The sequence below is a fragment of the Cetorhinus maximus genome, chromosome 9 (genome assembly GCF_964194155.1).
Source record: "Cetorhinus maximus chromosome 9, sCetMax3.hap1.1, whole genome shotgun sequence".
Lineage (NCBI taxonomy): Eukaryota > Metazoa > Chordata > Chondrichthyes > Lamniformes > Cetorhinidae > Cetorhinus > Cetorhinus maximus.
This window is the reverse complement of record NC_135887.1, coordinates 102,394,710-102,466,798: the sequence shown is the minus strand read 5'-3', so window position 1 is coordinate 102,466,798 and position 72,089 is coordinate 102,394,710.

Genomic DNA, 72,089 nt, shown 5'->3' with positions numbered 1-72,089 from the left:
AAAATAGTTATCTTCCAAACAGTTCTTTTGAAAAATCATATTCCACAAAATAATATTTTGATTGACATTTAGCAGCAACTTGAATGCCCTTTCTTCATTGCTCTCTAGGCTGAACTACAGCCTACACAAACACTTACTCACCCTGGCCATCGATAACTTTTATTGGCAGGGAAACTAATGTATCATTTGAAAAATAGTAAGCTCAAAGAAAGTACTCAAAGGGAGGGTTTACCTTTGCCCATTAGTGAAGCTCCCATTTTACTAATGTGCAAAAGTCAGGAAAAAGAAGTCAGGAGCAGCTTGGCAAGTTCTCTACCCCTTTCCTGCTGCTCCTAACTTTCTGCAACTTCTATTAGAAGGGATGAAACTGGACCTGCATCTGAACTCAAAAGAAGCCAATCACAGAGATGCTAATGAGGTGGGAGGGTGTTCTTAGCCTCCCATTATATTTTGCTGCAGGAATGCCAATTAAGTGGCAGTTCCAGCGATAAGCTGAAGGGTAAGTTTGATTTTATAATTTCAACTCTTCTTTTCCACACAGGATGTCTTGAGGTTGTCAGGGCACTGATCTCAGTGGCCCCATGAGGAGAGCAGCTGCACTTAAATTTTCTCTTCCTTCCGCCAGAGGGAGAGTGTTTGCAGGATTACTCAAAGGCCATTGTGATGAATCAGGATAGAAAATATCGATGTTTTGTGTCCTGGATAGGAGCTGCATAATATTTGGATGCACTGCTCCCATTCAGCTCTAGAGTGGTAGGGTGGGAGCGGCAGGGTTGGGCAAGGGACCTTGGGGTGGGTAGTTGTGGACATTCTTCATAATCCCAAATTCTCTCTGCCACACACTCTGATTCAATTTACTTTTGTTAAGCAATCCTAAACCTTAAAATGTGCTCCTTGTCAAATTCAGTATGGTTAGAATGGTGTTATGATATTACCTGGTACTTATAAACTTTATGAACTGGAGTTTTTAATAAGTAGGAGCCAGGGGCTTACAAACAAGATAGCTAGTTGTCTAGTTAGAGAATAAGTCTTTTACTTGAATTTCTATTTAGCTCTATTCTGGTTTTAGTCATTATTAAAGGGAACATAAAAACAGGGACATTGCTTAATGAGTAACGCTGAAGGTGTTAATAGAAGCCCTGAGGCCAAATGCAAAACAAAAATTAGTTTATTCGCCAAAACCCTTCCAAACACGGATTAAGTACACAGCTGAAAACCCAATGCAACAAGAGCAGGATTACAGCTGTGTCCAATTAGAGCTCATTTTTTAAAAAATTGCTGCATCATGCCCTTATTGCCAGTGTTTTCCAGAAAAAAGACAAAAGGAAATTGTGAACGGGTCAGTAATTCTGTCAACACATTGCAAATTACCCTATTTTGACTAATGGTAACACATTTCCACCAGTAGGAATGTATTGCCTGGGAATCAATGGCGTGTACATGCACTAAATTGCTGGTGATTTCTTCCCCACTGTTGCAGCCATTTTCAATGCTGTCTGTGCAGTTTCTCCAGTGCACCGATCCTTCTCCCTTGAACTGCCAGATCACAGGGAACCTATCCCTTCCACTCCCCATCCAATGCGACCAACCCTCAGGACTTGCCCTTCCCATTCCACCAAATTTTACATCCTTTTCCAGTGCTGCCATACTCCTGGGAATGCCAGCTGCCAGTGCAGCCGAATGCCAGAATCCATCTACCTCAGTGATGGCAAATGTCAGGAACTCAGGCCCCAAGTACTGTTACATCCCCAGATCCATCTGTTTGTGTTCCCAAACTCCAGGGCCACCCACTGCACTCCCAAACCCCTGGAGCCTTTGCAGTGCTGTAAACTCTGGGCAATAACAGTTTTTCAAAAATAATTGACCATTCAGCTTTCTGGTGTTGTATGCGAGGCGAGGCAGGTATTTCTGAAAGGAAGTAACATAGGGATTAAAGCTACCTGCCCAATACCACCTGTTTCTCACTGTGAACACAAGCAACTTGAAAACCAAGAGCAATCCAATTATAATTATTGTTAGAAGCTAGCAGAACACCATTAAGAAGCACTACAGGGCGGGCGTGTTCAATGTAATCACTATTTTGCTAAAAGCCAAGAGCATCTACCTGTGGATGTTTTTTGTTGTAAATTATCCAAGCGGTGGTTGGTATCATTTAATGACATTAGCTTCACCGCTCTTGGTCCTTGGAAATTCATGATATGGTGTATAGTATAAATCTTACTTAGATTTCAACATAAGTGTAAATTGATAGAGTGAAATGCCATAGACATCTCAGAAGGTTCTGGAACAGTCTGATAGCTTTAGCAGTAAACTATTGGATTCAGAGTCCAGGTACTTATCCAGTGTTCACTGTAGCTCGAACTCAGCTTTTCTATAGCGGTCAATTTTCTTGGTTTTTTATCTCATGGGACTTTCCACCCAAGGGCAAATTGGTGCTAGTAATATCTTTTAACTGGGCTGAAAAACAATGAGTTTTAAGGCAAATGGCCTCCATGTGTTAAAATTAAAAGAGGGAGAATTATTCCATATGAATAGTGTTAACATCAAGAATATCAAATTATTCTTCTGTAATTGAAACAGCCACTAAGTGAGAAAACAGCATTAATTAAGTAAAATATGAGATTAGAACCTGCTAAAAGTATTAGGGCACAATTTCTAATCTTGACCTGTCATATCAGGTTAGTCCGAAAGATTCAGAAGTAGGATCATAATTACCGTACCAAGAAACCTCATTTCTGTTTTGTCTGACAGCCCAAACAGAATAGCACTTTGACTTCTTTGTTAAAGTTGAATATTTAACCCCTGTGTGATTGAAGATTGAAATATTTGGTAAGAAGAGACATGCATCTACATTATTATCATATCCAGAACAAAGCAATTTAGTCGGATGTTAGACAATGGGCTGGATTTTCATGGAATCAGGGAGAATCTTTGAAGGGGTGCAGATGGCAGCCGGGACCTGATTCTGGGATTCCCAACACCATTCCCTAGGTTTCCTATTTTCAGGATTGCCTTTTAAGGATATGGGCTGGTTCAGGTCTTGAGCCCATGCCCTGCACTCCCAAACTGGTTGGCTCCATTGCAGGGATAGGCATGTCCTGGTCCCAGGCCAAGGTATGCCCCCCCCCATCTACCCTCTCATGCCCCCCACGCCAATCTATGGCACTTCCATGCTGATTCACCCACTATACAGTATATGGAACCAATTAACCATATAGTGACAATAGAATGTGCAAAAAAAAACTTCTTTTAAAAAGTCATTCATTGATAGCTTCCCACTTTCCTTAAAAAAATAATTTTTACTACAGGGCGGTGAAAGTGTCAATCATCCAGACCCTTTAAAATATCAATAGCTGAAACTACAAGCACTTGAAACATCTTTTTCTTGTGTAAATAAACTTTGTGCAATTGACCCGGCAGGCCCTGTGGCTGTCTTCGAACTCTGTGCTGGGTCGGCTGGCCCAATGCAGCCCGCCCCCACCCACCCTCAATGAAAAGTCCCGTCTTCACTGGCACTTTCTCCTGAGGCAGGCAGGCCAAGCCAGGAATTTACCCAACTCCTACTATTCACCTTGAGGATAAAAATTCAGCCCAGTATGACCAGTGTTTTCAAAATAGTCAACAATTTAATTAGTTAGCGACAGCCCTTGAAAGAACTAAACCATGAAGTCAAACCCATACATTGCTAATTGCTAATTTAGTTGGCGGTGTTTCATGCTAATAATCACATAGGGCAGAATTGTTCCAGATTTGCACTAAGTGCAGTAGCGGGCGAATAAAACGATGTTTTACCCATCTGCCTCAATGGCGGGTTTTCATCCCGTATCGTCCCAAACCTGCCACATTATTTATGCATGCTTGGGAAACATGCCGTTTCCATGGCGGGTGGACTCACATTCACCCGCCCGCCTGCCATTACCTCGCTGCTTCATCACACCAGGCGCCATATTTCAAGTCCAGCTTCGCGCACACATCTCAGCGCTTCCAGGCCACGGCTACTGCAGGGAAGATGTCCACGAAAGGCAAGAAGACTGCAGCCCCCAGGTTTAGCGACACATCACTGGAACACCTTTTGGATGCTGTGGAGGCCCGCTGCGATGTCCTCGCTCTGACCGCAGGATGGGCAACTGCATTACCAACCCAGCTTGGGAGGCAATGGCAGCGGTGGTCAGCACCAATGCCCTGCAAGAGATGACAGCCGCCCAATGCCTCTGCAGGAAAAATGGTCTCATCCGTTCTGCTAGGCTCAAGGGACAACACCACTTACTTTCACACACACCCTCACATCTCCATCAGGCTCATAGCCTCATTCCTCTCCATGGCATCGTCACCACACAAACATTCCACACAGTGTCATGTATTCCGCTCACAGTCTCGCCATCCGTTTCCATGCAGCTGAAGCCTGCTCACAACAACAGGGAGAAGCCCCAGATCGAGGGCGGAGTGGCCCACATTAGGCGCCTCACTCACTTTGAGGAGTGGCCATCACGCTGACTTGTGAGGATGTTGACCGTGCCTGTGGCAATGGTGAGGTCAGCGGCGAACACCCACCTGAGGATCCTGCATGACATCATCACTCCCTCAACGCAACTGTGAGTGCTTTCTCTCTCCTGCTTTTGACTCTGCTGCCATGCACTACTTATCTCCACTTTGGTTCACAGGGACCTCTGCCAAGCATCCAACACTCTCAGCCAACCAGTCCCTCAGCTCCATCCACATCCTCACCTCCAGCCAAAAGGACACCTCCCCCAGTGAAGAGGTGGAAATAAGCAGCCTGGAAGACCCATCACTGCAGAGGGAGCACGAGCAATTCTGGAGGGAAAAGTGTGTGTGTAGCAGGGCCTTTTAGAGCCTCATGTGAGTACTCTCCCACGCACGTGGATCCTTCACATTTCACGCTCATCTCAATGTCCTGAGCATTCTGAATGCTGCCTGCTGGGCTTCGCTTTCAGTTGTCCATCTGAGCTGACCTGCATCTCCGCCCACCAATGATCACACTCCCATGCAGCACATGATCTCGCCCACCACGATTCTCATTTCACTTTCAATTCAGTGCTAATTCGGTTTTAGTTTCGCACCCCCCTCCTTTACCCTCTCGCAGTCACCCATTTCCTTCCCCCCATCACTGTTGACTCCCTGGCATCACCTTAACCCCCTTCTGTGACCTACCAGCCACAATCCTTTTCCTTCAGGGATGTCCAGGTGAACATGCACATTCCCTTCCTTCCTGATAATTTCACCTCCATCCACATTCACTTCCCTGACCTCCTCCTTCCCACCCCTAGGGTCCGTGTCTGCCTCTAGGTCCCCACCAACCACCCTCGCCACCCCTTCTACTGCTACTGTCGAACTTCACCCTACCATCCTGCCTCACTCTGCCCTCGGTGATTCTCACCCTTCCTCCATACCACGCTCACCCTCAGTTCGCTCCCCAGGAGGCAGGCATGGATCTATATGACCCCTCCTGTGCACGGCCACCTGGACAGCCCCCCTCCCTGCACATCCCTTTTCCCCTTCGCATCCCTTCCTCTCTTTGCACCTCTTCACCCATTCGTACCCCTTCCCCCCAGAACCCTTTCCCCCCCCAGAACTGTCCCACCCCACCGGACTCCCCCCACACCAGCCCCCCAGCCCCGGTTAATCCCTCCCCCTTCCTGACTCCTTCCTCCATCCTTATCGCTTCTGCTGCCCTTATTTCCTTGTCCCTCCCGACTCCTTCCTCCAGCCTTACTCCTACCCCTTTCCTTCCACTCTTACTCCACGCTTACTTCTTCCTCTACCCTTACTTCCTCCCCTCTCTGCACTCCTTCCTCCCCCGGACACCCTCCCTTTTCCGCACCCCTTCCTCTCCCTGGACACCCTCCCCTCTCTGTTCCCCTTCATCCCCCTGGACACCCTCCCCTCTCTGTACCCCTTCTGCCCCCCAGACATCCCCCCCCCACTCTCCGCAATCCTTCCTCCCCCTGGACACCCTCCCTTCTCCGCACTCCTTCATCCCCGCAGACACCCTCCCCTCTCTGCATCCCTTCCTCTCCCTGGACACCCTCCCCTCTCTGTACCCCTTCCTCTCCCTGGACACCCTCCCCTCTCTGTACCCCTTCATCCCCCTGGACACCTTCCCCTCTCTGTACCCCTTCCTCTCCCTGGACACCCTCCCCTCTCTGTACCCCTTCCTTCCCCTGGACACCCTACCCTCTCTGTACCCCTTCATCTCCATGGACACCCTCCCCTCTCTGTACCCCTTCCTTCCCCTGGACACCCTCCCCTCTTCTGCACTTCTTCCCTTACACATTCCACCCCCCTTACACCAACCTCCCCAGTTGCCATCTTCTCCCTCATTATCCCCTCCTCCCCATTCTCCCTCCACCCTCCCAACCTACCCCCTGCAACCTTAATTTCCCCCCCTCCCAACCTCACCCCATCCTGGCTCCTTCATTCCCCCCTCCCAATCTCACACCCCCGCCACCCCTTCCTCTCCCAGCTGATCCAAGACCTTCCTCTCCCACCCCGGCGACCATCATCTGTTGTGAGCATCAACGGTGACTTTCCAACTTCCATGTACTGCTTCGCAGCAGAGCCATGTCCATGAGAATCAACCCAGCATGCCATGCACATTCCTGCAGTGTGCCGTTGGTGTCGTGTCATTAAGCTATTAGTGTATATGATATTATTGGAAAATATTTTTCTTTTAAAATAGAGGTTTGATCTGTGGGTGTGCCTTAATCGGATTAAAGCCAGCTAGTCTGTGTGCTTTGATGTGTACTAGATTTGAGGTGTAAGAGAGGTAGAGTGCATTTGCATTTTTTGAATAGAGCGTTCAAGAAAGCGAGTGAAATCTAACACCTAACTAGCAGAGACCAAGCAATATGTTTATATTATGAATAAAATTGCTACTATGAAAGGAGGGGTGGAGCTCAAGGAGGCTAGTGATTGAATGTAAATTCTCATTGTATGAGCTGTGCTAGGTATAACTTCAGCAGTTTTGTGTGTGCAGGGCAGAGGCAACGTAAGATCAAAGTAGCTCTAAGCCTACAACTGTTTCCACAGGAGCCAAAGTGAAAGGAGCATCATTTTGAATTTGTAAGGTGAAAATGCTTTGCCTGGTGTCTGGTTAAGTCCATAGGTTGCTGTTGCCTTAATGGAGATTAGTTTGGGAATTTGTTAAAAGTTATGATGGTAGTAATTTGTAGCCATGTGTATATATTTAACTTGTGTAAATTAATAAAATGTTTCATTTAGTTTAATATAAAACCTCTAGAGAACTGGTGGTCTGATTCCTGAATTTAGAGTTGCATCTCAAACATAATACTTAAAACTATAGGTTATGACAGTTGTTTAAACTTTCCATGTGGGATTTTTAAATAACTGAGCTTTACCGAAAGCTGTCTCATAACAGTCGGGTTCCAGCATCTCCTGCTCCCCGGGTGTCCACAATGTGAACAAAGCCCCAGCGGGTGAGTCCCGACTTCTGCACCGCACAGTAGTCAAGATGTGTTCTATACCGGCATGTTTTCCCGCCAATGTGGGCGGACGATCCAGCGGGGGGGGGCGGGGATGATTCCAGTGGGCAGGTCTAATAATGACATGCTGATGTATTACAATGAGGTCCCCGACGTCTGGTGGCGGAGAATGCGGCCCGCTATTGGCGAGCTGAGCAGGTGATCGCGAACTGGTTTCACACCGTTGTGAAACTGATCATGCCATATTGTCCACTCATGCCACTGAACGATGCCGGCGGGCACAGAAAATCCCGGCCGTAGAGTTATGCTAAGAGAGAAGAGCAGTAAATTATATAACCAAATGTTATTGTATGCTTTAATTCTTATATCTCACAATTAATTTAAGAAAGCATTATGTTTGGATCAGGACTCCTACATAAAGGGAATGAATGGGAATGGCACATTGCTACTTTATACATAGAATAATAGATTTGCTTGAACAGCCTTGTATCTTTTGTAATTAGGTGGGATTTCTAAATTGGGTTTTTTGCTTATCCTAGCATCAGTTTCACCCTGTGCTAATCTTTAGAGCGATTAATAGTCTGAGATACTGACCAGACTGGATAGTGAGGTTTGTTAACCCTTTACCAGTTGGTTAGTTGGGGCATTTGTGCATATGGAAATAAACAATTCTTGGCCCTTTTCAGCTATGTTTGTGCACCTCCTGTTTGTTAATTCACACAACACAACTGACTTAAGAAACTATGCTTCAAAATGTTGGCTTTAAAAATTATGAAAACAAGTTACATACTTGTGAAGGAGGAGATGAAACTAATGATGAAAGCTAGATCAATATTTACTGATGCAGTTCATTGAAGTAATTTTCCTGCCTCCTTTCACAAACTAGGCATTGTGATAATTGTAATGAAAGAAAATTAAAATGGGAAGCCTGGTGATAGCATATTAGTGTCACTATTTTCCTCCTTCCCAATTGTCCATGCAATTTTTTCAGTTTCGTTTTAGGGAAATGCTGAGTGGAGGGAGGATATTTTCTCAAAGGATGTGAGGAGAAAAAAATCACAGAGCAATTCACTCAAAATCATTTCCTTTCATTTTTTGGCATTCAGCTGATGAGCAGGATTGAGAGCGATTGGAGATGGCTCTGTCCTACTTGGTGTTGATTAATGATTTATGGTGAGGGCTAAGACAGGGAGAAAACAACTAACAAAAAAGATAAAAGTTCTACTTGCCTGGGTATTTTTATAAAGAACATTGTTCCTGCAAAACAAATCCATTTCATGATCAGATGACAGCAACAGAAAGTAGAGTTAGGCAAAAGCAAAGAAAGCACTTCAAAATGATTTGTTGCTTAAAAGAGAACACATCTATGTCTATGTGTGAAAAAGAGGCAAAACACCAAACTGAATAGCAATGCTTAAAATGTGCAATCTGTTCTTGAACAATTGTGACAAGTTTATTTGTGAGAAAATTAAGCTTTCAAAGCTCAGTGTGCAATTTAAGAATAACGCTTCATCGATCTTGTAAATTAGTCGTCTGACATACATCATAATAAGAAGTAAAATCCAGGCACCAAAGAGTAAACAGTAACCGGGGAGAAATCAGTAATCCCAATCTTAAAGTAGTGAACCAATAGGAATAGGAACTTCAAGAGTTACAGAAAAATATGGTGATAAAGCTGCACTGCTGTTGAGGGATTCGATACTCTTGCTGAATAAACCTGGGGGCCTGGATTCAAATGCCATGTAGAGGCTGAATGATCCTTACCAACCATGAATGGTTGACAAAGGAACCATATTTTAAAATTAGTCTTTGCAGCTACCATTCAGGCCTTAAAATAAATATTTGCTTTGCTTCTCAAAGGCTTCATGTAAATACTTAGTTTGAAAAAATAGTGCCTTTGATGAAAAATAAAGACATGGGGGGAAATCATCCGGTCCCATTGGCGTCAGGCAGGTGGGGGTGCGATTCAGTGTGAGGGGAAGAAATCGTTTCAAGCTAGCGTGAATTCTCAACGGTATCATCTGATGGTGTCCGCCATGGCAGAACCCGAATCTGGCTGGAGGGCAGCGTGAACCTGATTTGCATCCCTGTAATGTGATGCAAAGTAAGGCCCGACCGGAATCATTCCCCCCACGTCCAATTTACCATTATGCTGGCAGGAAAACACGCCGGCCCAGAACACATCTGGACAAGTGAGATGTGCAGAAGTCGGGACTTACAGTTAGGGCCTTGCTCTGATTGCAGACATCTGAGGAGCAGAAGATGCTGGAGCCCTACAACTACCGGGCCCTGGAGGAACACGTGCAGCGCATACTGGGTGGATTAAATGGACATGGCTCTGCCATGATGCAGCTCCCGAAGATGGGAGGTCCCCATTGATGCTTCGGGTCTGCTTCGGAACATCATGGTCTTGGCCATGGGCTGCTACGGCAGGTCGGTGAAGGGAAGGGAGAGGAAGGTCCAGTTGTGAGTGGGAGAGGAAGGTGTACCAGAGGGGGGTGATATTGTGAGGGCAGAGGGTGGGGGTGGGGAGCGAGTGGGATGAAGTTGTTGGCAGAAGGGGATGAGGTTGGGCAGAGGGGAACAAAGTTGTCGGGGGTGTGAGGTTGGGAGGAGGAAGAAGGGTGTCCAGGGCTGGAAGATGCCCAGGCAGAGGAGAAAATATGTGAGGAGGAGGGAATACAGCATGAGGAGGGAGTTTGGAGGGGGGAAGGGTCCAGGGGGGAGGAGGGTTTAAGGCTGGAGGGCGTGGTAAGGGTGGAGGAGGGATTAAGGGGGCTGATGTCCAGGCGAATGTGCAAGGGAGGGATCTGTGGAGTCAATGACTGCCTCCTAGGGAGTGAACTGAGATTCAGCTGGGTAGGAGGGGGCAGAGTGAGCTGGTAGGGTGGGAGGGTAAGGGCATGTCAGTAATGGCAGAAGAGATAGCGAGGGTGGTTGGTGGGAACTCAGGGGCAGACATGGGCCCTGCGGGGAGGGGGTGGGGGGGGGGGTGCGCGGGGAGGAGGAGATCGGGGATTTTCAGGAAGGTAGGGAACATGCACATTCTCCTGAACATCCTGGAAAGGTGGTGTTCGGGTTGGTAGGTGATGTTGGGGAGGTGGAAGGTGCTGCAGCGGGGTCCATAGTGATGGGAGAAAGGACATGGGTGACTGGGGGAGGGGAAAGGACAAGGGAGCTAAAGATAAACTTGACAACTACCATTTCGCAGAAATCAAAAGTGGACGGAGCCTCGTGATGGACAGACACAGGGGCTGCATGGGAGTGTGATCAGTGGGTGGGTGGAGATGCAGCTTAGATGGACAACAGAAAGAGAACCCCAGCAGGCAGCATTGAAAATGCTCGGGACAGTGAGATGAGTGTGATGGATGAAGGCTCCGCGTGTGTGGGAGAGTGCTTGTACGAGGCTCTGAAAGACCCTGTCACACACATACTTCTCCCTCCAGAATCAATTGTGGGCCAGCTGCATACAGCTGAACTGCTAGTGGCGGTGGGGGGGAGAGGAAGAATTGCAGTGGAAGGACTTGTGAATCTTGCCAATGAAACCGAAAGACGACATTACACATCGTTCAGTGAAAGTGAATATGTTTTCAGATTTTAAAGTGACAAAGTGTGTTCAGCCATACAACTACTTGTGATCAGAATTTCTTAACATTTCTAGGCCTACCACTTCTTCTAGGTGCTGCCCTGACATCCGCAGCAGGGGTGGAGACAGCCTGTGCAATGGCTGGCTCTGCTGCCTCTGATGACTTTGGTGTGCATCCTCTGGAGAGCTGAGGCCTTGGGAGCCCCAGATTGCTTTGTCTGTTCTCCTGTGAGCCAGCTGCTCCCGCTGCAGTGACAGAAGACGAAGTTCATGGAGGTCACAGGCAAACGGGACTCGGAGGGAGCGGACAGCCTCTGAGATTCCTGAATGGATGAACCAGGGCTGTCCAGCTGCTGCTCCCCCGCCCTTCAGGAGCCCAGGTACCTGACGCCTTGAGGAGAAGGAGCATATGGTGGAACGTCGAGGTGCTCCATTTCCCACTCGTGTTGCCACTGCAGGAACTCACCCATGGCTACCGCGATGGAGTGCAGGTCTGTGCGCATCTCAGCATTCTTCTGGACAAGGGACTCCATGGTGTCCACCATCCTTCCCATGGAGGCCTCCATATGCGTACATGTGGGCACCACGTTATCAGGGAGCAGGCGGACACACTTCTCTGACTCACATGCCATTCTGTTGAGGGTTTCCAGTAGCTCTACCTAATGTTCCCCCGCCTTATGCTGACTCTCCACAATGAGTTCGAAGGCTGACTCCAGGGGCTCATCATCTGCCTCAGACCTCACAGATGCCTCTTCCCCAGCAGTCCTCTGAGTGCCAGGGAGCTCGGCTGAACCTGCCTCCTCCCGCTGCAGATACGTGTCTCTGCCGTGACCACCAGATTGTGAACCCGAGCCTATTCTAGATCTAGGTCCCAACGAGGTGCGTCTCTCTGCACTGGTGGATGGTGTGGGTAAGCGCTGTGATGGGTCTTCCAGGCTGCTTATTTCCAGCTCCTCAATGTAGGAGGTGAGGATGTGGATGGAACTGAGGCACTGGCTGACTGAGGGCACCTGTTGCGTGGCAGAGCCCCCTGTGTACCAAAGTAGAGATAATTAGTGCATGGCAGCAGAGTCATATGCAGGAGAGAAAGCACTTACAGTTGTGTTGAGGGAGGGATGATGGGGTGCAGAATCCTCATGTGGGTGTTCGCCACTGACCTCACTATTGCCACAGACACGGACAACATCCTCACCAGTCAACATGATGGCGCGCTCCTCAAAGTGAGTGAGGGACTTAATGTGGGCCAATCCACCCCCGGTCTGGGACCTCTCCCTCCTGTTGTAAGCAGGCTTCTCCTGCATGGAAACAGACGGAGAGAGTGTGAGCAGGATAGCGGGACACATGGCACTGCGTGGAATGTTTGTGTGGTGAGTGGAGCCATGGACGGGATGAGGATGCGAGCTTGAGAGGATATGAGCCTGATGGAAATGTGAGGGGGTGTGTGAGAGTTAGTGGTGTTGTCTCTTGAGCTGTGAGATCCCTGTGGATGTGTGATGGGTTTGTGAGTGTGTGAGTTGAGAGTGATGAGGTAGTTGACTTACACTGGCAGAACAGATGAGAGCATTTATCCTCTTCCTGCACTGGATGGCTGACCTCCTCTGTGCTCTGGTGGCACTGACTCCAGCAGCCACCTCCCAGGCTGGACTGGTTACTCTGGTGGACCTCCTGCAGCCAGAGTGGGGGTAGAGGACTTCGCAGGTGCCCCAGAGAGGCATCACTAAATTTTGGGGCTGCCTTCTTCTTTGCTTTCAGGGCCATCTGTTGCCTGGAGCTGTCCTGGTCTGTAGACTTGAAGCAGGCACGTGATCTGGTGTGCTTTAAATATGGTGCCCAGAGCGAGGAAGCACTGAGGTCACAGTGTTGCAAGCAAGTCTGAGTCTGCCTGCCAGCGATCCAGAGTGTTTCCCATGAATGTATTATTAATGAGGTGGGATGCACCTGGAAGGGGAGGATGCGGCGTGAAAACCCGCCATTGCAGGTAGGTGGGTAAAACATCTTTTTTCACACCCACTACCGCACTTAGTGCAAACCTGGGACAATTCCACCCTTAATTCTTCAGTATTGATCACAACTTCTCTTTTTACATATATTTAAAAATGCTGTAAATTTTATGGACTTCTGATACAAATCACAAATAAATGAGGCTTTTCCGAATTCAACATATCACAGATAGCCACTACTTCAGAAAGTGCAGCCAGAGTCATTCAGCTCCAGACCAAAAATCCTAGGCCCAACCATCTTCAGTGGTTTCATCAATGACCTCTCCTCCATCATAAAGTCAGAAGTGGGGAGGTTCTCTAATGCACTATGCTCAGTACCAATCACAATTCCTTTAACACTGAAGCAGTCTGCATGCAGCGAGACCTGGAAAACATTCAGGCTTGGGCTTATAAGTGGCAAGTTACATTCATGTCACACAAGTGCCAACCAATGCTCATCTCCAACAAAAGAGTATCTAATCATCTTCCCTTGACATTCAACTGCATGCCAATTATTGAATCTCCAACCATCAATATCCTGAGAGTTAGCATTGGCCAGAAAGTAAACTAAATTTGCCATACAAGTATTGTTGCTACAACAGCAGGTCACAGATTGGGAATTCTGTGACGAATAATCCACCCCTTGACTCCCCAAAGCCTGTCCACCATCTACAAGGCACAAGTCAGGAGTGTGATGGAATACTCTCCACTTGCCTGGATGAGTGCAGCTTCAACAACACTCAAGAAGCTCAACATCATTCAGGACAAAGCAGCCCGCTTGATTAGCACCCCATCCACCACCTTCAATATTCACTCCCTCCACCAAGGCACAAAATGACAGCAGTGTCTACCATATACATTATGCACTGCAGCAACCAAAGGATCCTTCAACAGCACCTTCCAAACTCACAACCTCTACCACCCAGAAGAACAAAAGCAGCAGACACAAGAGCACACCATCACCTACAAGTTCTCCTCCAAGCTACATACCATCCTGACTTGGAACTATATTGCCAAACTATATCACCGTTCCTTCACTGTCACTGGGTCAAAATCCTGGTACTCCCTCCCTAACAGCACTGAGAGTATACCTACAACACATGGACTGCAGCGGTTTAAGAAGGCAGCTCACCACTACATTCTCAAGGGCAATATAGAGATGGGCAATAAATGCTGGCTTTGCCAGAGACACTCAAATCCTAATAATAAATAAATACATCAATAAATTAATCAATAAGGTGACATTACTATCGATAAAGCTGCTGAGACATACCTAGGAGAGTCATTTTCCTCAATTCATCCCATAGCAGCAGAGTTTGGGGGACAAAAATAAACATTGGCCACTGGTAAAGGTGGGCTCAGATTTTCCTGCCTGCAGACATGATGAAGGCTTAGTTTATCTATGCAGCCTGTGTGGGATTCACTCATCATAGGCCTTAAGCCATCAAGGGAGGTCCAGTAACAAAATTGGTTGTAGGGAGAGGGAGAGAGAGAGACAGGGGGAACTTCAGCACACCATAAATGAACACATCAGGAGGGACGTTAACCTCACTACGTGCACATCTTTTCCCATGGAATTGTGCATTGAGCAGCTGGCAAAAAGTGAACCTGCTTACATTGTCAAATTGTGCTGAGTAACACTCCTGTAAAGCACCTTGGGACATTTTACTACATTAAAGGTGCTATACAAATGCAAGGTGTAGGTGGTGCTATGCAAGAGCATCAAGCTCTTAAGTTTCCCTATGCAAGTATCCACCTTGCTGAAGATTGATGCCTATTGGATTGTTGATGAAGAAAGTCAAAAACTTAGGAATGCGGCTGCTGGAGATCATGTGTGCAGATTTCAGTGCCCATCATGGTTAGATTTTTGAGAGACAAATAGATGATGCTGGAGTTCGACTTCTTCAATTGGTCAGCCTATCTTCAAATGGACTCTGGTTCATGCTGGGGCCCAGGGTGTGGCACTAATTAGCTCACACATTTTATGATGTCACGTTGTTTCACATGCCACTCATGAGGAGGTCCTGACACCTGGGTGTCCAGTTAACAACGACTCAAACCCGCACTCACCAGCTATTGGATGACTACATAATGGCTCTCTTCCAAATGGTAGGAGTGAGATATGGAAATGAGTTCTGTTTCAGGTCAAGGAGGCTCCAAGATGATATGTCTGCTAATAGGAATACAGAACCAAGTCAGTTCTCTGTGACAGTCAGCAATCTGATAGCTAGACGAGGCAGGTCATAACATTCCAGTGGATGGTTGCTGACTGACCAGCCACCTTGGGTTATCAGTAGAACCTGATGAGGTTGATGTCACTTGTCTGAAAGTCTGTGAGTTCTGCATCATTGTGAGTTAGTGACCTAAAAAATAGAATGGTTCTAGCTAGACAGGTGGCAGGATGTTTACAAGTACTCGGTTGATAGGCTGCATAGTTTCCATTGGTTAAACAGAATAAGACCATAAGAAATAATAGCAGAGGTAGGTCATGCGGTCCCTTGAGCCTGTGCCACCATTCGCTATCATGGCTGATTTTCTGCCTCAATTACTCTTTCCTGCCCTACCCCTTAACTCCCTTAGTGCCCAAAAATCTATTGATCTCAGTCTTGAATATACTCAAAGACTGAGCATCCACAGCCCTCTGGGGTACACAATGATATCTGTTACTGTCTAAAAGTATTTTTTAGAAGTTATTGTGCTTGACAGAGCATTCGTATCTATAGAATACAGACGATACTTCCTGAAAAGGAATAGAATCTCATAATCCATAAGCAGCAAGGTAATAAGTAACTTATGCCAGGCCAGCTTTTCTTTAAATAACCTGTTTTTTGAACATTTGTGATTTTCTGTTGTCGGAGGGAAAGATGTTCTGAGTGCAGCTTACTGGAAGTTAAGTTAGTTCTAGAACATTCTGTTGGAAGGAGGCTGAGGCTTACAAATTCGGGTTTCATGTTTTAACTGAAAGCTAACCTAGTTCCTGATAGGTATGTGTGGAAGCTGACTAGCCTACTTCCTGAGTTTTGAAGAGAGGTAGAATGAGGACTGTTTTTTTTGGAGGCTTCTGGATAGAAACAGGCTAAAGGCTTGAGTTCCAGTGTTGGGATGAGCCAGACATTCAGATCAACTCGGCTCTGTCTTTTCAAGTTTTTAATCAGGTTTTTACGAATGGTGAGCATGGTATAACCAGGAATCGGATGAGTGCAGTGAGGAGTTAATCACAATTACCTCTATTCACTACTTTTGAGTTTGAGTTTGACTGGGAGTGCATGTTTAGCTATCAAATTTTATTTACATCACAGCATTATTCAATTATTTGAGACATCACAGATATTATATTTCAACTTGGTATCAACCATTTACATTTCAATCACTTAATAATATTGGAAATGCAATTTCCTAATCAGGAATATCAGCTGTCTTCTCAATTCTAAGTACCTGATAACATTAAAATCATTGGATTGTTCTTCACTAGGCATACCACAATTGCAAAAAAAAACTTGGATTTCACAAAGGATTAACATTACCTAATGCCACTTTTAAAAGTATACAGAAATAAACCATATCCACACACCAGACAGACTCTTCAGGAGCCCAGCTCCACTCCAGTTACTGCCTTTAATTATAGGCCTTATAATGACATTATTGTTCCCAAGCATTATGTCGCAAGTAGATTAAGTAGTCAGTGTGGGAGCTGATCAGAGTTTAAATGTTTGTCTATCTGTGATTTATATAATTATATAATGTGTGATTTATGTAATTACTTTTATGATATTATTAATGCTGAAGTTGTAACTGTACCAGGAAAGTTGAGGGGGTAGGGGATTAATGATTTACAAACACTTCTCCAGATTGCAGATCTAATAATGAGCTCAGCTTCAGTCCAAATCCAATTACAAACATTTATTGCAGTTAGCTAAGCACTGGCTACAGACGATATAATTCCTTAAAGTGATACTGTCCCTTTTGAAAAGTATTTGGTATATCTACTTTCATTTATAAATAAATCACATCAAGATGTATCATATCATTTGCGCACGGTGATAGTTTAACAAAAATAATAGGTCAGAGTTTGCTGTGACAGGGCAACAAGCGACACTTATCATTCCCTTGCACATTTAGGTTTTAAAATCTTTTGCATAGCAAGTTGCTGAATGTGTGAGCTGATAATGGCACAGGGAGGGAAACTGGGTACCTGGGACATGAGTGAAGAGGGCAACCAACTGTGTATCTCCTTAACCAGTCAGATGGAAAGATCAGGAAATAAGCAGTGGGCAACATTTTCCCCCCGTTGGGGGGGAAATGCAGGAGCGGGCACGGGCAGGCGGGCCTTCAATCGGCGCCCCTAGTCAGGGGCGGGCTGCCATTTTACATGGGTGGGCCAATTAAGGCCCGCCCAGTGTGACGTCCGCCAGGAAGCACTATGCACTCCCTGTGCGAGCGGGGTGGGATTCCCTCAGCCAGGAGTGCGCTCTTTCGCACATGTGTGCAAAAGAGCACACTCATCTCCCTGAGGCTAAGTGCTGCCTCAGGGAAATCGTCTCCGATGTAAAACTTTCCATAAAGGTGATTATAAAATTTCCCTGCCATGTCCCCTCATGTGACACATGAGTTGGGACATGTCCATAACTTTTATTTAAACATTTAATAAAAATTTAAATACCCTCATGAAGCCTCATCCTGCCCTTGGATGAGGCTTCATGTTTTTTCCGAGGCCCGCCTGGGCTCCCGGCCTGCCCCCCAACCTTAAGGTAGGACTGGCAGGTCCACCAATCATGTTAATGAGTTTTTTAATGGCCTTAATAGGCCGAACTGAAAATCTAAATGACGTGTGGTGACGTCGGGACGCATGCCTGATGTATCCCTGCGTCATTTTACGCGTCAGTGAGCGGGTCCCGTCCCCGCTCGCCAACCGGAAGATGCTGCTCAGGGGAAGGACTGAGAAGGAGAGTGAATTAAAGGGAGTGAATTGAATACCAAATCAGATAGAGAAAGAGGAATGGGAGGGAAAGAAAGACTGAATTAAGGGAGAAAAAAAGAGGCAGGAAAAGTATAACAGTTTTTAAATTTCAGGTTTGACATTTTTAAAGTATTTGACAACAATTAATACCTGGAAGAATGTGACTGCACCCTTTTAATAATTATTTTTCAGTGCTATTGAAGTTGTTTGGTAGTAATCAATAGTTACTGAAAGGGTATTTGTTCTTGTAATGATAAGATTGAACTTTCTGTGACAAGTTTAGTTCCTAGCTACCATGCCAATACTTCTGTTGCCTTTGAATGGTGAGGGAGACTGTCAGATGCCATGTTTGTAAAGCTAACATTGGAACAGTCCAACTCAGGCAGCGACATTTGGATCTTAGCATTTAACCCCAAATCTGCCCCTCATTGCATTTATGCTTGTGCGACAGCAGGCACCACTCGCCTCACCATTATTTTGACAGCGAAATTGGGGCTGTTCACGTTCCTATTAAAATTCCTTCCAAATAAAGAGTAAAATTTTCCAAGCAATTCTTCATGAAGATAATGCATACTTAACCTTAAACCCTCCTAGCCACATTTACACCATATTAACTGTTGGTGCTTTCCCTTGCTTCGATGGTTATTGCTGTGCGTTGTTGCCATAACAAGCCATTCAGAAAACAAATCACAAGTCTCTCTTTACAATAATTATTTTCTTCCCAAATCTTTTGTGTTTAAACAATTTTTGTACTTTATTGCCTTGGTCTGCTTAATGATACTATCTACTCCTACAAGTCCATTTGCATAAATAGCTGGTTCTTTCAATTAATTTTCCATTGTTCTACAGGGCTGTTCTGTTCAGCACCATCCTTCTGCAATTAGAAAGGTGAAAAACACACCATGAAGTCTGCTCTGCCCTCATAATAATTGTGCTGATCTGTATCAAACGCCCAGCAGCCTCAGTAAAAATCTCACCAGCGCACATGCTTCATGCCAAGTAATCTGAATGTACGTTCTCATTCCAATGCAAATATTGTTGAGTTTTGTCAAATAAAATCCACTAGGGACAAGGGAGCTTTCACTGAGAATTGACCTCCAACTTCAATGGGGTGAAATGAGTGCTGGATGAGCAGAAATTTTCTCCAACCAGATATCAGGAAGACCAAAGCCACTGCATCTGGTTTCCACCACAAACTCATTTCTTTAGCCATGAACTCCATCCTTGTTCCTGGCAACTGTCTGAGGCTGAACCATACTGTTTCAAACCTTGCTGTCATATTTGACCCCACAATGAATTCCTTACCACACAACTGCTCCATCATCAAAATCGCCTTCTTCCACCTCCTTAATATTGCCCAACTCTGCCCTTGCCTCAGTTCATCTACTGCTGAAACCCTCATCCGTGCCTGACCTCCTATCTTCCACCCTCCATAAACTTGAGTTTATTGAAAACTCTGCTGCCCATATCCTAACTTGCACCAAGTCCCATTCATTCATCGCTCCTGTGCTTGTTGTCTTACATTGGCAATGCCTCAATTTTAAAATTCTTATCTTTATCTACAAATTCCTCCATGCCTCACCTTTCCCTATCTCTGTAACCTCCTCCTCCCTGATCTCTACTCTCCTCCAATTCTAGTCTCTTGTGCATCCCCAATTTTGAATGGGGATCATGTCTTTAGCTGCCTAGTTCCTAATCTCTGGAATCCTCTCCTTAAACCTCTCCACCACTCCAATCCTTCCTCCTCCTTTAAGAAACTCCTTCAATCCTACATTGGTTACCTGCCTCAACAGCTCTTCCTGTGGCTCGGTGTCATATTTTAATTGATAACACTCTTGTGAAGTACCATGGGGAGTTTTACTATGGCCAGAATTTTACATCCCACGGGCGGGCGCTTACCAAACCCGTACGGATGTGAAATAGCACGTGATGACGTCGGGCGAGCATCACAACGTCATTGCACACTCACGTGACATCTCGCTTGGCAGGCGCGTGCGGCAGTCAGAAGGGCGCCCGCTGACAATTAAGCTGGCAACTAAGCCCATTAGGGAGGTAATTGAAAGCGATTTTTCATGGCCCGTCCACTTCTATGGTTGGTGGATGGGCCAATCGGCCAGGCAGCCTTTACATTTTTGCTCAAGCCTCGATCTGGGGCGGGATGAAATCTCTGTGGGGAAATAAAATATAAAGAGATATCTGGGTACTGTTTTTTATAAGGTATGCTTTCAGGTGCTTAATTGTGATGCATGGACATATTTTGCGGCATTTTTGTTGTTTTGTTTATGCTGTGGAGGTCTGCAGCTCCCCTAAGGCAGCTTTCTGCCTTCAGGGTGCTCACTGGAAGCGCTCGCCAGCACCCGCGGTGACTTCGGCGCCTGCCCTCTCCCTGCCCCCACCGGCAGTGCTGAGCCTTTCTCAGCGCATGTTTCACGCTGGCTGTGGCTGTTAATTGGTCAGCCAGCATGAAATCGTGGTCGGGGGGCCAATCACCATCAGGGTCCTATTTCTCCTCCGCACCCCGGCCTGCCAATCGCGCGCGCCCAACAAGCGAAAAATTCAGGCCTATGTTAAAGGCACTAGAGAAATGCAAGTTGTTGTTGTTGGGGTGTCAGGAAAACTTATGTTAAAATGGAAGTTTTATCATTATAGACTGAGTTGTTGCTGACAAGTTGAATTTTAACCAGCGACTTTATAGAATTAAGTGTGCAAAACAATTACGTATAATAGACTCTGTTTAGTGCTAGATACTACTCTTTGATGCAGCAAGTAAACAATAAACTGAATTTTACCAGATCTCTGGGGTTGTGTGGGGAGGTGGGGGGACAGAGGGGGTAGGGTCTGTAAAATGTCGAGGCAACGTGTGCGGTGGACTGCCTGCCAGCCTTCCTGCTGTCATGCCATCTTGCCATTTCCAGGGAGATTGGTGAATGGCACTCACACCCAGATGATGCCAATTGAGTCACTTATAAAGCTAATTAAGGACCTTTTCCAACCACCACTGTCATTTTACCAGCGGCAGGTAGAACCGCTGCTACTGGGGAGACCAGACCGCACCAGTATAAAATCAGGCAGCCTTCCAGTGGGTTCTGGGGCTCCTATTTGGGCACTCTTCGCTCCCAGGAGGAACCTCCCTGGCAGCAATGGCAGCCGTCACAGTGTTGACATCACCTGCCCTCACCAAGCCCACACTCCCATTGCTGTGGCCTGGCTGGCCTGTCCTGGTGCCCCTAGACCCCACTTACCTGGTTGGGATGGCAGCCTGCTCCCATGGCTGGCTCTTCTTCCAGGTGCAGTCCTGATGGTGGCCAATACTCTGGGCTGCTGAGACTTGCAAGCTGCCAGCCATCTGATTGGCCAGCAGCTCACTGGGGTGGCTGGCCATCCAATGGCAACCAATTAGTTGCCTGACCCCCATAACATGTGTCTCCAGGTCCCACGGATGGCCAAAGCAGGGTTGCCACCCTCCCCTTTCGGGCCCATTGTCAGGACTCCCACCACGAGAAAAAAATTTCCAACCAATATATGGCAACCAATGCTCATCCCTGCACCCATCCATTGATGTCAAAGGAAAATTAAGTCAGACAGGGCATAAAGCAGCTGAAACAAAAACAGAAAATGCTGGAAAAATTCAGAAGGTCTAGCAGCATCTGTGGAGAGAGAAACGGAGTTAACGTTTTGAGTCCATATGACTCTTCTTCAAACTCGAAACGTTAACGCTGTTTCTCTCTCCGCAGATGCTGTTAGACCTGCTGAGTTTTTCCAGCATTTTCTGTTTTTGTTTCAGATTTCCAGCATCCGCAGTATTTTGCTTTTATCATAAAATAGCTGACTTGTTTCATAATCTCTCATTTTTTGCTGCTGCCATAGAGTCCATTCTATCCCCCCAGAAGGATAAAGAGCTGAGATTCCAATCTAAAACTCATACCAAACCACGTTTCACATCCTGTTAATCATTAACACTTCCTGATCCAACCTTTCCCTTACATACATATTCCCAATCGAGTCTGTTTTGCTAGAGCTCTAAATATAGTTAACACACTGCCAAATTTCTAATTACTTCTCTGTAAAATATGTGCAATTGTTAAGTGTTTTCTGTCCCTTTTGTTTAGGCTGAATTACTAAATGACTGATTAAATGGGCTATGCTATAATGATTTTTGTAATTGGCTATTTTAATGTGCAATTTATAGAAAACCTGATCCAATCACAATCCTGAATCAAGTGCAATAATTCTTAAAACATTGTTTAGTACTTTATTAGAATTCTATTGTATTAATATTGATCCAATTTATTTTCCATAGTGGCAAATTACATCAAAGAAGTTTGTGTTTAAGAATACTAACTGGGACAATAGGATAAAGTGTAGTCAAATTTCATAAGGAGTTCCAGCTTTGTTAGGTGGCTAAGTTATGAGGTTAACAAAATAACATAAGAAAATAAGAAAAAGGAGCAGGAGAAGATCCTGCGGCCTATCAGGGCTGCTCTGCCTTTCAATATGATCATGGCTGACCTAGGGCTTCAACTCCATTTTCCCACTTGTTCCCCATATCACTTGATTCCCTGAGAGACCAATAAATCTGTCTATCTCAGCTGTCATTGACAGGGTCGGGAAAGAACTAAAACCCTTGTACCCTTTTCATTACTGTCCATAATCAATGTAGTTTTGGAGAGGAAGCTGTGTGTTGCTTAGCCCCCGGAGTGTGCCCAGTCAATTTAAATAACAGCAGAAGCTTTTGTGGGTTTAAATAAAGAGGGTTATTTATTGATGATTCAGCCAGAAAGTCTAAATGCTATGTCACTCACACACACACACACACACACACACGTGCTCAAGAAAGATATAGTTCAAGAGGATAGTGCACTTTTACAATTTGTAAACAAAAGTTCATAGTTCACATGTTTGGCTCATCATAAGAAAAACAGTCATTCAGTCCGAAAGGTTAGTTAAGGCAGTTTCAATAACTGTAGTCATACATCAAGGATTATTGTAGGATTCCTTCGAAGAGATAGATGTTCAGCAGGTTGCGAAGTTAGTCACTTGTAGTTTCTTCTTACCAGGAGATCAAATTTCTTTACAGGTGGTCTTGGATTCGAATTAGCCTGGGAGCCTTGTTAGATGTAACTGTTTCCAGGTTTAAAAAGGCAAGGTCGACTGCCTTTTCTGCTGACCATGTCCTGCTGCTGGTGTTGTATAGATTGTTGAGTGTTCACTGGTTCTTGGAATATTAAAGGATTTGGTATCAGAAACTAATTTCGGTCACATGATAGTAAGTTTTGGTGCTTTCCACTGTCCACATAATGGCTTGGAGCCAGGGTGATTGATACACATACTTAAAACACACCAGAGCACATGCCTACTTCATGTCACCAGACTAGACAGCTCCAGGCAACAGATGGCCCCGAAACAAAGAAGACGGCAGCCCCTAAATTTAGTGACACCCCTCTAGGTTGCCTGCTGAATGCAGTGGAAGGCCATCGTGATGTCCTCTATCCCCAGTCTGGCTACAGGACGTCCGCCAGAGTCACCAGTCCAGCCTGGGAGGCGGTGACAGCAGTGGTCAGCACCAATGGAGCACAGAGGAGGCCAGCCATCTAGTGCAGGGAGAGGGTGAATGCTCTCTTCCGTTCCGCCAGGGTAGGCCAGCCACCTCATCACTCTCAACTCGCACACTCACAAACCCATCACACATCCACAGTAATCTCACAGCTCAAGGGACAACACCACTAACTATCACACACACCCTCACATCTCCATCAGAGTCACATTCTCTGGATTTCATGTCTTCATCCCATCCATGGCTCCGCTCACCACACAAACATTCCACGTAGTGCCATGCATCTTGCTCACACTCTCTCCATCTTTCTTCATGCAGGAGAATATGGTTCACAACAGCAGGGAGAGGTCCCAGACCAGGAGTGGAGTGGCCCACATTAGGCCCCTCACTCACTTTGAGGATTGTGCCATCGCGCTGACTGGTGAAGATGTGGACCGTGCCTGCAGCAATGGTGAGGTCGGCGTCGAATGCCCATGTGAGGATCCTGCACCACATCATCCCCCCTCAATGCATCTGGGAGTGCTGTCTCTCCTGTTTTTGACTCTGCTGTCATGCGCTAGTTATTATGTGCAGTTCTGGAATCCGCATTATAGGAAGGATGTGATTTCACTAGAGAGAGTGCAGAGGAGATTTACCAGGATGTTGCCTGGGCTGGAGAGTTTTAGTTATGAGGAGAGATTGGATAGACTGGGGTTATTTTCCCTGGAGCAGAGAAGATTGAGGGGGGACATGATTGAGGTGTATAAAATTATGAGGGGCATAGATAGAATAGACATGAAGGAACCTTTCCCCTGGTGGAGGGATCAATAACCAGGGGGCATAGATTTAAGGTAAGGGGCAGGAGGTTTAGAGGGGATGTGAGGAAGAATTTTTTCATCTAGAGGGTGGTGGGAATCTGGAACTCACTGCCTGAAAGGGTGGTAGAGGCAGTTACCCTCATAACATTTAAGAAGTATTTGGATGTGCACTTGAGATGCCATTGCATACAAGGCTATGGACCTAGTGCTGGAAAATGGGATTAAAATAGTTAGGTACTTGTTTGACTGGCGCAGACTCAATGGGCCAAAGGGCCTTTTTTTGTGCTTTAGACCTCTATGACTCTATGGATCTAGGTCTCTACTTTGGTTTACAGGGAGCTCTGCCAAGAGACCAACGCTCTCAGCCAGACAGTCCATCAGCTCCTTCCACATCCTCACCTCCAGCCAAGAGGGCACCTCCTCCATTGAAGAGCTAGAAATAAGCAGCCTGGAAGACCATCACAACGCTTACCCACACCCTGCACCAGCACAGAGACACACACATCAGTGGGACCTAGATCTAGAGCAGGCTCGGGTTCACAATCTGGTGGTCAATGCAATGACACATGTCCACAGCAGGAGGAGGCAGGTTCAGCTGAGCTCCCTGTCACTCAGAGGACTGCTGGGGAAGAAGCATCTGTGAGGTCCGAGTCAGATGACGAGCCTCTGGATTTGGCCTTCCAACTCATCCTGAAGAGTCAGCAGAAGATGGGGTAATATCATGCAGAGCTGCTGGAAGCCCTCAACAGACTGGCACGTGAGTTGGGGGAGTGCGTCCACAGCTCTCTGATGAATTTGTACCCATAAGTGCGTGTATGGAGGTCTCAATGCGACAGATGACGAATGCCATGGAGACCCAGGTTTAGCAGAACATGGAGGTGCGCATAAATCTGCATTCCATCGCGGTAGCCATGGGGGAGTTCCTACTGAGGCAATGTGAGAGGGAAACGGGGCACTTCGACTTACCTCCAAGGGCTCCATCCCCTCAAGGAGTCAGGACAGGGTCCTCCAAAGGGAGGAGGAGCAGCAGCTGGACACCCCTGGGTCATCCACTTAGGAATCTCAGAGGCTGTCCTCTCCCTCTGAGTCCCTTTTTCCTGTGACTCCCTCAACCTCATCCTCAGTCACCACAGAGGGAGCACCTGGCCCACAGGAGGACAGTCAAAGCAAGCTGGGGCCCTCAAAGCCTCGGCTCTCCAGAGGATGCACGCTGAAGTCATCAGAGGCAACAGGGACAACCTTTGCACTGGCTGTCTCCACCCCTGCTGCAGATGTCAGAGCAGCACCTAGAAGAAGTGGCAGGCCTAGAAAAGTTAAGCAATTCTGATCACAGGTGGTTGCACGGCTGAACGCATTTTGTCACTTTATAATCTGAAAATATATTCACTTTCACAGAATAATGTGGAATGTTGTCTTTCAGCTTCATTGACAGGTTTCGCGAGTCCTCCCACTTAATTTACACTCTTCACCCCCCTGCCCAACCCCGCCACTAGCAGTTGAGCTGCATGAAGCTGGATCACAAGTGATTCTGGAGGGAGAAGTGTGTGTGGCAGAGCCTTTTGCAAGCACTCTCCCACGCACGGGGAGCCCATTGATTGCATTTCCACTCAGCGGCTGTGCCCACCCAACACGAGGCTCCACTCGCTTTTGATTTCAGCAGCCATGGTAGTCATTAAGTTTTTAATCAGTTCCCCAGTCCTTTCCCCTCCTGTAATCACCCATGTCCTTTTCCCCATCACTGTTGACCCCCCTGGCATCACCTTACACCTCCCCACCGCCACCTTCCAAGCTGAAACCTTTTCTTTCCAGGATGTCCTGATGAACATGCACGTTCCTACCCTCCTGAGAATCCCACCCACCCCATCCACATTTACCTCCCCAACCTCCTCCTTCCCACCCCAGCTTCTGTGGTCTGCCTGCGAGTTCCCACCAACCACCCTTGCCTTTCCTTCTACCTTTTACCGTCACATCCTCACCCTCCCACCCTTCCGCTCACTCTGCTTCCTCGCATACTCACCATTCCCTCCTACCACACCCACCCTCAGTTAATGAGCAGAATTTGAGGTCCCATGGGTGGGCGTGCGCCTGACCCAATCAGGCGTAAAACCGCATGAGATGATGTCTGGCGAGCGTCTCAATGTCATCGCTCACTCGTGTGGTATTTCGCTCGGAGGGTGTGCGTGGCAATCGAAAGTGCGCCTGCCAACAATTAAGCGGGCAATTAAGCCCAGGGTGCAATTGAACACAATTTTTCGTGGCCCGTCCAACCTTACGGTTGGCGGACGGGCCCCTTGGCCAGGCAGCCTTTACATTTTTCATGAAACCTCATCCAAGGGCGGGATCAAATCTGAGTTAGGAAATAAAATAAAAAGAAATATCTGGGGACAGCATTTTTATGAGATATGCTTTCAGGTGCTTGATCATGCTGCATGGACACTTTTTCCAGCTTTTTTATCCCACGGTGACATTGTCACCCACCCTCTTCCTGCCCCCACCTCAGCAACGCTGATCTTTTCAGCGCGCATTTCACGCTAGCTGGCCTTTAATTAGCCAACCAGCGTGAAATCACGGTTGGGGGCAATTCGCGGTCAGAGGCCTGTGTCCTGACCACTCTCAATTGCACTCGCCTGACAAGGGAAAAATTCAAGCCATTGACTCCAAGATCCCTTGCTTGCACATTCATCCGGGCATCCCCCCTTACTCCCTCCTCCACCCTTCCTCCCTCCTCCACACTTACTCCGTCCTGCACCCTTACTCCTTCCCCCACCCTTACTCCTTCCTCCCACTGGACTCCTTTCCTCTCCAAACTCCTTCCTCCCCCCAACATGCCTTCCTCCCCCAGACTCCTTCCCCCTTCCGAACTCCTTCCTTCCCCCAGACACCTTTCCCCCCCAGACTCCTTCCCCATTCCAAACTCCTTCTCCCCTCCAACTCCTTCCCTTAAACCTTCCTCTCCCCTTACACCCCACTTGCCTCATTCACCCCATTATACCCTCCTGCCCCAATATCTCTACTCCTCCTCTCCTAACCTCACCCCACTGACACCTTTGTCCCCCTGCCTCCCAACCTCACCCCCCACTCCAGTACACCTTCCTCTCCCACATGCCCTCTGCTCCACGGTACACCTTCCTCTCCCACTCACAGTTGGACCTTCCTCTCCCCCCACTTGCTGATCATCCATCGCAGCCCATGGCCAAGACTGTGATGTTCCAAAGCAGACCCCAGACATCAACGGAGACCACCCACCATCTGTGAGCTGCTTTGTGGCAGAGTCATGTTCATGAGAATCCACCCAGCACGTGATGCATGTGTTCCTCCACGTTCCGATAGTTGTCGGGCTCCTCGGATGTCCACGATTTGAACAAGGCCATGTTGGTATGTCCCGACTTCCGCACGTCACACTTGTCCAGATGTGTTCTGAGCCGGGGTGTTCTCCCACCACTGTTACAGAAAATCAGGCAGAGGGGACGCCAGGGGGAACGATTCCAGTTGGGCCTTACTTTACATTCCATTACCGGGATGCAAAGCAAGCTGACGCTGGCCTCCAGTGGGATTAGTGTTCACATCGAGTGATCCCGTTGTGCTTTCACGCCGGCGTGAAACCAATTTTTTGTCTTCTCATCATATTGTTCCCCATCTGCCCGCCATGACACCCGGCACCAACCAGTCCGAATGTTTTGAGTCCGTATGAGTCATATGAACTCGAAATGTTAACTCTGTTCCTGTCTCCACAGATAATGCCAGGCCTGCTGAGTTTTTCCAGGATTTTCTGTTTTTATTATCAAAGTAGGAGGCTAAGCCCATATAACTCTGCTGTGCCACTGTAAGCAATAAGTCCACTTTTCTGTCCACTCTGAGCTTTCTTTCTTTATCTGGAATTGCAGACATATAGGAGCTGCTCTCTCAATAGATTTTCTGCTCTCCAGCCAAGTGTGCCACAGGCCACACTTCCTGAACAAGCTCTTTGTAGCCTATTCTAATTAGGGGCTGCCCACCTCTTGGGCAATTCTAGTGCAGCCTTGCCTGTATCAAAGGTCAACTGAACACCATTTGTACTGAGATTGGAAAATTGGGACTATAATTGGCATCTTTAACTGAAATTTTATTCCACTAATTGTATACATCAAAATTCAAATGTTCTAATTTCTCAGGCGTTCACTGGGATAAGCAATGCTCAATAACACTTGACATTTGCTTGCTTAATATTCAACATCAAAAATGTACTGAGTTGCTTTGGCAAGATATTTGGAATACAATAAAGATCTTTTAGTACCTAAAGAGTTAAGTGAAATTAAAGGAGCAGTGGCAAGTCTAAAAACAATCCACTGCAGTGGGGTCTGTTTATGCTGAGCAGAATTGAGTTTATAGATTAAAACCTGAGACGGAGTGATCAATGATGTATCTTTTATGTCCCCCAGAGGCTTGGGTGCACGGAAGATGACAGTTCCTGGCTCAGCTAACATAACACACTTGAACCTTTACTCTACTATTCGCTATGTGTGTCACTTTGTTTTATCAGCAGAGTGCAGTAATTCCCTCGCAAGTTCTGGAATGAAATCTCTGCCCGAGCAATTAGAGCTCCCAAAGTTTCCAGTCCTTTGTTTAAAGAATTCGTCCTTGTGCTCTCCATGCCCCATCAGCTACCTAATTAGCAGACTCTTTGCGTGATTAAAAATTCTCACAGAGATTTTGTTGGATATTTGCCTCTCTTAATGAGTGTTTATGGACAGCTGGGGGAGATTGTTCGCTCCCTTCTCTCAGGACCCACAATGATTTCTGCAGACCTCTGTCAGGGCCCAGGAGTGAAGGCTGTCGCTGTGGTAACGGGGAAAGGAAATTGGTCAAAAAGCACTTTGGTCCTTATGGAATGGAATGACTTGAAAAATAAATGAGTATGAATATTCATATTTTGGTTCAATAAGTGCTGTCTATTAATAAACATACCTGTCAGTTAAACAAATTTAAAGTTCTAATCTATCTAGCACAGATATTGGGTCTTAGCTCTGTGCCTTTTAATGAAATGTGTCACCAGAATCAAAAAGAGAAGCCAGAAATTCATGGCACTCAGAATTTACCATTTAAATATGCAATAATTGAGAAATATCAAAAAAAATAATTAGCTTCTTTTCTCTAAAGAGATTTTTTTTTTAAAAAATAATTCTAATGTTTTCCTCTCTGCTCCCTGATGTGTTGACTCATACTGGTGTATAATTACATGAATCATGGCATTTGATTCCTTTGCTCAAATGGCCATTATTCATGTGTGATCTAGTGCAGAGATGGCAGCAGGCTTTGTTCCCATGGGCAGGGTGGGGGTGAGATAGTGGCGGGGGGGTGGGGTGATGGCGGTGGCAGTGGTGGCATTACAGCCAAGCCTGTTCCGCACCATTTTTTGGAGATAGCGTTCAGATGTAGGTACTTTGGCTGGTTCATAACATTGGAATCAAATCTGAAAGCTTCCCTGCCAACATGGCTCAATCCAGCACTGGGCAATGCATTCGTGCATTGAGTCACCAATGGTCTAATCACCTTGTGAAAAATGACTGAAACATAGAATCACGTCCCCTAAACACTGGTAAAATCTCAAACCTTCAAAACAAAATCGTGGCTTAACTAAAAGCCCCTGAACCCGGCATTTTCTACCTCTGCAGGGGTAAGGCTGGAGTTGGGCCGGAGTTCATGCATAAGTGAATCGTGAAGGCAGCTGGTCATTTAAATCACCAGCAACATCCACTGATTTCTGATCTTTGAACTCCAGCTGCGTAAATCCTGGATTGTGCAGAGCAGACCAGGTAAGAGGCGGTCTGAGCTTGGTGGATGTACTTGGATAGCCAGGGTACCTATTGGGAGAGGTAAAGGTACCTCTTTGGATTGGGTCCTGGGACACCTTTGGGAGAGGCAAAACACCCTTTGGGGGAGGTAAGTCACCCTTTGGGATTGTTAGAGTTAAACATGATTATGTACTTTTTACGCATGAACTCATTGGAACTGTGCAGCTGTCAAGGAACTGTCCAGTTGGCAAGGAACTATCAAGCTGTCAAGGAACTGTCAAAGCTGCCCATGAAGTGTCAAAGCTATCCAGGAAGTGTCCAAGGATACTAGATGAACTGGCATTACATGAATCATGGCATTTGATTCCTTTGCTCAACTCATGACTTCCACACATCACCCTTGACCTTACCGCATTGCGGTAAGGGCAAGGGTGATGTGCGGGGGTCATGAGTTGAATTAAGTTGGCATGAGGGTATGAGGGTTCATGGGGTGGGTAGAGGCACATAGTTTGGCATAGGGGGTGTGACAGTTCGTGGGGCTGGTAGGGGGTTCTGGGTTAGCATAGGTTGGTATGGATGGGGAGTGTGCGGGAGGGTGAGGGGTGAGGGCTGGAGGGATGGTTTTTGTTTTCTTCATTTATTTAAACACAGTGACGGAGCACAGAGGCAGGCCTTGTGCCCAGCCCACCTCCACACCCAGCAGCACCTGCACTCCTCCTGGGGTCGCCCACCCTGACTCCAATTTCAGCTCCCATGCTCCCCGATTAAAAACCTGAACTGCAGGCGGACATTGTTAAAGGTCAGGTCCGCTGAGCTGGGAAATCTCCTGACTATGCGCATCCAACCCGGGGAACGAAAATATGGGCCCAACTTCGTCATTGGAAATCTTTCAGCCTTGACTACAACCCAGTATTTGTTATCCTTAGTTATGCTATAGGAAAATAGCCTAAAATCAAAACCATCTCCACAGAAATTTATTCGAGGCCGCTGTGAACCTGATAGCCGTGCATGACATGCAGAAGACGTTTTGGGCTCGATGGGAACAATATTGAAATTTTCCAGACAGGCCACCTATGAAGCTCCTTAAGGAGCTTAAGGGGCTGGTAATTGGAGACAAATGCCTTCCCCACTCCCTGCCTACCGCCAAGCTATTAAAATTCAGAGCTGTCCCCGGGGTGTCAGGATACTGGCACAACCTCCAAGACAACGAGTTTCAAAGCCCGCCCGCACCTGTTCCCGACTCCACATCTCTTTGAAAATCCTGGTCCTGGTCTCCATTAGAAGGACAGAACCATGAAGGCCATGAGTGCATGAAATCATTTATGGATTTAAGGAAACAATACGTAAGTAGAGGATTTAAAATAAAAGCAAAATACTGCGGATGCTGGAGAGCTGGAATGGAAACAGAAATGGCTGGAAAAACTCAGCAAGTCTGGTAACATCTATTGACAGAGAAACAGAGTTCACATTTCGAGTCCAATATGCCCCTTCTTGTGAACTGAGTTTTATCAGCACTTTCTGTTTTTATTAGAGAATTTAAAATACATTTGGAATTAATGGAAGCTTACATTGTTGTGTGAGAATATTTAATGCAGTGTGTGGAACTGCAAATAATTAAACAGTCATCTGTTTACTGCTAGTTGGTGGTCGTTATTTATTGGGGAATTACTGTGGAATTTGGGTACTGTTAATTATGCTTCCATGATTAACACTTCATTCACCAGCTTATACATCCATTTCCTCCATCACTGGTGTAGCATAGTTGCTGTGTGTTCCATGAATATAGGATGCACTGCTGTAGCTCACTAAGGCTTTTCCAACAGCCTCAAAACACATGATCTCCCCCACCTAGAAGAGGACAGCAGATGCAAGGGAACGCCATCATCTTCAAGTTTCCCTCCGTCACACACTGTCTTGACTCCTTATCTAACAATACTGTGGAAGTGTTATTCACCACATGAAGTTAGCTGGGCAATTAATGGCCACTTAAGGGCCTCAATTGCCCACTGGTGGGCAGGCTGCCCGAAGACACCACCAGCCATGGTATAATTGCAGTGGGGCAGGGTCAGATGGCTAGGCGGTGGGTAGGCCACCTGCTGGATTTAATGAGCACCCCCACCTTCAAACACACTGGCGAGGAAGCATAAAATCCAAAGCTTTGTTTCTGTCTCCACAGATGCTGTCTGACCTGCTGAGTATTTCCAGAACTTTGATTTTTTGTTTCAGATTTCCAACATTTGTAACATTTTGTTTTTAAAATAATCTGTGTCTCTATCCTCACTTGCAGGCAAATGCATATATAACATTTCCATTTAAAATAAAACCTATATCCCACTTTTGTTAGGAAGGGAAACATGTAAAACCAGCATTCCCATTATTTTGGGTTCCTTTCTGGGCACATGGGACTTCAATAGCTGACTTTCACCTCTGTCATAGGAAGAATAGGCAGTTGGGTGAGGTAATGGGTAGTACCTGGCACCCGTGGAACTTGACTTCAGTGAGTTAAGGGTCTTCAGGAGTGGAGGGCAAACACAGGAGGGGGAGGATAATAGGGAGAAAAAGTTCTGGATCAGATTTCACTGGGAACTAATGATACCTCAGCGACTGGAAAATTCTTTAATTTCAATTAATAATGGCAGAACTTTATGTCAAAATTCAATACCAGGATAGAAACGTAGAAACATAGAAAATAGGAGCAGGCTTAAGTCATTTGACCCTTCGAGCCTGCTCTGACATTCAATATGAACATGGCTGATTCTCCATCTCAATGCCATACTCCTGTGTTCTCCCTATAACCCTAGACACCTTTAGTGTCCAGAAATCTATCTATTTCCTTCTTAAATATATTCATTGACTTGGCTTCCACAGCCTTCTGTGGTAGAGAATTCCATAGGTTAACCACCCTCTGAGTGAAGAAATTTCTCCTCCTCAGTCCTAAATGGCCTACCCCATATCCTGAGACAGTGACACCTTGTTCTAGGCTCCCCAGTCAGAGGAAACATCATCCCTGCATTCAGTCTATCCAACCCTGTCTAAACTTTATACATTTCAATGAGATCCCCTCTCATTCTTCTAAACTCCAGTGATTACAGGCCTAGTCAGCACAATCTCTCCTCATATGACAATCCTGCCATCCCAGGAATCAGTCTGGTGAACCTTTGCTGCACTCGCTCTATGGCAAATATATCCTTTCTTAGACGAAGAGACGAAAACTGCACACAATACTCCAGGTGTGGTCTCACCAAGGCCCTATACAGCTGCAGTAAGACATCCTTGTTCCTGTACTCAAATCCTCTTGCAATGAAGGCCAACATACCATTTGCCTTTCAAACTGCATGTTGCACCTGCATGCTTGCTTTCAGCAATTGGTGTACAAGGACACCCAGGTCCCTTTGTACATCAACATTTCCCAATCTATCACCATTTAAATATTACTCTATTATTTTGTTTTTACTAACGAAGTGAATAACTTCACACTTATCCACGTTATACCGCATCTGCCATGTATTTGCCCACTCACTCAACTTGTCTAAATCGCCTTGAAGCCTCTTTACATCCTCCTCACCGCTCACATTCCCGCCTAGTTTTGTGTCATCAGCAAACTTGGAAATATTACACTTGGTTCCCTCATCCAAATCACTGATATGTAGGGTGGAATTGTCTGTGCCCGCTGGCGTCAGGCATGTTCGGTGGTGTGAGCGGACAATATGGCGAGAAGGCCAAAAAGCAGTTTCACAACGTCGCAAAACCAGTTTGCGATCATCTGCTCAGCCCCTCAATGGGTGGAGGAGGTGGTAGCTGGGGATAAGATGGCAACTGGGGAGGTAAGTGTAAGGGGGAGGAAGGTGTCAGGGAAGGAGTTCAGTTGGGGGAAGGAGTGGAGGGGGAGGAAGGAGTGCAGAGAGGGGAGGGAGTAAAGGTGGAGAAAGAGGTAAGGGTGGCGGAAGAAATGTGGCTGGGGGAAGAGGTAAGGCTGGAGGAAGGAGTCAGGAGGGGGGAAAGACTAAGGGTGGCGGAAGTAGTAAAGGTGTCTGAGGGAGTCAGGAAGAGGGAGGGACTAAGCAGGGGATAGGGGGGAGTCTGGAGAAGGGGGTGGTGGGAGGACTAAGAGGGGGGAAGGGGTTCTGGGGGGGCAAGGGTTCGAGAGGCGGAAGTGGTCCAGATGGGCAAAGGGGCTCTGGAGGTGGGGAGAAGGGGTCTACAGGGGGAAAAGGTTCCAGGGAGAAGGGGTTTGGAGGAGGGGGGTTGTCTAGGTGAATGTGCAAGGGAAGGGTCTGATCGTCCATGATTGCCTCCTGGGGTCGAACTGAGGGTGGGTGTGGTATGAGGTAATGGTGAGAATGGCCAAGGGCAGAGTGAGGCGGTAGGTTGGGAGGGTGATGGTTCAATGGTAGTGCTAGAAGGGGCGGCGAGGGTGGCTGGTGGGGGCTCGGAGGCAGACACAGACCCTGGGGGTGGGAAGGAGGAGGTCAGGGAGGTGAATGTGGAAGGGGGTGGGATTTTCAGGGAGGAAGAGAACATGCACATTCACCTGAACATCCCTGAAGGAAAAGGGTTGTGGCTGGTAGGTCACAGAGGGGAGGCGAAAGGTGATGCCAGGAGGGTCAGCTGTGATGGGGGAAAGGAAATGGGTGACTGGGGGAAGATAGAGGACGGGACAGCGAAAGTAAAACCAAATTAGCACCACAATGTCCAAATCGAAATTGAAACAAGAGTTGTGGTGGGCGAGATCACGTGCTCTTGGCTGAAGGTGAGGACGTGGATGGAGCTGAGGGACTGGTTGGCTGAGGGTGTGGGTCACTTGGCAGAGCTCCCTGTGAACCAAAGTAGAGATAATTAGTGCATATCAGCACAGTCAAAAGCAGGAGAGAGAGCTCTCACAGTTGCGTTGAGAGAGAGATGATGTGGTGCAGGATCCTCGGGTGGGTGTTCATTGCTGACCTCGCCGTCGCTGAAGGGGCAGTCCATGTCCTCACCAGTCAGTGCAAGGGCATGCTCCTCAAAGTGAGTCACTGCTGATGTGAGTAGGCTTTACCTGCAAGGAAACAGATGGAGAGAGTGTGAGCAGGTCACATGGCACTGCATGGAATGTTTGTGTGGTGAGCGGAGTCATGGACGGGATGAGGACATGAGTTCAAGAGGATGTGAGCCTGATGGAGGTGAGGGTACATGTGAGAGTTAGTGGCGTTGTCCCTTGAGGTGTGAGATCCCTGTAGATGTGTGATGGGTTTGTGAGTGTTTGAGCTGAGAGTGATGAGAAGAATGAGCAGAACAAATGAGGCCACTCATCCTGTAGTGGCACTGGATGGTTGTCCTCTTCTGCAGGGTGTTGGGCTGACCACCGCTACCACCGCTTCTCATGCGGGATTGGTGGTGCTGCTGCCCTTCCTGTAGCCAGAGCGGGTGTAAAGGACATCACAGCCGGCCTCCGTGGCTTTCAGAAGGCGCTTGAGGGATGCATCACTAAACCTGGGCTGCAGTCTTTTTTGCCTTTTGGGGCCATCCTGTCTTTCATGCAGAAGTCGTGGGTTGGAAGCATTGAGACGTGTGTGCATGGCTGGACTTTAAATATGGCTCCCGGCGTGATGAAGTGGTGAGGTGATGGCCTGGCAGGCGAATGAGAGCCCACCCGCCATGGAAATGGCATGTTTCCTAGGAATGCATTATTAATGTGGCGGATTTGGGACGATACGGTGTGATAAGCCACCATTTTGCTTTCCCTGCATACTAACGCACAATGTAAATCTTGGACATTTCCACCCATATTTTGAATAGCTGGGGTCCAAGCACTAATCCTTATAGTACCCTATTAGTGATCACCTGCCACTCCGAAAAAGACCCATCTATTCCGACTCTCTGTTTCCTGTCTGTTAAGCAATTCTCAGTCCATGCCAATATATTACCCCAGTCCCATGTGCTTTAATTTAGCTCTTATGTGGGACTTTATCAAAAAAGGATGAATGCCTGTTGAAAATATGTGCAATTTGTTTTGTAGATAATATTTAAAGTGAAATATTAAATCTAGTAAACAGCAAATTGCATCATAATGGGTAGAATCTAAATGCAGGAAATTTACTCTTGTCCATTTGGTTTAATGGGGATGTGGAATTGATTAGTGAGTTTCATTTGAGGATCCTGCTGTCCTTACATCAGGATTAGGTTTGTGCTCGTACAGCCTTGTGCACTGTGCCCAGGCGCTGGTGGGTTTTCAGAAATCGGACAAAGGCAGCATGTGGAATTGTCTTCACTATTACAGGCTCTGTTCCCCTCAGTCTAATTCTGGAGTTAAATCTAATTGTCACGCCATCCTTGTATTGTAAGCTTAGGATCCTTAGAACCAATTGTGGCAATAATTTTACACACACCACTACAGCCTCCCAGGGTACTTCAGTTGGATAGTTTAAGTAAAGACCCAACTTAGAAAAATCATTTGAATGGAAAAAGAAACCTTAAATGTAGGTTATGTCAGAACAATCACTTCAGACTTTATATACTAAACGCATTCTCTCTTCATTTTATGTTCAGTTTATTTGTTTCCTTCTCATTTGATCTATTCCTTTTTAGTTCTTACCCTCCATATTAGAATTTCTTTCTTTATTTTAAAATTATTTTATCGATTATTAATTATTATTAACGATTATTATTAATCGATTTTAAAACCCAGTTTAAAGGATAAATTTGGGGAACAATGAATCTAACATTTTCTTAATGTTTGATTGTAGCAGAATGTGTGCCACACAGCCACCTGGTTAGACTTAGGGGGTAGAATTTTCGGGTTGGTGAGTGGGCACAATCGGCAGGCCCGGGGGCAGGCAAGGAACGGACTGCCGCCCACAATCAGCCCCCGACCGCAATTTCACATTGGCTGGTCAATTAACGGCCAGCCAGCGTGAAACGTGTGCTGAAAGGCTCAGCGCTGCCAGGGTGGGGGCGGGAGGAGAGCGAGCGCTGAAGTCTGCTGGGGTGCGCAAGTCGGGGGAGTGCGCAATGAAGGCAGAGAGCTACCTTAGGGAGCTGAAGAATTTAAAACCAATTAATAAAGATTTGAAACTGCAGAAAAATAGGCCCACACATCAGATTCACTCACATGAAAATATAGATGATGAAAATTCTGTCCAAAGATTTTTTTTTAATCAATAGCGGAAACCTCATTCTGCCTTTGGATGAGGTTTCATCAAAAAGGCAAAGTCCACCTGGCAGATTCGCCCTACCGCCAACCTTAACGTTGGACAGGCAGCAAAAAATTGGCGTCAATTGCTATTTTAATGGCCTTAATAGGCCTCCTAATTGTCGGCGGGAGTACTGCCGACTCTCGTGTGCGCCCACCAACTGAAATATCGTGCGAGTGCGTGATGCCGTCGAGATCCTCGCCTGACGTCATCGCACGCTATTTCACGCTCAAGCATGTCGGGCGCGCTCCCACCTGCCGAGCAGAAAATTGTACCCAGAGACACTGGGGTGGGAGGGAGTGGAATTTCCATGAGCCTTCCCAATCAACCACAGTAATTGGTGGGTAGCTGGTGGGGCTGGGGGCCGATGTAAGAGCTGTGGAAAGGGTAAATTCAGCTCCGTCAGCAGTATGTTTATCTTACTGTTTTGAAGCAACACAAGACACACAAACAAAACAGAGCAAGCCTGTCACTCACTCTCAGAGCTTATGTAGCTCTTGTGCTGAAGTTCTGACAGACAAGCATGAGAACTCAACCCCTCCCCACCCTTTCTCACAATGTGGGAAGGGGGTGGCACATAAAATTCAGTGGAAGTCTGCTGCCCTTGTTCTTCTAGGTGGTAGAGGTCAAGGGTTTAGAAGATGCTGTCAAAAAGGACTTGGCGAGTTTCTGCAGTGCATCTTGGAAATGGTACACACTTCTGCCGTTGTTTGTCAGTGGTGGAGGAAGTAAATAGAGGGCCAATCAATCTTGCTACTTTGTCCTGGATGGTGTTGAGCTTCTTGAGTATTGTTGGAGCTGCACTCATCCAGGTCAGCAGAGAGCCTGGGGAGTCAGGAGGTGAGTTACTCACCAAAGAATTCCCAGCCCCTGATCTGCTCTTGCAGCCACAATATTTAGATGGCTGGTCGATTTCAATTTCTGGGCAATGTTAATCCGCAGGATGTTGATGGTGGGATATTTAACTATGGGAATGCTGTTTAATCATAGAATTTTAATGACACAGAAGGAGGCCATTTGGCCCATCGTGTTTGCACCTGCTCTCCAAATGAGCATTATGACCTAGTGTCATTGCCCTGCCTTTTCCCTGTAACCTTGCACATTGTTTCTATTCAAATAACCATCCAATGTCCTCTTGAATGCCTTGATTGAACCTGCCTGTGCCACACTTCCAGGCAGTGCATTCCAGACCTGAACCGCTCATTGTGTGAAAAAGTTTTCCTCACATCACATTTGCTTCTTTTGCAAATTACTTTAAATCTGTGCCCTCTCGTTCTTGACCCTTTTATGAGCAGGAACAGCTTCTCCCTATCTACTCTGTCCAGCCCCTTCTTGATTTTGAACATCTCTATCAAGTCTCCTCTTAGCCTTCTTCTCCCCAAGGAGAACAGTCCCAACCTCTCCAATCTGTCCTCATAGCTGAAGTTTCTCATCCCTGGAACCTCTTCTGCACTCTCTCTTATGTGTTTACATCCTTTCTATAATGTGGTGCTCAGAACTGTACACAATATTCCAGCTGAGGTCTAATGCGTGTCTTATATAAATTCAGCATAACCTCCTTGCTCTTGTACTCATTTTCATGAATGGCCTCCTTCTGTGCCGTTAGGGGGAAATAGTTGGATTCTCTCTTCTTGAGGATGATTGCCTGGCACTTGTGTGGCACGAATGTTACTTGCCACATATCATCACAAGCCTGAATGTTGCCAGGTCTTGTTGCATGCAGGCATGCATTGCTTCAGTATCTGAGGAATTGAGAATGGTATTGAACATTGTCCAATCTTCAGAGAACATCCCCACTCCTGACCTTTAGATGGAGGGAAGGTCATTAATAGAGAAGCTGAAGATGGTTGGATCTGGGACACTACCCTGAAGAACTCCTCCGGTGATGTCTTTGGGCTTTGTGTTGTCAGGTAAATACCAGTTTGTAGGTGTACTGGAACAGCTTGGCTAGGGACACAGCTAGGTCTGGAGCACAAGTCTTCAGCACTACAGTCGGGACATTATAGGACACCATCGCCTTTGCTGTTTCTTAGCTATTTCTTTGAAATCATGTGAAGTAATTTGACTTGGCTGAAGACTTGTATCTGTAATGCTGGGGATCTCAGGAGGAGGCTGAGATGGATCATCAACTCAGCACTTCTGGCTGAAGATGGTTGCAAACGCTTCAGCCTTGACTTTCAGCCTTGACTTTTGTTGTGACCTGCTGGGCTCCACATCATTCCTAATGGGGATGTTCAGGGACCATCCTCCTCCCATTAGCTGTTTAATTATCCACAACCATTTATGACTGCATGTGGCAGGACTGCAGAGCTCTTATCCATAGGTTGTGGGATCACTTATCTCTGTCTAAAGCATGCAGTTTCCACTGTTCAGCATATATATGGTCTTGTGTTGCAGTTTCACCAGGTTGGCACTGCATTTTTAGGTATACTTAGGTATATTTTTGTTTTATTTAATTCATTCATTGAATGTGGGCCTTGCTGCCTGGGCCAGGATTTATTGCCCATCCCTAGTTGCCCTTGTAAAGGTGGTGTTGAGCTGATTTCTTGAACCGCTGCAGTCCATGTGGTTTAGGTACACCCACAGTGCTGTTAGGAATGGAGTCCCAGGATTTTGACCCAGCGACAGTGAAGGAATAGCAATATAATTCCAAGTCAGGGTGGTGAGTGACTTGGAGAGGAACTTCCAGGTGGTGGTGTTCCCATCTATTTGCTGCCCTTGTCCTTCTAGATAGTTGTGTTCGTGGGTTTGGAAGGTGCTGTCTAAGGAGGTATGGTGAATTCCTGCAGTGCGTCTTGTCGATGGTACACACTGCTTCTACTGTGCTTTGGTGGTGGAGGGAGTGAATGTTTGTGGATGCGGAGCCAATCAAGTGGGCTGCTTTGTCCTGGATGGTGTCAAGCTTCTTGAGTGTTGTGGTAGCTGCACTCATCCAGGCAAATGGGGAGTATTCCATCAGACTCCTGACTTGTGCCTTATAGATGGTGGACAGGCTTTGGGGAGTCAGGAGGTGAGTTACTCATCACAGGATTCCTAGCCTCTGACCTGCTCTTGTAGCCACAGTATTCATATGCATCGTCCAGTTCAGTTTCTGGTCAATGGTAACCCCCAGGATGTTGATAGTAGGGGAATCAGTGATGGTAATGCCATTGAACGTCAAGGGGTGATGGTTAGATTGTCTCTTGTTGGAGATGGTCATTGCCCAGCACTTTTGTGGTGCGTATGTTACTTGCCACTTGTCAGCCCAAGCTTGGATATTGTCCAGGTCTTGCTGCATTTGGACATGGACTGCTTCAGTATCTGAGGAGTCACGAACGATGCTGAAAATTGTGCAGTCATAGCGAACATCCCCACTTCTAACCTTATGATGGAAGAAAGGTCATTGATGAAGCAGCTGAAGATGGTTGGGCCGAGTACACTACCCTGAGGAACTCCTGCAGTGATGTCTTGGAGCTGAGATGACTGACGTCCAACAACCACAATCATCTTCCTTTGTGCTAGGTATGACTCCAACCAGTGGAAAGTTTTCCTCCTGATTCCCAGTGACACCAGTTTTGCTTGAGCTCCTTGATGTCACACTCTGTCAAATGCGGCCTTGATGTCAAAGGCAGTCACTCTGACCTCACCTTGGGAGCTCAGTTCCTTTGTCCATGTTTTAACCAAGGCTGTAATGAGCTCAGGAGCTGAGTGGCCCTGGTATAGCCCAAACTGGGCATCCATGAGCAGGTTATTACTAAGCAAGTTCGGCCTGATAGCTCTGTTGTTGACCTCTTCTATTTCTTTACTGATGATCGAGAGTAGTCCGATGGAGTGGTATTTTGCCAGGTTGGATTTGTCCTGCTTTTTGTGTGCAGGACATACCTGGACAATTTTCCACATTGCCAGGTAGATGCCAGTGTTGCAGCTGTACTGGAACAGCTTGGCTAGGGGCGAAGCAAGTTCCAGAGCACAAGTCTTCAGTCTATTGTCAGAATATTGCCAGGACCCATAGACTCTGCAGTATCCAGTGCCTTCAGCAGTTTCTCGGTTACGCATGGAGTGAATTGAATTGGCTGGAGACTGACATCTGTGATGCTGAGGGCCCCCGGAGGAGGCCGAGCTGGATTATCCACTCGACACTTCTGGCTGAAGATTGTGGAAAATGCTTCAGCCTTATCTTTTGCACAGATGTGCTGGGTTCCTTCATCATTGAGGATGGGGATATTTGTGGAGTCTCCTCCTCCAGTGAGTTGTTTAATTGTCCACCACCATTCACGACTGGATGTGGCAGGACTGCAGAGCTTAGATCTGATCTGTTTGTGGTGGGATTGCTTAGCTGTGTCTATCACTTGCTGCTTATGCTATTTGACACGCAAGTATTATAGCATCACCAGGTTGACACCTCATTTTTAGGTATGCCTGGTGCTGCTCCTGGCATGCCCTCCTGCACTCTTCATTGAACCAGGGTGATTCCCTGGATTGATGGTAATGGTAGAGAGAGGGTTATGCCGGGCCATGAGGTTACAGATTGTGTTCGAGTACAGTTCTGCTGCTGCTGATGGCCCACAGCGCCTCATGGATGCCCAGTCCTGAGCTGCTAGATCTGTTCAAAATCTATCCCATTTAGCACGGTGGTAGTGTCACACAACACGATGGAGGGTATCCTGAATGTGAAGGTGGGACTTCGTCTCTATGACTGTACAATGGTCACTCCTACTGATACTGTCATGGACAGATGTATCTGTGGCAGGCAGGTTGGTAAAGAAGAGGTCAAGTATGTTTTTTCCTCTTGTTGGCTCTCTCACCACCTGCTGCAGACCAGACTAGCAGTTATGTGCTTTAGGGCCCGGCCAGCTTGGTCAGTTGTGGTGCTACAGAGCCACTCTTGATGATGGAAATTGAAGTCCCCCACCCAGAGTACATTCTACGCCTTTGCCATTCTCAGTGCTTCCTCCAAGTGGTGTTCAACATGGAGGAGCACTGATTCATCAGCTGAGGGAGGGTGGTACGTGGTAATCAGCAGGTGGTTTCCTTGCCCATGTTTGATCTGATGTCATGAGACTTCATGGGGTCCGGAGCTAATGTTGAGGGCTCCCAGGGCAACTCCCTCCTGACTGTATACCACTGTGCCACCACCTCTTCTGGGCCTGTCCTGCTGGTGGGACAGGACATACCCAAGGAAGGTGATGGTGGTGTCTGGGACATTATCTGTAAGGTATGATTCCATGAGGAAGACTATGACAGGCTGCTGCTTGACTAGTCTGTGAGATAGCTCTCCCAATTTTGGCACTAGCCCCCAGATGTTACTAAGAAGGAGCCTGCAGGGCCAACAGGGCTGAGTTTGCTGTTGTCATTTCCAGTGCCTAGGTCGTTGCCATGTGGTCCATCTAGTTTTATTCCTTTTTTGAGACTTTGTAGTGTTTTGATACCACTGAGTGGCTTGCTAGGCATTTCAGAGGGCATTTAAGAGCCAACCACATTGCTGTGGGCCTGGAGCCACATGTAGGTCAGACCAGGTAAGAACAACAGATTTCCTTCCCTAAAGGACATTAGTGAACTAGGTGGGTTTTTATGACAATCAGCTATCGTTTCATGGTCATCATTAGACTTTTAACTTCAGATTTTTATTGAATTCAAATTCCACCATCTGCCATGGTGATTCGAACCTGGTTCCCCAGAGCATTACCCTGGGTCTCTGGATTACTAGTCCAGAGGGCTCGGGAAAACTTTGCACCTTCCAAAATGCCCAGCACATGTGTGACTTTGCCTGAGATATTTGTCTTTTCACACAGGGACTGGGTTTGCAGGTTAGAAGGTTAGATGACTGCCTTAGTTCTCCATCACAGCAGCCCAGCTCCCAGCATTGTTTAAAGACCCCTAAACCTCATCCTTTACCCACCACCATGCCGCTTCAGATGGCCCATGCCACCCTATTCTCCCTCAAGCCCACCCACCCCATGCCACTTTCATGCCACCTCACCCCTCATTCGCCCACCATGCCACTCCATTCCCCCTCTGATCATTATGCTACCCCATGTCTCTTCAGGTTGCCCATGCCACCCTGTGCCATCTCTATTTGGTCCCTCAGATCCCTAGGTGCCACCCTATGCCTCCTCAGATTCCCCATGCCACCATGTGCCTCCTTCATGCCCCTACTTATGCTTCATAGCCACTCATCCAGTATCCAATATTCAGAGTCCCCATAAGCCTTGAAATAGCAATGAATGATACTGGAAAAAAATATTCCAGTATAAAAACATATAATCCTTTAAGTGCCTATTAGGTTTGTAGGCAAACAAGAAACCACATCAAAGACTCATTCTGTTATTACAGGCTCTTAAAAGTATCAATCATTCTTGGATCAACAGGCCACCTAGTGAGCTGAAGTCATTATAAGCTTTAGAAACCCAACAAAGCATTCATAATGGTTATAACTGTCGTAACAAATGCTTTCAACTACATTTACTGAAACTGACAGAACAGAATGGTGTCCATTTCCATTTCACAGCAGAATGCCTGTCAATCAATGGGGCAGAGCAGGTGCAGAGATTCTCTTCAACTTTCAAAAGCAAGGATTTTTTTTAACAGCCAGAGCTGTCAGTAGATTTAAATCACAGCACAAAACATTGCAACAAAGGCTGACAGGACACTTTTTAAAAACATTTTTTAATGCATTAAGGCACTTTTGACAATTGAACAGTACTGTAAGGCAATGACAACAATCACAAAATGCTAGTCAATGTAACACCAACTTAACTTTGCAGGACAGACCCCTGTGATGAATCACTGCATTAAAAGCACACTACATTATAATGCAGCATCTAATAGTTAAGAAGGTGTCAAGACATTTTACATTTTCTTGTCCGAATGTCCCTGATATTTTTTCTATTCATTCATGGGATGTGGGCGTTGCTGGCTAGGCCACCACTTATTTCCTACCCCTAATTGGTGATGGTGAAGGTGGGAGAAAGTGGTGGTGAGCTGCCTTCTTGGACCATTGCTGTCCATGTGGTCAGCAGGTTTCCCCCACTGGTCACGACTTCCAAGGAGACGTGTTCTTTAGGGCTTCCAAAACCCCACGCCACCACAAGAAAATGATGTTCAGGAGGAAATGCAAGTTTCCTCTGCTCCTCACAATGAGGACCTCAACATCAGCAGAGAATTTGTTTGTGTTTTGCACACCAGGCATTCCCAACTAGCAAAAAGGCCACACTAAAATGGCACATGACCAGAAGAGCAAAAGAAAATTGTTTTTCCTCTGAAAAACAACTAATTGCAGTGTTTGGCACCCCAATTCCCACCTCCATTCGGAGATGAAAATCAGTCCCTAAGTCTTCTATTCCACCACTGCCTCCCCACCACCATTCAAGTTAAATGTACTCAATTATGTCCCACCAAACCATTAGAATTTTGGGCCCTAAATCTCTATGCAGGCAGCCATATGCTATAGTTGTAACATTTTCAATATAAGAATAATTGAAAGGTAAAAAAAAAGCTATTTTTTGTACTTTTGTGCCATACAAAATACAATTTTGACCTGCACTTTATCATTGAGATGTATACAAGTAAAAATATGTTTATGCTTGCATTTCTCCAAGCGAGCACACGAATATACGAAACAGGAGCAGAAGTAGGCCATTCAGCCCCTCAAGCCTGTTCCGGCATTCATTAAGATCATGGATGATCTGTTTGTGTTTCGATTTCCACATTCCCACCTAGCCCCAATAACCTTTGATTCCATTGCCTAATATGAATCTAACTACCTCTGCCTTAAAAATATTCAATGAACCCGCTTCCACTGCTTTCTGAGGCAGAAAGCTCCAAAGTCGCACAACCAAAATTCTCTTAAACTCTATCCTAAAAAGGCAACCCTTAATTTTAAAACAGTGCCCCCTATTTCTGGACTCATCCACATGCGGAAACTTTCTTTCTACGTCCACTTTGTCAATACCAGACAGGATCTTATCTACTTCAATCAAGCCACCCCTCACTCTTCTAAACTCCAGTGGAAACATGCCCAGTCTGTCTAACCTTTCCTCATAAGACAACCTATTCATTCTAGATATAAATCTAGTAAACCTCCTTTGCACTGTCTCCAACACAATTACATCCTTCCTTAAATATGGAGACCAAAACTGCACACAATATTCAAGTTATGGTCTCACCAATGTCCTGTATAACTGAAGTATAACATCCTTACTTTTATGTTTAATTCCTCTAGTAATAAAGGATAGCATTCCATTAGCCTTCTTAATTATTTGCTGTACCTGCATACTAACTTCTTATGACTCATGCACTAGAACACCTAAATCCCTCTGCACCTCAGAATTGTGCAGCTGTTCTCCTTTTAAGTAATACCCTGCTTTTTTATTCTTCTTGCCAAAGTGAAAAACTCCACATTTTTCCATATTGCACTCCATCTGCAATATTTTTGCCCAGTCACTCAACCTATCTATATTGTCTGCAACCTCCCTATGTCCTCTTCACAGCATACTTTCCTACTTAACTTTGGCTCTATTTGTAAGTAATGCATCTTAAAAGTTTTTTTGGACTGTACTAGATCAAGATAGTGTGTACCCAATAGGTCATGTTTTGTTTAATATGCCTTTCTCACTTTCTTATAGGAAAAACAAACAAGTATTCTTTTCCACTGGGCACTAGGCCCCTTAATAGCTTGAATCAAATGAGAAGGCAATCAACCAACTTCAAGAGAACTGAGGGCAGAAGAACAGAGCTGTACTTTGGTGAGGTAAGTCATGTAGGCAGGGAGCATTTGAAATCATCATGATTACTGATCTCCCATGAAATCTCTCAAGACCAAACTCATCCAAGCTCCATCAATGATGTGACAAGAAAGGAACACAGCCATTTATTTATAGTGAGTCTGAAAGGCCAATAATGGCTTTATTTCCTCTCTTAATACAGAAATGTCTGAATAATTGTAAAGTGTAATAGAAATTCCGTTCCAAACTCTGAACAGTTCACACCATTTTCACAGAGTCTGAGTGCAGTAATGATTTTAATATCTACACATGGCTTCACATGACCTTAACTGGTCTGTGGCTAGATTTGAAAATGTATTGATCACATAACATGCTCATGTCAAATACGTTGAAAGGAAGAATAAAAATAGGTCAGAGCATATTTAACCATGTGAGCACTGAATGCTATTTCTAATGTTCAAATAGGGCAAGTGTTTTCAATAACACAATAGAAAAACATGATTTTTGGAACATTCTTGAGACAGAAACATTGTAAAATTGAATTTCAAGAATAGCAATTTGCTTAAAGTATTTCATAATGTACAGCATTCTTTGTAGTTTTTGTTGGTGTAGAAACACAGGTGCTTGAATAGTTAAACTGTATTTTTAATCAATAAATAGCCATCTCTGTTTAAAAAGGTTAATAATTGTTCGAGAAATGCCACAACCAATTTTCGTAAACATAGTTGGAGGCTATTTAAGAGGTCCTACGAGTCAAACAGCCAAATGCTATGGCTCTGCCTTTTTTGTGCTGAAAGGTGATTGCACCCAATGGTTAGTAAAGAAAAGGTTCCATTATGAAGTCAGAAAATGGAATGCCCAATTCATTTTACATCTGGTCTTGTGTTTGCTGAGACATTTTAGGCTCCATGCAATCACTATTAAACGTACCATTTGGTGTCAATCCCACAGCAGTTGAAGGAAGATGCTGGATGTGTCTTTTATCCACATGCTGCTTTTTTCCTTTTTCTCACCCTTACTTCAATTTACATCCCCACCTCCACCCACACAAACCCCCAAAGGGGTTACTCCTTGCTGGGGATTGTTCCATAGTTCTCCACTACATTAACAAAGTGGCCATTCATAGGAACTGGTGTAAGGGTGGCCAAGTTGCTACTATTGATGGTAGAGTTAATCAGCAGGCACTTATCTCATCGGGTGGGCTCGGTGGGGACGGGCGGGAGCGGTCGGGAAGCCAACCGCTGCCTGCAATCGGGGCCAGACCGCGATTTCACGTTGGTGGGCCAATTAAGGCCCATCTAGTGTGAAATGCATGCTGCAGCGCACAGCACTGCCTGTGTGGGCGGGGGGAGGAGGGCGAGCAGGGAACTTCACGCAAGCGCACTGGTGCGCACAGGAAAAGCTCCCTGAGGCACAGAAACTGCCTCATGAAGATATAAAATAAATTTAAAATATAACATTTAAAGAAGTTCAAAAACATGTCTCCTCATGTGACTCTGTCACATGAGCAGGGACATGTTAGAAATTATTATGAAAATTTTTTAATGACTGATCAAAATCTCTTCCTGCCCATGGATGAGGTTTCGCAAAACAATGCAAAGATCGCTTGGCCTTTTTGCAAAAAATTTAATTCAATTAGATTGTTAATGGCCTTAATAGGGCTTTTAATTGTCGGCTACCGACTCCCGCACGCACCCGCCAATGGAAATTTCGTGCGAGTGCGCGATGACATCAGGGTGCTTGCCCGACGTCATTGTGCATCATTTTACGCTCGTTCAGCTCAGGCACATGCCCGCCCAATGAGCTAAAAATTCTGGCCATTAAGTTTATTTACAATATACTCAGCAGCAACTACACGTGTGCTTTCAACTCCAACTCTATCTCTACATTGACTGCTGAGGTAGCCCGCGCTGCTCTCCTATTGGTTACTACAGATCATGTGAGCTTCCTTAGGTACATTACACCCCAAACAAAGCCATAATTACTACATTCCTCCCATTTTAACTCAGCTATACATATTATATTTACAAGTACATATTTTTTAAGATAACATAATATTTGCAGTGGGTAAGGAATTTACAAGTTCAGTCTTTCAGCTGGTTTCCTGATACATCGCAGCTCCACAACTTCAGATTCTTTGTCAGGAACCTCCTTTTCCGGAGTTGCCTGAACATCAGGTGCTTTAGTGGGCACTTGCAGTTCTGTATCCTCAACTCTTAGAGGGACATAAGACATGTCTGTCCTGGGTTGAGTATCCTCAACAGGAAACACAGATCCGGCTATGATCACTGGTGGAACCAAATCTTGGTGATTTGCCTCTCTCTTCCTTAAATGGTTCACGTGTTTACAGATGATCCGGCCTTCCACCTCCACGTGGTAGGATAGAGGTCCAGACACCGCACTTATTTCACCCACTAAACACTGTGGTCCTTCTCTGAAGTTCTTCACGTATACCGTCTCTCCCACGGTAAATTTCCTCTCACGACTATGCCAGTTGTGTCGAGTTTTCTGGCTTCCCTGACTCCTTTCCACCTTCCCATCTAAGTTCGGAATTATTAAGCTCAATCTTGTCCAGAGATGTTGTTTCAACAATAACTCCGCAGGTGTGACGCCTGTTGTTGTGTGAGGGGTAGTCCTGTAATGAAAGAGGAAGCATGGTTGCCAAGGAATTGCCAGTTAGTTTTTTCATGCCTGCCTTGAACGTTTCAACTGCGCTTTCAGCCAGTCCGTTTGAGGAAGGGTGTAACGGTGCAGTTTTTACATGAGTGATACCGTTGAGTCTGATAAACCGTTGAAACTCAGCACTTGGAAATGCCGTACCGTTATCAGAAATCACACTGTTTCTGGTAATCAGTAAATGGCAAAACTCTGACATAGTTTCTCAACTGTAGCAGCCGACATTGGTGACTTCACCTCATATATGTCCAACCATTTTGAATGGGCATCAACAAAGAGCAGAAACATTTTTCCCAGGAAAGGTCCAATGTAGTCAATATGTAACCACACTCAGGATCTACCTGGCCACTCCCATGGGTGTAATGGAGTTGTCACTGGCAACTTTTGCAGTTGCTGATATTGCATACAGTGCTTTACTAAACTCTCTATTTCACTATCAATCCCAGGCCACCATAGAGAGCTGCGTGCTATGGTCTTCATTTGGGAAATTCCTGGATGCATTCTGTGTAGTTCAATCAAAAGTGGCTCCCTTCCCTTTGGAGGAACTATCATTTATGCTCCCCACAATAAGGTGCCATCCTGGCTGGTTATTTCATGTCTTCTGTTGAAGTACAGTTTCATTTCATCATATACGGGTTCCTGCAACCAACCATTTAATACTTGTTCTCGTACTTGAGATAGGACTGGGTCCCAACTTGTCCAGTCTCTGATCTGTCGAGCACATACTAGCAAGGAATCTAAGAAATTTAACAGTAAAACAAGTTCCTGTGGAATCGGGACATGCTCATTATTTTCTTGTAAAGGCAAATGATTAAGGGCATCGGCATTTACGATTTGATTGTCAGGCAATGTAAGAAAGTGTACTCGTATGCTGCCAGAATTAAAGGCCTATTAGTATTTCTGTATTTTATTTCTAGGTGCCTTCTTCTTTCTAGTGCAGACTTTAATTTCAGCCTTCTTTTTCACTTCACTATTGGCCAGACTACTCTCAGATGCCAGCTCAACTTGTCTGAGCTCAGTGGTTGAGTCTCTCAAAATTTCATTATCTGTCTGCTTCTTGGAAAATTCTGCGACTTTTGCTTCCAAAGCCTTTTTGGCTTCATTTAGCTGATTCTTCAGCTCTTCCATCTCATTTTTTGTCTTTGTTTGCTGCCTCATGGAAAAATGAACATTGTTGAGTCATCTTTGCCAACTCATTCTTCAGTTTGTTCAGAGAAGTGCTGAATTCTTTGTTCTCTTCATACTTTTCCATAGGTACAATCTTTGACCTGAGGGAATCTTGTAGTGTGTGAAGGTCTTTTAACAGGTTTTCTTTTTCGCTGCAAAGGTTGCTCACCTTGTCTTGAACTCCGTCATCAAGCAGGGTCTCTTGGAGTTTCTTCTGCTGTTCTTCCAGGTTTTGGCTTAAGACAGCCTGCAGTTCTTCAGGTTGTTGAGTCCTTTCACACTCCTGTTTCAAAACAGGAATGCTTCCAGCTTCCTTTTGGAATCTCAGTGGCCAATCAAGGTTGATTTCCCTTAGCCAGTTTCACCTTAGAAGGCTTGGTCTTCTGCCTCTCAATACCAACATTGGCAGCTTTGCCGATTGGCTTCCATAATGGACAGTTGCTCTGCTTATGACTTATACTTGAATGTCTTCACCGGTAAATGTTTTGAGCTTGGCAGCTGTTTCTTCTAAACTTAATTGATAATTCACTATTATTCAGATATCTGAAGATATGCTCCCCAATTACTGTAGCTCCCATGTCCACTTCCATTCTAACAGGTTTGCCATTTACTTTTGCTGTGACAAACATTGGTTCTGTCTTTCCAACTTTCAGATTAAACAATGAGTAAATGTCAGAATTTGTTGTTTCAGGCTCTTCTATATTGTAGATTTCATTGGGCTTCTTCTTTTGTTTACAAGCCTGCTTGAATCTTTCCTTGCACTGCCTCATCATATGTCCATTTCTGTGACAATAATAGCATTCGATTTTTTAAAACTGCCAATCGCTAAAAGACTACTTCTTTCCACCTCTAATAAAATTATTCTTTGATTTCGCTGCTAAGTTATTTTTCTTTATTCTCCGGCTAGTGGGGGCTGTTTCCTGCTTCTTCGCAGAGTCTTGCATTTTTGCATCCTTTTCGGCTGGGGTTTCCTGCCTGATGTGGAGGATGGTACCATTTTGCTTTAGAATCTCTTACTGCAGTTTCCATGGCCAGTGCTTTCTCTAGCGCCTTCTTGAAATCCAGATTCACTTCGGACAATAATCCTTTCTGAATAGTGTCTTCTTTCACGCCACATACTAAATGATCTCTGAGCATGTCATTTAGAGTAGTACAGAACTCACAATGTTCTGTTAGCTGCTTCAAATTTGCCACATAGCACACAATTGTCTCACCTGGGGCTCTATTTCACGAATTGAATCTGAACCTCTGCATCATGACTGAGGGCTTTGGTTGAAATTTACCCTTCATGAGGTCCACAAATTCATTGAAATTTTTCGAATCTTGGACGCTGGGTGCTGTCAAACTTCGAATCAAACCATACGTTTCGCTCTCACGAGTATTTAAGAGGATCGCTCGCCTCTTCTCTTCCCCCGTAATCACGTTTGCTTGAAAAAAGAGACCAGCACCACAACTGTTTTCCTGCATTTGGGCTTTTTCTCCCAAATTGTGGCATTTTGAGAGGGGTTAGCTTCTTCAATTCTAACGGAGCTTGCTACTTACATTCACTGGGTGAGGTACAGTGCCGATTTCTTTTTAACTTGATTTCTTCTGTTCAATCCTGTTTTACCCTCATCGCCAGCTTGTTATAAGGCTGGCCGAGTTGCTACTATTGATGATTAGAGTTGATCAGCAGACACTTTTTGCGTGGAAACATCAAGTTTATTTACATTGTACTTAGGAGCAACTACACGTGTGCTTTCTCTATATCTACACTGACTGCTGAGGTAACCTGTGCTGCTCTCCTATTGGTTACTACAGATCATGTGATCTTCCTTAACAAGTATTATTCTTAAAGGTACATTACGCACTAAACAAAACCATAATAATTACAGGAGCATAGCAGCATTAGTTTCAGAACTCGGCCATTCAGCCCCTCGGGTGCTGTCGGCTATTCAGTTAGATCCTGGCTGATCAGCACCACAACTGTTTTCCTGCATTTGGGCTTTTTCTCACAATAACCTTACACAGCAAAAACATATCCATCTCAATCTTGAAAGTTCCAGTTAAACTCGCATCCGTAGCCTTTTGGGGGAGAGAATACTAAATTCCTACTGCCTTTCTTTCATGGGTGTAAGTGTAGTAAGTGTGGGCAAGCAATTTAACCAGGGGTAGTCCATTCTTGGCCGTCACTATATATGTACACTTTCCCATAAATGGAATAGGATAGAAATCCTGGCATGGTATTAGATTTAAATCATGCATCACCATTTCAATTTCCTAACCAAGGCACAGTGAAGCTAATTGTAATACCTCCACTGCTGTCTTTGTTGAGACTAAGTAGCTCAGCCACTCCTGGGAATGAAGCAGATTTTCTTTGTCGCAAAACCATTCCAGGTGATGGATTGACCTACTAAGTCATGCAGGAAAGCAATTTGATGCACTTAGCAGGAAAAATTGCCCAGATTTTGCAGTCAATGGTGAAGCAAGGGCATTTGAAACTGATGTTAAAGAAAACTATCCACAAAGATCTAGCAATCTTTATGGCATGGTTTTCCCCTTTCCCAACAATGGGTTAAATTGGACGCCAAGTCAAAGGGAGATCTGGTGTGCAGCAACAGTGATGTCAGCAAGCAGGTAAAACACCAATCACATTGAAGTATTCATATACAGAAAACCAGGAAGTCAAATGCACTTAAAATCCTTTACTCTTAATTTAAATTTTCATATGATGAAATAAATAATTATGATTTGATTAAGATAAAATAAAGGTAAGCTTTAAAAAAAAACCAAAAATATGTGGAATTTTTAATCTTTATGGAGAAATCTGATTTCCCACAAAGATAAAAATGTTCAAGGCCAGTGAGGGTATTTAACGGTAATTATGAAGTTAGTAGACCTGTCAAAACAAAATATTTGGGGGAGGTGGTGGTGACCAAAGACTTTTCTTTCATTCTCAAGATGTAGGTGATGCTGAACAGCCAGCATATATTGTCCATCTCTAATTACCCTGAGAAGGCGCTAATGGGCCGCCTCCTTGAACTGCTTAGCATTCTAAGCCACTTTGAAGAGCAGTTAAGACTCTGTCATGTTGAGATGGGACTGAAGTCTAGGCCTGAACAGGTAAGAATACAAGATGTCTTTCCTTAAAGGACATTAGTAAATCAGTTCAGTTTTTATGGCATTCTGGAAGATTTATGGCTACTTTTCAGCTGATGACAGCTTTTTATTATCAGACTTTATATAAAACTGAATTCAAACTCTCAGGCCTCCAGTTGGGATTTGAATTCAAGGAGATGGGTATTAAGGAGAATATTTAAGCTGGAGCGGCAAGTTCATACGGGAAGGAAAAGACATCGTGTGGGGCCTAGGCAGTGGAAGTGATGCTGCCAATGTGGGGATGAATGACAGGAGACATGCATAACTGGCTGGAGCCAGATAAATTAGAGTTCATGTGGAGAGGGCTGTAGCATTATAGGAGGCAACAGAGATAAGGAAGAGAGGAGCCAGGAAGGGAATTAAACACCAGACAGAGAATTTTAATTTTCTGTCATTGGGGGACCAGAGCTAAAATAGGTCATTGGTGCACTGGTGATGAGTGACTAGGCCTTGGTGTGGGATAGAATAGAGGCAGCAGAGATTTGATATGTTGAAGTTAATAGAGAGTGAAGGATAGGAGCTAGGAGACCATAGAATCAATTCTGGAGAAGGTAAATGTGCGAATGAGGATTTCAATAACAGCCGAAATAAAATAAGGACAAAGGTGGGCAATATCATAGAGGGCAAAATTGGCAGTTTATTTGGGGTGGAGAAGAAGTGGAATCAGAAGCTCAGCTCAAGGTTAAATAGAACGTTGAGGTAGCGAACAATCTGGTTGAGACTGAAACAATGACCAGAGAGCATGGATGGAGTTGGTATCTGGGATACAAAGTTTGTGAGGGGGACCTAAAATGATGGCTTCAGTCTTCCAAATATTTAACTGGAGGAAATTGTGGCTCACGTAAGGCTTAAGGTTGAATAAGCAGTCTGAGAACATAGTGTCAAATGATGAAAGGTCACAGACCTGAATAATTGGGCTGGACTTTACACTCACCCCCCCAGCAGGTTGTTAAACCCAACAGTGGTCTTCCTGCTGCCTACCCACCAACCTACCTGCACACCCCGACCTGTATCAAGTTTAAGGGGAGGTGTCAGGCATCCCTCCCTCCCTTGGGCCTATTGAGGCCCTTAAGTTGGCAAATTAATAACTACTTAAGGGCCTCATCCTGCCCCCACTGTTATTTTACCCACAACAGGGGGAAGTCAAAGTCAAGGGGGTAGCCCAACAGTTTTAGTTGCTAGTGTTGCGATGAAACTTCCCCTTTTACCCTCCTCCCTGGCCTCTCAAACTCAGCCTTCCACCTTGCTCAACCCCCTTACCAGAGCCTGTCAGCCTGACCCTGAAGAAATCCACCCCTCCCCACCAGCCCCCATACTGACCTATTGAATTCCAGTGACAATCTCCATTGGAGACTGTCTTTAGTCCCGGCAGTGTCCACCGCTCCTACCTGGTGCCACTGGGACTACAGAGCTGCTGGCTATTTGATTGGCCTGCAGCTCTCTAAGGTGGGACGCGGCGAAAATCCCACCTCCAGCCTATTAATGGCCAATTAGCCATTAAATGACAGCGGGCAGACATTCTTCCCATGGGCAGGCTAGCCACCAACATTTTAGCCAATGTGGGGGGACTCAGCACCCTACAAAATGCAGCCCATAAACTCTGTTTCTCTCTACACAAATGCCACCAGAGCTGCTGAGTACTTCCAACATTTTCTGTTTGTGTTTGTGCCAATGGAGAAGCCAAGGGAGGTGGTGGAGAGGTTGAGTGGGTGTCATCGTTGTACACAAGGAAGCTCACTCCATGACAAAACACACATGTTAATATTTGAAAGAACACTGATAACCACACCAATGGCCTACTCCTTTCCCCCTCATTTGCTCCCATAACCCATTGAAACAGACACCATTCCCTCCGCCAACTCAGGTCAAATATGCTGTGCATTAGACCATGAGAAGCCTGACCTGAGGCACCCTGCTTTGCTGTACCTCTTCCCAACATCATGTCCAATGTCATCAAATGGGGAATTCTTACTCAGTTTATTTCTCTTCTCACTATCTATGCAAACTTGAAAAATCTTTACCATTGCAACTTATTCTGCATCGGTTTAAATGCAAAGAAGAGCACTTCAAAAGCTGCTGCTTTGGCTGACATCCCACACTCAAGCAATTGCCGTGTAATCTTCACTTCTTGACATATGCAGCGAGCACATTAAAATGAAATAGGCTCATCTCTTTTGACTCAATTGTAAAATTGTGTTCTGTGGTCTCACAGCAGCTCATACACCAGGGCCAGAATTTTATGTCTGGCGGGCAGGCGCATGCCCAGCAAGCGTCCCGACGTCATCCCGCACACGAGCAATCCTCAGGTTGGCGAGAGTGGCTCGTGGGTGAGCTGGCCATTCCAGGGGACAACAACAACATGACATTAGTTTAAATCATCACACTGTCACTGTGCATACCAGGCTCCTGGTGAGACAATGGAAATCTGCATCATGATGCCATTGTCTTTCAATGATCAATGGGGACTCCAGGTTTGAGGCTCCCAGCAATAATGAGACTACACAAGGATGTTTGCACAATCCAATACTCTCACCTCTGTGCACTGCACTCTTACCTTCGTCAGAGACACCTGCCTCTCCACAACTGGCTGACCGAGGTGGGTGGCGGCTCTCCAGCTCCAAGGCATCCATCTTGTGCCTTGTCAGGATGAGACGGTTTGGGGGGCTTCCGCCTGTCTTAGTTCTTCTGTTGGTGTTATGGCTTCACTTCTCCTGAAATGACAGAGGAGCATTGATTTGTCCACTCTCTACCTGCAGCGGCATTGCAGCCTGGCAAACTCCTCCCCCGGGGCACCTTGCAGGGCACATCCGAGTTGTGGCCCTCGACCCGCAAAGGACTCAGGCCAAGCAGCCAAGGCTCACCCCTTGGCCAGTTCCAGTGTCAGTGACAGTTGACACTCAGACTCCAGCACCCCTGAGCTCCACAGGGTGATGGCCAGGCCTTAACACTACAACACACTGATCCATGCCAATATGGTACTCACCCTTGCTGAGTGCATCAGGTTGTTGAACCTTTTGCGGCACTGCACCCTTGTGCGCCACACAAGGCTGTGGCCACTGACCTCAGCTGCCAACTGCTCCCAAGCTTTTTTGGTCAGGTGGAGTGGCCTCCTCCTGCCATCCCTGGGTATGAGAGTGTCCCGCTTGAAACCAACCTCCTCCTCAAGGACCGCGAGGCACTTGTCCGAGAAACAGGGGTCTGAGTGCCCATCCAACTTGTCCATCCCACCTGTCCCCCTCCAGCCGCTGGTGAAAACATTGTTCAAATGAAATGGATTCCTGGACAGACTCGAAAGATTCTCCCCTGGCAACCTTCAGGGAGCTGCCACTGCCGGTTTGAAAGAACCCACCGGGTCGCCATTGGACCCAGCGCCTGACAGGCTCCCACCCCTGCCAGGCCCTTCCTGACCATTGAGAGGGCGCGTTTCAGGTTGGGTGGATCTTAATTGGCCATCCAGCGTGAAATTGAGTTTGCAGCACAGCCGCGGTCAGGAGCAGATTCCACATCCGCTTCCACTCCCACCGACTTGGTGCACACACCAACTGTGAAATTCAGGCCCAGAAGTCCAAAATCATTTAAATACACAGACATTTTATTACAAACTCCTGTAATGACGATATGCAAGTGTTGCGTACTCACAATAAGAATTGATCCTGATGCTGTTTGTGCTGATTTGGAGTAGTAATTCATCATTTCCTCATGCAAAAAAACCAAGGAAATAAACTACCAAGCAGCTGTGAATAATTAATAAAGCTCAGCTTGCCCATTTCTTCACATAATGGGCATGCACCCTATTCATTATCCAATATGGCTTTACCTCCTATTCACCCACTTGAGGCCTCTGACTTCTGGGGCTTTTTAAAAATGTTTTTCTTTTTTTACGCCAACTCATGTTCCTTATTTTGAAAGTCACATTATTGTGAGCTTCTCTGGCAAACTCCTGGTGATGGTGAGGTGAAAAAATCAGCACAGTAGGGGAACATCTTGTTCTATATGTAATAAAATATTGAATGTATTCTTAAGAAATGGGTTTGTAATTTCGTTGCAGAGATTATGCAGAGGAAATCTTCCACAAGTGTTCCAAAGTAGGCCTTATCAGTGCCAGTCAAGCGGAGAAACCAGCCTGTTTGATTGACATCCCATCCGCCATCTTAAACATTCATTCCCTCCACGACCAGGGCATAGTGACAACAGTGTGCACTATCTACAAGATGCAATGTGGCAACTCACCAAGGCTCCATTGCCCATACATTTCAAACCTGAGACCTCTACCACCCAGAAGAATAAGGGCAGCAGCCACATAGGAAAACCACCGCCTCCAAGTTACACACCATTCTGAGTTGGAAATATATCGCTGCCCCTTCACTTTCACTGTGTCAAAACCATGGAATTCCCACCTTTACAGCGCCACAGATGTACCTACACCACAAGGACCACGGCGGTTCAAGAAGGCAACTCACTACAGCTTCTCAAAATCAATTAGGATGGGCAACAAATGCTGACCTTTCTTTGTGATGCCCACATTCTATGAACGAATAAAAAAAATTAGCCAAGATCAGAATAATGTATTTCATTTTACAGTCAAGTAGTTTAGAAACATGGGTAGAATCATCCCTGCCCGCTGGTGTCTGGCATGCTCAGCAGTATGAGCGGACAATATGGCAAGAAGGCCAAAAATCGGTTTCATGACGTCATGAAACTAATTTACAATCATTCGCTCAGCCCGTCTATGGCGGGCTGTGTTACCTGCCTTTGGACTGAGGGAACCTCATTGTAATACATCTGCATATCATTACAAGGCTAGCCCGCCGGACTCATCCCCCCACACTGGATTGTCCGCCCACATCAGCGTGATTGGACGCCAACGTGTTTCGCAAATGTACATATGTGATGTGCACCTGGCGAGCTGCACTTCGCTTTGAGGTTTGTTTGCTTATCTTGCTTCTGGCAGCACTCAGTCATCAGCGCCAGGCTTTGCAGGCAGCACCACATCACTTTTAGGGGGTCTCATGGGCAGGTCTCTAACTACTAGACCAGCCATAAAGCGGGGGTGGCTTTGTACGGCTGCAGGGCTAGGGCTTGTTTGGGGAAGTTGGAGAAGTGGCCTCAGGCAAGGGAAGAGGGCTGTACTGAGGAAGTGGGGTATCTCAGGGTGTGTGTGGGGGCACGAGTTGATCTGTGCAAGTGGCCTCAAGATGATGAGGGCAGAGGAGGCAGTCTCCAGAGCAGATGAGGCCAGTTGAAGATGTAAGGGTGTATGTGAAAGAGTGAGTGGTGATGTCCCTTGAGCTGGCATTGAGTGAGATGCCAGTGAATGTGTGATGGGCTTGTGAATGTGTGAGTTTAGAGTGATGAGATGGTTGACTTACCCTGGCAGCACGGATGAGGTCATTCATCATTGGATAGCCAACCTCTCCTGTGCAGCATTGGCACTGATCACCTCTGCCATTGCCTACCAAGCCAGAGTGGTAATGTTGCTGCCCCTCCTGCAGCCAGAGTGAGGGTACAGGACATCACAGAGGGCCTCCACAGCGTCCAAAAGATGCTCGAGGGATGCGTCACTAAACCTGGAGTCTGCAGTCTTCTTGCCTTTTAGGGCCATTCAATTAACTAATAAATGTGGAATAAAATGTTAGTCTCACTCATAATGGTCATGAAAATATCGGACTGTTGCAAAAGCCCATCTGGCTCACTCAAGACCTTCAGGGGAGGAAATCTGCCATCCTTACCTGGTCTGACCTACACGTGACTCCAGACCCACAGCAATGTGGTTGGCTCTTAACTGCGCTCTGAAATGGCTGAACAAGCCACTCAGTTGTATCAAACCACTGTAGAATAGCACTGTGGGTGTACTGAGGGTGTACTGACACCACATGGATTGCAGCAATTCAAGAAGGCAGCTCACCACCACCTTCCCAAGTGCAGTTAGAGGTAGCAATAAATACTGGCCTTACCAGCAATCCTCACATCCCAAGAAAAGTAGGAATACAAATAAATAGAGTGCCTGCCGTATTTGAGCAGCTAGCCAAGGGCCTTAAAGGGATGGTTGGAGGGCCTCAAAAAAAACATCCAGGAAATTTTGAGTAGATGTTTTTGTGGCCCAGAAGAAACATGAGCATTACCCATTGGGCGCACAAAAAACTCTGACCTGCTATTAAACCGTTTGAGGTCATTTCCCCCCAACCCCCAACCCACTGGGACCACCTTCTACTTTCAAAACCGACCTGCAGGGCAGCTTACCAAAAGAGTGGGGTGGTTTCATGCCCTCCCACAACAAGCAAGCTGCAATAGGGTATCCATTTGGTTCAAACTTCACTTCAGTACAAACTGTTGGTGTCACGCTAGTGACTTTGTGTCCATTTTGTGTGGGATAGCCTGTGTTTACTGGCTCACCGAAAGCCTTCTGTGGTTTTGGCCAATTTTGTTGATTTCAATTTTAGTGTTCTATTTTGTTTAAAATCATTTTGAGTATGTCATCCCTTCCTGGGTAAGGTGAAGTCTATTCAAACCAATGCTTGCCAATCATCTATAAACCAGGGGTAGAATGTAAGCTGGGTCAAGTAGGTTTCAAGATGACATGCCTGACAAAAAAACATCAAAACAGTTAATCCCCTTTAGAAGACAAATCCATAAAGCCAGGCAGGTCTACATCACTACCAGGCACAGTGTGAGATTGAGTACCCTGGTTCATTAATGGGATCCAAGCATCAAATATGTCACTGAGAATTAAAATTCTTTCCATTGGGCTCCTAATTATCGAGCAAGCCAATGCCAACACAGAAGCTTGCCCGTGGTTGACAAGCCCCATGGTCATACATAGAAACATACATAGAAAATAGGAGCAGGAGTAGGTCATTCGGCCCTTCGAGCCTTCTCCGCCATTCATTATGATCATCGCTGATCATCCAACTCAATAGCTCCCGCTTTCTCCCCATATTCTTTGATTTCTTTCACCCCAAGAGCTATATCTGACTCCTTCTTGAAAACATACAATGTTTTGGCCTCAACTACTTTATGTGGTAGCAAATTCCACAGGCTCACCACTCTCTGGGTGAAGAAATTTCTCCTCATCTCAGTCCTAAATTGTCTACTCTGTATCCTCAGACTGTGACCCCTGGTTCTGGACTCTCCCCACCATCGGGAACATCCTTCCTGCACCTACCCTGTCTAGTCCTGTTAAAATTTTATAGGTTTCTATGAGATCCCCCCCTCATTCTTCTGAACTCCAGCGAATTTAATCCTAACCGACTCAATCTCTCCTCATATGTCAGTCCCGCCATCCCAGGAATCAGTCTGGTAAACCTTCGCTGCGCTCCCTCTATAGCAAGAACATCCTTACTCAGATAAGGAGACCAAAACCGCACACAATATTCCAGGTGTGGTCTCACCAAGGTCCTATACAATTGCAGCAAGACATCCCTGCTCCTGTACTCGAATCCTCTCACTATGAAGGCCAACATACCATTTGCCTTCTTTACCGCCTGCTGCATCTGCATGTTTACCTTCAGCGACTGGTGTACGAGAATACCCAGGTCTCGTTGCACATTCACCTCTCTCAATTTATAGCCATTCAGATAATAATCTACCTTCCTGTTTTTGCTACCAAAGTGGATAACCTCACATTTATCCACATTATACTGCATCTGCCATGCATTTGCACACTCACTCAGCTTGTCCAAATCACACTGAAGCATCTCTGCATCCTCCTCACAGCTCACCCTCCCACCCAGCTTTGTGTCATCTGCAAATTTGGAGATATTACATTTAGTTCCCTCATTTAAATCATTAATATATATTGTGAATAGCTGGGGTCCCAGCACCAATACCTGCGGTACTCTACTAGTCACTGCCTGCCATTTGGAAAAAGACCCGTTTATTCCTACTCTTTGTTGCCTGTCTGCCAACAGTTTTCTATCCATCTCAATACATTAACCCAATCCCATGCGCTTTAATTTTACACACCAATCTCTTATGTGGAACTTTGTTGAAAGCCTTCTGAAAGTCCAAATAAACCACATCCGCTGGCTCCCCCTCATCAACTCTACTAGTTACATCCTCGAAAAATTCCAGTAGATTTGTCAAGCATGATTTCCCTTTCGTAAATCCATGCTGACTCTGTCCGATTCAGCCACTGTTTTCCATGTGCTCAGCTATTAAATCTTATATAATGGACTCTAGAATTTTCCCCACTACTGATGTCAGGCTGACTGGTCTAAAATTCCCTGTTTTCTCTCTACCTCACTTTTTAAATAGTGGGGTTACATTAGCTACCCTCCAATCTGTAGGAACTGTTCCAGAGCCTATAGAATCTCGGAAGATGACCACCAATGCATCCACTATTTCCAGGGCCACTTCCTTAAGTATTCTGGGATGTAGATTATCAGGCCCTGGGGATTTATCGGCCTTCAATCCCATCAATTTCTCCAACATCATTTCCCTACTAATACTGATTTATTTTAGTTCCTCCCTCTCGCTAAACCCTGTGTTCCCCAACGTTTCTGGTATGTTATTTGTATCCTCCTTTGTGAAGACAGAACCAAAGTATGTATTTAGTTGGTCAGCCATTTATTTGTTCCCCATTATAAATTCCCCTGTTTCCGACTGGAAGGGACCTACATTTGTCTTCACCAATATTTTTCTCTTCACATACTTATAGAAAATGTTACAGTCAGTTTTTATGTTCCCTGCAAGCTTACTCTTGTACTCTATTTTCCCCTTCTTAATCAATCCCTTGGTCCTCCTTTGCTGAATTCTAAACTACCCCCAATCCTTAGGTCTGTTGTTTTTTCTGGTCAATTTGCATGCCTCTTCTTTGGATCTAATACTATCTCTAATTTCCCTTGTAAGCCATGGTTTGGCCACCTTTCCTGTTTTACTTTTGCGCCAGACAGGACTAAACAATTGTTGCAGTTCACCCATGCGCTCTTTGAATGTTTGCCATTGCCTATCCATCGTCATCCCTTTAAGTAACGTTCCCCAATCCATCATAGCCAACTTGCGCCTCATACCATCGTAGTTTCCTTTACTAAGATTCAGGACCCTAGTCTCAGAATCAACTATGTCACTCTCCAAAACAAAAACAGAATTACCTGGAAAAACTCAGCAGGTCTGGCAGCATCGGCGGAGAAGAAATCAGTTAACGTTTCGAGCCTTCATGGCCCTTCGGCAGAACTGAAGCATAGTTAGGAGAAGGGAGAAATATAAACTGGTTTAAGGTCGGTGGTGGGGTGGGGGGGCGGGGGGGGGTGGTGGTGTGGGGAGAAGAGAGACGTTGAGGGTGTGGTGATTGTGGAGATAAGCAGTGATAGGCACAGACAAAAGGGTCAAAGAGGTGTTGAAGGTGGTGATATTTGTCTAAGAAAAGTGCTAATTAAGAATGGAAGACAGGATATTCAAAGTACAGCTCTAATGGGGGTGGGGTGGACAGACTAACAAGGTTTTAGTTTTAGATTTAAAAATAATGGAAATAGGTGGGGAAAGAAGAATCTATATAAATTATTGAAAAAAAAGGGTGGGGGGGGGAGAAACGGGGTGGGGATGGGGGGAGGGGGAGTTTAAGATCTAAAGTTGTTGAATTCAATATTCAGCCCGGAAGGCTGTAAAGTGCCTAGTCGGAAGATGAGGTGCTGTTCCTCCAGTTTGCGTTGGGCTTCACTGGAACAATGCAGCAAGCCAAGGACAGACATGTGGGCAAGAGAACAGGGTGGAGTGTTAAAATGGCAAGCGACAGGGAGGTTTGGGTCTTTCTTGCGGACAGACCGCAGGTGTTCCGCAAAACGGTCGCCCAGTTTGTGTTTGGTCTCTCCAATGTAGAGGAGACCGCATTGGGAGCAACGAATGCAGTAGACTAAGTTAGGGGAAATGCAAGTGAAATGCTGCTTCACTTGAAAGGAGTGTTTGGGCCCTTGGACGGTGAGGAAAGAGGAAGTGAAAGGGCAGGTGTTGCATCTTCTGCGTGGGCATGGGGAGGTGCCATAGGTGGGGGTTGAGGAGTAGGGGGTGATGGAGGAGTGGACCAGGGTGTCCCGGAGGGAACGATCCCTACGGAATGCCGTCAGGGGGGGTGAAGGGAAGATGTGTTTGGTGGTGGCATCATGCTGGAGTTGGCGGAAATGGCGGAGGATGATCCTTTGAATGCGGAGGCTGGTGGGGTGATAATTGAGGACAAGGGGGACCCTATCATGTTTCTGGGAAGGAGGAGAAGGCGTGAGGGAGGATGCGCGGGATATGGGCCGGACACGGTTGAGGGCCCTGTCAACGACCGTGGATGGAAAACCTCGGTTAAGGAAGAAGGAGGACATGTCAGAGGAGCTGTTTTTGAAGGTAGCGTCATCAGAACAGATGCGACGGAGGCGAAAGAACTGAGAGAATGGGATGGAGTCTTTACAAGAAGCGGGGTGTGAGGAGCTGTAGTCGAGGTAGCTGTGGGAGTCGGTAGGCTTGTAATGGCTTGTATGTCACTCTCCATCTTGATGAAGAATTCTATCATATTATGGTCGCTCATCCCCAAGGGGCCTCGTACAACTAGATTGCCAATTATTCCTTTCTCATTACACAATACCCAGTCTAGGATGGCCTGTTCTCTAGTTGGTTCCTCAACGCATTGGTCCAGAAAAACATCCCATATACACTCCAGGAATTCCTCCTCTACAGTGTTGTTACTAATTTGATTTGCCCAATCTATATGCATATTAAAGTCACCCATAATTACAGATGTTCCTTTATTGCATGCGCCTCTAATTTCCTGTTTAATGCCATTCCCAACATCACCACTACAGTTTGGGGTACTATATACAACCCCTACTAACGATTTTTGCCCCTTAGTGTTTCTCAGCTCTACCCATACAGATTCCAAATCGTCGGAGCTAATATCTTTCCTCACTATTTCTTTAATTTCCTCTTTAACCAGCAATGCAACTCCACCGCTTTTTCCTTTTGTCTGTCCTTCCTAAATACTGAATACCCCTGAATGTTCAGTTCCCATCCCTGGTCACCCTGCAGCCATGTCTCCATAATCCCAACTATATCATACCTGTTTACATCTATTTGCGTGGTTAATTAATCCACTTTATTGCGAATGCTCCTCGCGTTAAGGCACAAAGCCTTAAGGCTTGTCTTTTTAACATTACTTGTCCCATTCCTACTATTTTTCACTGAGGCCCTGTTTGATTCTTGACCTTGATTTCTTTGACTATCACTTTTCTTATTCCACTTTCTGTCTTTTGTTCTTGTCCTTGATTCCCCTTCCTCTGACTTATGTTCCCATCCCCTTGCCATTTTTGTTTAAACCCTTCCCAACCACTCTAGCAAATATTCCCCCTTGGACATCAGTCCTGGTCCTGCCCAGGTGTAACCCGTCCAGTTTGTACTGGTCCCACCTCCCCCAGAACCGGTCCCAATGCCCCAGGAACCTGAAACCCTCCCCCTCACACCATCTCTTCAGCCATGTATTCATCCAATATATCCTGCTATTTCTACTCTGACTAGCACGTGGCATCCTGAGATCACTACCTTTGAGGTCCTACCTTTCAACTTACTTCCTAACTTACTATATTCTGCTTTCAGGACCTCATCCCTTTTTTTACCTATGTCGTTTGTACCAATGTGTACCACGACCACTGGCTGTTCACCCTCCCCCTTCAGAATGTCCTCTAGCTGCTCTGAGACAGTCCTGACCATAGCATCAGGGAGGCAACATACCATCCTGCAGTCTCATTTGCGGCCACAGAAACGCCCCTATTCCCCTTACAATTGAATCCCCTATAACTATTGCATTCCCACACTTTTTACGCCTCCCCTGTGCAGCAGGGCCAACCGTGGTGCAACAAATTTGGCTGTTGCTGCTTTCCCCTGAGAGGCCATTCCCCTCAACAGTATCCAAAACAGTGTATCTGTTTTGCAGGGGAATAGCTACAGGAGATTCCTGCACTACCTGCCTGGTCCTCTTGCTCTGCCTGGTGGTCACCCATTCCCTTCCTGCCTGTGGACTCTTTGCCTGCGGTGTGACCACCTTCTATACGTGCTATCCACTATACTCTCCGCTTCGCAGATGCTCCACAGTGTCCCCAGCCGCCGCTCCAGCTCTGAAACCCGGGCTTCCAGGAGCTGCAGCTGGAGACACTTCCCACACACATGCTGGCCCCGTGCACTGGAAATGTTCCCAGCTTCCCACATAGAGCAGGAGGAGCACACCAGAGCAGGAGGAGCTTTGAGCTCTCCTGCCATGAATTACCCCTTTAAATTAAATTAAACCTTTTGGAAGATATTTAATATCAAATAATATCAATTACCCTAGGGCCCATCTTCCCTGCTCCTCGTTGTTACAGAATATAGCCCTTACAAATGATGAACCACAAAATGAGACCTTAAAAACTATAAGCGACAAAAGTAGTAAATCCTTACCCAACCGTACTCACATTACCCAAAGGATCACCTCGTTCTCTCTTCACCGAACTCCCTCAGTCACCTCTGCTCTCCCAACTCCCGGCTCCTCTCCTAGCTCCTTTTCAACTCCCGACTCCTTTCGCGCTTCACTTCAACTCCTGGCTCCTCTCACACTCCTTTTCAACTCCCGGCTCCCCTCGCACTCCTTTTCAACTCCCGACTCATCTCGCATTCCTTTTCAACTCCCGACTCCTCTCGCGCTCCTTTTCAACTCCCGACTCCTCTCGCGCTCCTTTTCCTTATAGCACTATGGGATCTTTTATGTGCACTGAGAGAGCATACAAGGTCTCAGTTTAATATCTCATCTGAAAGACACCACCTTCAACAGTGCAGTGATCCCTCAGTACTGCACTGGAGAGTCAGCCTTAATTTCTGTGCTTAAGGCCTGGAGTAGGACTTGAACCCAGAACCTTGTGACTCAGAGTCAAGAGTACTACCAAGCAATCCACAGCTAATTAAATTTTACCAGAACCTCTTAAATATACAGGGTGCCTAAATCTTTCCTCTTGTCAAACTGCTCTGGGTTTAGGCATGTGGCTGTGTGCTTAACAGTATGCAATCCATATTGGGCAGCCAGAAATCTCCACCAAAGCTGATATTTTAGTCATTTGTTTTGGAGACCTTTGAAGAAGGTTTCAGACACCTGACAAATTAACATGAAATGTAGTGAGATGGTTCCAAATGGATATCTATGTGTGTTATCTAATATTATTATCACATTAAAAAAATGTAATCATGCTATACATGCCCACTTTATCGCAAGCGATTCTGTGGTGAACAACATCAAATAATAAACAGAAGCAATCACCATACCACTCAACATTAATTGCCTAGAACAGCTGGTCCTTGTGAACTGATAGAGCATAAAAAATGAAAATAGCTATTATTCACTCAGCTTACTTTTAAGAGAGAAAAAAAACCAGTATGTAAACCCCATTTTTTCAACTATTTTGTTTCTATTATTATCTTTATTATTTATTATTTTACTATTGGTCCAGCAGCTACAGCTTTAAGCCTTTATAATCGAATAACAGCAGTGAAAGGATTTTGGGGGTAATAGTGTAAATTACATGAGTGACTTAAGTATCTATTACATACCTGGCTCACTGGTTTTAGTTGAAAGGAAAATCAGGTCGGGTGCATAAAGGGTGGTAAGTTCACATTGTCCATTTTACGCCTTGCCTAAAATTAAGGTCACATCCATTCTGTGATAATCAGATAGGGATAGAATCTGTTCTATCCATTGATACATAAAGACTGTCACCATTTATGTCGGATTATTCTTTGCTGAAACTTTAAGTCCAGTAATTTTCTCCCGTTCCCTGGCTTTGTCCCTCTCCTGGTTCTGTTACTGCCTGGCAAAGAGGTTCAGACCCAAACTTGTCTGAACATGATGCAATATCTATTCATCTGAGCTTTTTACATGCTTGGCCAAGGCCCACAGTGCAGGGCATCATGAGTATTGAAAAGAATAGGAAAGAAGGTGAGATAAATCAGAGGTAGCCTGAAGATGAAGCAGACCATTTGCAAACTTGGTATGCCATTTGACCCCCAAGATGAACTTCCAAACACATCTCCACCTCCACGACTGCATATTTCCATAATATTGCCCAGAAGTTGCTCTCCTTCTAAAACCCTCAACCATTCCTTTGTAACCTCTGCTAAACCATTCCAATGCCCTCCTGGCTGGCTACCCATCTTTCACCCTACACAACTTAAGCTCATCCAAATCTCTGCTCCCTATATCCTAACTCACACAAAGTCCCGTTCATCTATCACCCCTGTGCTCATTGAACTGCATTGGTTTCCGGCAATGGCTCAGTTCTAAAATTTCCATCCTTGTAAATCCACCCATGGCCTCACTACTCTCTGCTACTGCCACTCCCCACCCCTATTTTCTCTGTAGCCTCCTGCAGCCCTACAAAACCTCAAGGTCTCTGCCAATTCTTGCCTTTTGCACATCCTTATTTTAATCACTCTGTGATTTAATGATGCACTGCCTTCAACTGCCTAGGCCCTAGACTCTAAAATTCTCTCCCTAAACATCTCTACCTCTCTATTTCTCCCTCTTTATGACATTCCATAAAGCCCACGTTTTTAATCATAATATTTCCCTTTGTAGCTTGGTGTCAAATTTTTGTCTGATAATTGCCCCTGTGGAACGTTCTTGAATGTTTTACTACATTAGAGGCACAATATATGGTTTAACTTGTTGCAGATTGTATGAGGATAACTGTTAACCAGGGCACTGTGAAGAATTCCCCTGCTCTCCTTCTGCTTTCCACCTGAGGGGAGTTCATTACCAATAATTATATTACTGCTGTAGGCTAAATTCAACACACACGGAGGTGAGCTGTTCTGGAAATGAACATGCATCAGAAAATTAAGGTTATAGTATTTTTGACCTCTCTCAGAACCACAATATTTTCAAATGAGGCTTCCCCTTGAGTGCGATGTTGATGTATTTACCTTTATAGTTCTAATCAAGACTTTTTCACTTGCTCTGCAGAGGTTAGGCTAGCTCAACTTCCTAACACTACTTTTTTGCTGTCACTTACTGAGCAGAAGGAGAAGAAGAAAACAATGTTGAACATTAGTTCGAGAAACTTCAAGAGAACATAAGAAATGTCACAGATAAGAAAAGGCCATTAGGCCCACTGAAGCTTATCCCTTCACTACATTAACTCTACCATCATGACATATAATTGTATTTTAAACAGCCCCAATGCTTTTGCCTGTTAGATTATTCGAAACATTAATCACTCTTGGAGTAATGTTTTCTCTGATACTTATTCCAAATTATCTTGTCACTAATGTCCTTTACTGTACGCCGGTCTACTTTTTTGGTGCACTTCGAAGTGAAATTCTGAGTTCACCTTATTTACACCATCTTATATATAAAATATAAGTGCCACAGGTAGGCAGGCCACGAAAGAAGGCTGGGATACACATTGAACAGCAGGTCTGTTAGTGGATAGATGAAAGAGAGAAGGGATTCAGTGTGCCCTCGGCTCTAATAGGAGTACCACTACTGCAAATGTCATTTGTGACAGTAGGGTTAAATAGCATCAAGATTTTCTGCAATGAGATGACAAACACCAAAAGATGTACTAGGGAAACAGCACCAAAGCATGTCAATGCCTGTCCTTTATATATTCATCAACATTTAGCAAGAAGCTAGCAGGAAATTAAGCAAAATCAAATTTAACTGTACTTTATTTGATATTCTTTGATTTAGTTGGATTATTTTATTTTATTCGTATTTTAATAAAACTGGTTCTTGGAAATGTTAAAATATATCCATTCTATTGAAATGTCACATTAATAGATATGGATTCTATTATGTGAATGTAAAACATAAATTATATACGATGTATTATATATTATACATACACAGTATATATAGTATGTAAAAATGAACACGTTTGGACAAGTGAGTGAATGTTATTTTTGATTAGTTTCCATTTCTAAAATGCTTTGATTTCTGTTCAACCACAGAATGACTCAGTAAAATATTTTGCATGTCATCATTAATCCCTTACTCTGACCTGTCACGTTCTTTCCTTTCCCCCCAGATTAGATCAATTCTTGGTTCATTTCAAACAGAGGATATGTCAATGAGGAAGCACAACCCATTACATTTAGTCGAACAGAAGTGTAACTCTTTATATATGCACGTTGGAAATACCTTACTATTCAAATCCCGAGCACGAAATGATGATGGCCATTATTCTTTAAAGAGAAAAGGTTGGTTTCCAGTTGTCACAAAGCACCTTTTTAACAAGTTTCATTGACATTTCTTCAACTTTAAATATGTGAAAATGAGAAGCAGAAGCTATGTCTTTAGCAGAACTAAAAGACTTTTGGTGTATTTTTGTTGCTAAAGAGACAGTGCTCACTGTCTGGAATCTGAGCTGGATTTTCACAGAGTCATGAAATGGTAGGCAGGACCTGATTCCAGGATTCCCACCCCCATTTTCAGCACCCCCAATTTCGCTGATATGGGAGAAGCTTGCAGGCTCCTGCGCACCTGACCTGGTCAGCTCCATCATGGAGGTAGGCATCTCTTAGCTCCTTGCAATTATTGTGGAGTCAGGCCAGCTTCTCAAGGGGTTGTAAATAGTGAGGAGGATAGCCTTAGATTACATGAGGATATAGATGGGCTGGTCAGATGGGCTGATCAATGGCAAATGGAATTTAATCCGGATAAGTGTGAGGTGATGCACTTGGGCAGGACAAACGAGGCACGGGAATACACGATGAATGGTAAGACCCTGGGAAGTACAGAGGATCAGAGGGACCTTGGTGTGTATGCCCACTGGTCCTTTAAGGTAGTGGGACAGGTAGATAAGGTGGTTAAAAAGGCAAATGGGATACTTGCCTTTATTAACCGAGGCATAGAATATAAGAGCAGGGAGGTTATGCTGGAACTGTATAAAACGCTGGCTAGGCCACAGCTAGAGTATTGCGTGCAGTTTTGGAATCTGCATTATAGGAAGAATGTGATTGCATTACAGAGAGTGTAGAGGAGATTTACCAGGATGTTGCCTGGGCTGGAGAGCTTTAGTTATGAGGAGAGATTGGATAGACTGGGCTTATTTTCCCTGGAGCAGAGGAGATTGAGGGGGGACATGATTGAGGTGTATAAAATTATGAGGGGCATAGATAGGGTAGACAGGAAGGAACTTTTCCCCTTGGTGGAGGGATCAATAACCAGGGGGCATAGACTTAAGGTAAGGGGCAGGAGGTTTAGACGGGATGTGAGGGTAAATGTTTTTCACCCAGAGGGTGGTGGGAATCTGGAATTCACTGCCTGAAAGGGTGGTAGAGGCAGAAGCCCTCATAACATTTAAGAAGTATTTGGATGTGCACTTGCGATACCATGGCATACAAGGCTATGGGCCTAGTGCTGGAAAATGGGATTAGAATAGTTAGGTACTTATTTGACCAGCGCAGACTCGAAGGGCCTTTTTCTGTGCTGTAAACCTCTATGATTCTATGACTCATGGTTCATGGCCCCTCAGAGGAGTTGTGAAGCATAGTTTGGATTTGGGAACCTTTTGAAAGATCACTTCAAAAAGTTGTACCCATGACACCCATGCCCCCTCCATGTCAACCAATGCCCCCCAACCCACCCCAATTCCCCTCATACCCTCTGTGCCAACTCATGGCACTTCCATATCATTCACCCAGTACACACACTGTACAGATTCAATGAACCCTATAGTAACAATGATATTTGTGGCACTGCTTAAAAAAAATTCATAATTTTCTTTAATGGTGTGGTTGATTGACACGTTTATGGGGTTGTAGTTACAGCAATTTTTTTTAAAGTGTCAATAACAGAAATAATTGACACCTCTCCAACTTGTGTAAAAATCATTGAGCCATTGACAAAGTAGATCTAAGAAAAAAAGCTTGTACAGTTGTTAATGAAGCAATGTTTTCATTTCTGTCCACCTGTTTCAATAAAGGGATAGCTTTTATGATAGATGATAATGAGCCATGGCTAAGATCCCAGACCTCATAGAGATGGTTAATAAATGAGTGAAGGGGGTGTGGCAGGCTGGGGATTCATTTGTAAGGATATGGTATCTGAAGGTCCATTCACTTCTTGCATTGACAATAATGCCTATCTGCTCCCACTGCCTTCTCAATGTCTGTTTAAAGGACCAATGAGTAGAGGGGCTCTCTTCTTCTGACCACCTTCTACACCAAGACCTCTAGTGCTGCAGCCAAGAACCTTGGAGCATTCTCTTTGCCTTATTGTGTCATTGTCACTCTTTTTCCTGATTGGTGACTCTTCCATAAAGAACCAGTTCCAGCACCTTCTGCAGCCAGAAAGCACCTACCCTTTAAGAGCTGCAGGTTAGCTTTGAATGGTGATAACCTCGCATGAATTTGCCACCTCCGCACCTCCCCCCCGCACTCCCACCCCTCTGAGGTGTGCAGCCACTCAGCAGCAGGCTTAGTGTTGGGCTGCACACTAATAGCATTTAAATTAACAGGTAGCAAGAAATTTGCATGCTGCCTGCATCACAGCAAACAAGCGCAGGTTAATTGACATCACAATCCCCACTGCCGTTATCGGGTCTTATCCAATTTCCTCCCACCCCATGTAAAGTGGAGGTACAAATTCAAGTGCAGGTATACTTCATATACCTGATAGTGAGGCCTGAGATGCCTCAGGCCGAGGCCTCGGGCCTCATTTCCATTAATCTGACGTACATGAAGAGGCTATTATGACACAGCCGATGGTAAATGCTGAGTTGTTCAAATCCCAGAGGGAAACCTGAAACAACTGTCATAACCAATTTTTGCAATTTGTATGTTTTGCGATGCAACCTTTGAAATTAGTTATAATAAGGCCACCGAGTCTCAAGAGGTTTTTTTTATAAAACTAAATTAAACTTATATTCATTAAAAGATTGTAAGCACACACATATGTCTACAAATTACTATGATAATAAATTCTAAAAAATCCCCTAATTAATCTGACTCTCAGTTACACCTCTGTTAAGGAAACAGTAAAATACATAGATTTCAACAGACCCCTGGCAAAGCATACTCTGGACAGTCACATTCAAAATGAGTTTCTTTCAGCTCTGGGTCCTTGCAGACAGTGGCTTGAGGCTTACAGGCTGGAAGCTTTAGACCTTAGGATCCCTCTACCTTTCACTAAAGGCCTT